Below are 70,748 nucleotides of genomic sequence, written 5' to 3' on the forward strand. Positions count from 1 at the left end.
ACCACTTTTTTCGACATACTATATTATGGATTTTTTCGACATACTATACTATGGCTTTTTATAATTCTTTTCGACATACCATACTATGGCTTTTTGCGACATGGCCATTTATCACTTTTTTTGACATACTATAATATGGCTTTTTTATTAAAAAATAACGACAGACTATACTTTGGCTTTTTTTATGAATTTTTTTCGACATACCATACTATGGCTCTTTTTGACATACTATACTATGGCCATTTATCACTTTTTTTGACATACTATACTATAGCTTTTTTCGACATACAATGCTATGGCTTTTTTATTAAAAACTTTCGACATACTATACTATGACTTTTTTATTAAAAAATGTCGACATACTATACCATGGCTTTTTTCCACATACTATACTATGACTTTTTATAATTTTTTTCGACATACCATACTATGGCTTTTTTATTAAAAACTTTCGACATACTATACTATGGCTTTTTTATTAAAAAATGTCGACATACTATACTATGGCTTTTTATCACTTCTTTTGACATACTGTATTATGGCTTTTTTCTACATACTATACTATGGCTTTTTTGAACATACTATATTATAGCTTTTTATCACTTTTTCGACATACTATACTATGTCTTTTTTCACCATACTATACTATGGCTTTTTTATGAATTTTTTTCGACATACTATACTATGGCTATTTTCGACATACTATATTATGGCTTTTTTATTAAAAGATTTCGACATACTATACTATGGCTTTTTATTATTTTTTTCTACATACTATACTATGGCTTTTTTCGACATACTATACTATGGCTATTTTATTAAAAAATGACGACAGACTATACTTTGGCTTTTTTTATGAATTTTTTTCGACATACCATACTATGGCTCTTTTTGACATACTATACTATGGCCATTTATCACTTTTTTTGACATACTATACTATGGCTTTTTTCGACATACTATACTATGGCTTTTTTATTAAAAAATGTCAACATATTATACTATGGCTTTTTATCATTTTTTTCGACATGCTATACTATGGCTTTTTTCGACATACTATATTATGGCTTTTTTATTAAAAGATTTCCACATACTATACTATGGCTTTTTATCATTTTTTTCTACATGCTATACTATGGCTTTTTTCCACATACTATATTATGGCTTTTTATCATTTTTTTCAACATGCTATTCTATGGCTTTTTTCGAAATACTATACTATGGCTTTTTTGAACATACTATATTATAGCTTTTTATCACTTTTTCGACATACTATACTATGTCTTTTTTCGACATACTATACTATGGCTTTTTCTAATTGTTTTCGACTTACTATACTATGGCTTTTTATCACTTTTCGACATACTATACTATGGCTTTTTTTATCAATTTTTTTCGACATACTATACATTGGCTTTTTATCACTTTTTCACCATACTATACTATGGCTTTTTATAATTTTTTTCGACATACTATACAATGGCTATTTTCAACATACTATACTATTGCTTTTTCATGAATTTTTTTCGACATACTATACTATGGCTTTTTTATGAATCTTTTTCGACATACTATACTATGGCTTTTTTCTACATACTATACTATGGCTATTTTCGACATACTATATTATGGCTTTTTTATTAAAAGATTTCGACATATTATACTATGGCTTTTTATAATTTTTTTCGACATGCTATACTATGGCTTTTTTCGACATACTATATTATGGCTTTTTTGAACATACTATATTATAGCTTTTTATCACTTTTTTCGACATACTATACTATGTCTTTTTTCGACATACTGTACTATGGCTTTTTAATCACTTTTTCGACAAACTATACTATTTGTTTATTTCGCCATACTATACTCTGGCTTTTTCAATTGTTTTCGACTTACTATACTATGGCTTTTTACGACATACTATACTATGGCTTTTTATAATTTTTTTCAACATACCATACTATGGCTTTTTTTGACATACTATACTATGGCTTTTTTATTAAAAAATTTCGACATACTATACTATGGCTGTTATGTGTGAATGGAGGTAGAGGACCCAAACGCAGGTAGAGACAGGCAGGCAGGCAGGCAGGCAGGCGATGGATGCAACTCAGGGATTTAATAAAACAAAAAGTGACAGTACAAAGACTGGACAACTTACAAAGGAATGCAAAAACTGACAGGGCGACATACTATACTATAGCTTTTTATCATTTTTTTCGATTTACTATACTATGGCCATTTATCACTTTTTTGACATACTATACTATGGCTTTTTTATTAAAAAATGTCGACATACTATACTATGGCCATTTATCACTTTTTTTGACATACTATACTATGGCTTTTTTATTAAAATATTTCGACATACTATACTATTGCTTTTTATAATTTTTTTCGACATGCTATACTCTGGCTTTTTCCGACACACTGTACTATGGCTTTTTATCACTTTTTCGACATACTATACTATGAAATTGTTTTCAACATACATTTTAATGTTTTATGACTTTTTACTATTATGGAAGTAAATCTGTTTCATCAGATATTGAAATTAAAAAGACTATTTTCAACACACTACACTATGACTTGAATATCGACATATACAAGACTTGTTCTTCAACATACTATACTATACTACTACTAGACTTTTTTATTCGGCCTACTGTACTATGATTTTTCGACATCCAATACGACTCCAGAACACAGGCTTTCTGTTATGTTTAGATCAAGCTGAGACAACCCTGAATCATTTTCTCAGACTTCACTAGATCCACAGAAATCAAAACTGTTTTCACACGCAGAATAGTACTCATTGAGTAAACTGAACTTTGTGTAATATCCCTTTTATTAGCACACATAACACACATTAAAACATGAGACTTTGCAAAACGCCAGTGTTGGAGGCCAAGTTGAGCAAAATCTTTATTGGCCGATAAGAGCAATCACAAATGATGAAAGAATATACAACCCCACCAGGATGCCAGCGTTTTCATAGAAACTGTACAATGTGAAGGAATGTATGGAGCAGGAATACATAGTTAACATTATCAGAAGAAACAAAAAGTTTTACATCCATATGTTCTGTTACAGTACAAGTTGATTTCAATTAAATGTTTCTGGTCAGTTGTGTTTCAAAATCAAATCCTCCTCCTCTCTCATTAAATATTAAGCATGTGTTTCTCTTTTGGTAGTGTCGCCTGACCCTTCCTTTCACTGCTTTCTTCTTTCTGAGAGGGTCACTGTTGGTCAGTTTTCTCTCTTTACTACCAGCATCTGTGTGTGGGACCAGACACCATCGAGGTCTCCCGCAGCAGCAGACGGTGCCTGGCTCAGCCTCCTCCTGTGCTTTCTCTGGTACTACTCCTCCACACCTGGGATTTCCTGACTGCACGCTACGAGTTATAAAGCAATCTGAACGAGCGAGGGGGGGTGGGCTTTGAAGGGGGAATGATGTACATTAAGGCAAAGGGGAACAACAAATAAAAAGGCTCAATTAGAAACATTTGTTTTTCTCTGCATGATCATAGTTGGTGCTAAGGCCTCGTGGCTAAAAGGAACATTGACGTCGAGATTCATCAATACTGATTTTTCGCTGGGTTTGGTGTCTTTTCTCCAGTTCTTAACATTCAGTCTGCTCCAATTACAAGTTTATTTTGCAGAGCCTGCAAACTGTATAAACAGTCTCTGCTACAACAGGGCTACATATTGGTTATTGGTTGGTAGTGAGAGTAAGCACTACAGACGGCAAGCACTGCTTGTGCTAGACAATAGGTTTAGACATTAGTCTACACATAAGGCAGCTTTTTTTTTTGTTACCCTTAAAGTTTTTATTCCCTTGTTCACTTTGGCCCCAGTCCCCATTTGAAAGGGAGTGGGTGAATACATGTAGGGAAGGAAGGGTTCAAAATTAGCACCATTAGTTAATTTTGGACCCTGGGGAGGGGAGAGAGGCTCAGTAGAGCAGCTCTGAATGAATTGTTTTTACAAGGCAGGTATTGGTAATTATATCAAAAGACAGCAAGCAAAGGAAAGCTGTGGGGGGGGAGGGAGGGTGGGGCCTGCTATGATTAACAGTGATGTGAATACAGTCACATTACATAACCACTGATACAACCATTGATACAATTATATAAAAAAAGGCAAACAAAAGTTGATTGTACAGTTGCTTTTCCACATGTACTTCATACTGAGAGAGGAAGACACCATTCTGGAGAGGTGGAAGGTGGGCTTAATCTCTTCAAGCAGCAAAAATCCGGGACAAAAGAAAAACAGGGCTAGGTGTGAGGAAGAAAGGTGCTATATGGCACAGATAAGTGGGGGGTTTGGGGTGAGGATGGCAGGTTGGTGAACAGAAGTCGTGTGCAATCAATGAATTGTTGGGCAGATAGGGAGGTGCTGTATGGACGGATGAATGAGGTGAATGTTGGGGGGGGGCGACTGCTGCTACGGATGCTGACAGAGAGGTGGGAAGAATGCCAGGGTGTTAAGACAGCGAGGCATTAACTAAGGCATGAAATGCACGACAAAGTCAAAACAAAGAAGGCAGAAATGGTGGACACAGGGTGGAGATGGGGGGGGGGGGTGCGGCTGAGGAACCAACAGGGCTGGAGGATTTTGGTCCCTTTGCCCCCGAACACAAAGGCCTCTTTTAGTCTTTCCAGTCTTTCTTGATGTTGAGGTTCCACTCCCAGCACAGGTGGTCGTGCTTGTCATCGTCAGTAAACCTGGATTTGATGACGTAGGTGCCGCGGGCCATCATGCCTTTAGGAGCCTCCTCAATCGTGGTCAGGAAGTCATATTCAGCGGGACGAGGCCCGTAGCTCCCCACCATGTAATCCGATTTATCAACTGTTAACAGATGAGAATGGAGATTATGGTCAGAAAGAGAAAGACTGTATTTGCGTAGATTATACAGTATCCTTATATATATATACACACAAATCTTAATTTTTTGACTTTTTGTATTTTGTCTTTTAAACCACTGGTTCCCAACCTGTTTTCCTTGGGGGTACTTATGTAGGGGGTACTTATGTCTAAGAAAAGCTGAGCCCCCCCCCCGCCGAAACCAAAGTTGAGGTAACTCTCGAGATAGAGCCTTACTTTCTTTTTTGATACAGAGCCGTTATCAGGACTTTTACATTTCGCCGCCATGTTTCATTCATAAACTAGTGATGCCGTGGCGGCAGGAAAGACGAGGATGATAGCAGCTAACAGCTGACCTGATGACAGCAAGGGTCCCAGGTGAAGAGGTCCCGGAGGTTTGGCCTACTACGTAGCCTGCCTCCAATTTTAAGCGAGAACAAATATATAGTTTTTATACCGACTTTTGTAGTGTATTATCATTTCTTTAACATGTGCAAATTTTTTTTTTTACCTCAACCTCAAACCAGATAAAGACTTGCGCACCCCCTGTGATCTTTGCCGCGCCCCTAAGGGGTGCCCGGACCCCAGGTTGGGAACCACTGTTTTAAACCATTGGCTGTCAGCTGGGCGATATGAAGAAATATCAGGAAATTCCCTAAATATCAATATAGCATGTTGATAAAAAGTCATAAAATACTCATAAAAAGTCAAAGTAATAGTGTGTCATAAAAAGCCATAATATAGTATGTCGAAAAAAGTCATAAAGTTGTCATAGTATAGTATGTTGATAAAAAGTCACAGTATAGTATGTAGAGCTTAGATTGGGCCCAAAAAAAAATCAAGCCCGACCCTACCTGAGCCCGTGCACGTTGTGTCCGAGCCCGGCCCCACACATTAACTGGAATTATGAGCCCAAGCCCGATTTCAACCCGACACTTTTTTAATACGTGGACCGTTCTTTGAACTGCAGAAATCTGTTTAAAATGATCTTAATGAATAATGAAACAAGGACGAAGCATGTAAACTGCTGTTAGTTTATTCAGACTGGAACGGATCGCAAATGGATCCGAATGAAGAAAAGTAAAAAAAAAAAAAGAAAAAGAAAAAAAAACTCAACGCATGTCTCTGTGATGGCTTGCCTCGCCCTCAGGGGGAAGCCTATGCTTGGAGAAGTAACAAAAGAGGACGTTGAAGGCTGACTATCATCTGTTCTGTCACAGCGAGCCTGCTTCATGTGTCTCTTCATCGCCCAAGTCTCCGTTTTATCAGCTGTCATAGGCGAGCAGCGTGCCGCACTTGATGCACTCGACAAAGCCGACACATATGTTGTCACTGCCCACGACTTGTTTACAATGGTTCCATACCTCCGACTTTCCTCCAAACTTGCTCAAAGGTAATTCTCCTGTTTTTCTTTACATCGTCAAGCTCCATGTTGCACTTAAGCCCAGCAGCCCCGGTGTGATGCATGCGAGAGGAGACTCCGCGCATGACACGTGTTGCATTTTGTAACTGTAGTCCAACTTGTGTAACTTTTTGGCCACATTTGTTACTTTGGCCTAAATATAGCCTATATAGATAATATTTCTGATTATGGCATAGCTTTTTCCCCACACAATTAGGCTAATAAAGTAATGATTAAAAAAAAAACACACAAATGCTTGATCAAGGGCCCGGCCCGAGGATAGTGGCGGAAAATATCGGCCCGGCCAAATTCAGAAAATGACATCACTTATGCCATACAACACTCTGTCTCTGGTGTGCATCAACATCAACAGCACTGACTGGGATATTACATTCCAAAATGATTTATTTATGAGGTCAATGCACATTAATCAACATAATTTCTGTAAATGTGCCTGTGTTAGCCAGCAGGCTAATTTTAACTGTAGTCCTAGTTACCTAGCATATAGTTTGATGTTTAAATTCCATGCCTGAAGTTTGCATCTCTCTCTCTCTCTCTCTCTCTCTCTCTCTCTCTCTGTCTGTCTGTCTGTCTGTCGTCTGTTGTCTGTCTGTCTTCTGTCTGTTGTCTGTCTGTTCTGTCTGTCTCTCTCTCTCTCTCTCTGTCTGTCTCTCTCTCTCTCTGTCTGTCTCTCTCTCTCTCTCTCTCTGAGTGTTTAAAGGAAGAACTGGTGTGTTTGTTCACTCACTCTTAATTCCTTTTCTGAATGTCTGCTGCACATACTTCAGACCCGAAACAATCTCCCTGTTCACCTGAGGAGACACAAACGTTGTTAAAGACAACAACAGATTAGGGTTGCACGATATTGACAAAATGTCAAGATCGAAAATCGATTGTGAGTATTGCGATATCGATTGTGAATATTGCGATATTTTTAAACATATGTAAAATTACAAAAGTTATGGGAAAACACATCAAAATAGATTCATAACAAATACAACACAAGGTTTATTTCAACTGACTGTCACATTGGACTGGTCCAACATGAATAAATAAATAAGGACCATGTCTACAGAACAGGACATGTTCTACTGGTTGGACAGTATAAAATATATAAATTAAGAGAACAGGACACAACTTTTCTATCTCTTCTCTGATTCGTTCCGTCTTGTTGTCTCTATCTATTTCTTCACTTACACCAAATATATGTCCACACGTGGTACGCTCCATAGGGTTTGTCACGTAGTAGACCCGTGCGCTGACGTGTACTAACATGTGCAAGTGGTAGCCAATTAAATAATGATCATTACAGCGTTTCAAGCTCTAAATCAAACACAACAAGGCCAACGGATGGGACATAGCGCTCCACAAAATAAACTAAATATTGCATACTTATCGCGACACTGATATAATATTGCGCAACGTGATATCGCAATATATTGAGTCGATATATCATACACCCCTACAACAGATGTGTTCTGCTTGGCTAATAACAAGGGTTAGAAATTATAGGACTTGAGGCAAGGTGTCCCTGAAACTTTATAAAATGTCAAAGAATTGGGAAAAATACAGAGTTGCTTTCATTGAGATATATCGGAAGATAACATGACTGTGCTCCTCTTTTTACTGCTACTGTCCTGCTCCAGATACACATATCATTTAATTTCTTTGCTATTTAATATGATACAGCTTAAATTTCCTTTACAGGTCTTAAACTCCCTCCGTCTTTTCGTCATTTGCCTCAGAGCTCACACCAAACTCAGCTTCAGTTTACTGTTAGAGATATCGTCACATTAATCTTGTGCTTCTAACATTAAACTTCTATTTTGCTAACGAGTGGAATATCTTCCACAGTAATTTCTGGAAGTCGTGTGTTCACAACTATCGGAGATTTTCGAACATTATCAGTGTCAAATTGAATCAACTCAGATGTGTTGGGGAAATCACATTTTCATGTCAGTGAATACCGAGGACAGATACAGTCATAATCCATGGAGACAGGCTATCGCTGTATCTAGCGCAGCTCTTACCTTAAAGCTGATCTTTATTTTGTATTCAACGCCCTCCTTCAGAACAAACGACTGCTTCTTAAAGGCCTCCAGGTCTCCTGTTACAAACCAAAAGGAAAAATGCACAGGCATCAATATTTTCTAAATACAGTTATACATTTTCAAACAGCTACACGCTATAAAGAATCTGAGGTAGACCTGTTATTCAATGTTTTCAAGTCTATTAAGTGAGTTTTTTATGATTTTTTTTGTTCAGGGCCAAGTCACCATCAAATGCTCTTGGTGGGCTAATACAATTCTAAGTTTCTTATACCTTTGGCTAATGAATTGTCAGCCATTAGCAACAAAAAACTCCACCATCACCAAGAGTACAAAGAGAGAATTTCATCACCATCACCAATCATTAATCAACAATATACGACAGAAATCATTGATGGTCTGAGTGTTTGACACTGTCTGGGGAGTTGGGACTGTCGTCTGTGAGTGTAACAGGGATGAATCACCATAGAGACTATGACACATCATCTGACAAATGTTATCTTCAAATGTTCAAACTAATGTACATTCAACATCAACACTGTGCTGAAACAGCAATAATAAATAACTTATAATCCATTAAATCATTTTAAATTTTTGTTTTATCAGATGGCCATTTCTTGATGGCCAACTAGAGATACATTTTTAAATGTACATCACAATTTATTCTTAAGATCATGATGTGAAATGTAAATGTTCCCCAGCAAACTAAAACCATTTTGTAAAAACATTAATACCGGTATATACATAACTTCTCATCAGGGTAAAAATTAAACATTATTTCCCAAAATGTCTGAGTGCCACTTTAATGATAACGTGTACCTGCACACTGACACAAACATGCATTAACATACACATGAAGTCCATTTCAATCTTTCACATTTACCTAAATCTTACTATACAAGTGGTTCTAAAGGTTTTTTGGCTTATGACCACATAAGCGTCCGTGTCACAGGGTATATATAAGTGCTAACGGCAGGTTGTTCAAGACTGATAATGTGGGCCCCCTCTTAGACAAAATCGAGACAAATGCCCCTCCTCAACACAGTATAAAGATGCGTTACAATGGAGTCAGTATGTTATGCTGTGGGCTACAACTTGAGCCTTATTCTTTTTAGCCTATACTTAAAACATTATTAAAAGTATGCCGTACTAGCTATTAGCAGTTCCTGTTTGCAGTGTATCACTGGATTACTTCAATACTGAAATAACTTCTTAGGCAAGTTCTGCAGTTATAAAGGAGTGTCTTTTATTCTATGATTTCTAAGTGGATTTATGAATTAATTTGTGATGAACATAGATAATAATGGACATCTTACTACTGTGTTGTTCATACTTCTATGGAGAAAAAAAACAAACAACCCGAGGCAAATATGAGCAAAACGAAAATCTGATTTGAGCCACTTTTGCAGTGTGAACGTGGCCTATGTCATTGCATTGCTCAGGACCAAAGGAAGCGCAGTGTTGAGTGTAAAATGACTTGGATAAGTGGCTCTCGGGAAAGCTGCAAGCAGCAATACCACAGGCAAAACAATTGGCCTGATCCCAACAGGCACGTTCTGAACAGACACTGCACTAATGACAGACCTAAATAATGCTATTCCCAGAAAGTATCAAGTGCAGCTATGACTGAGTTATCAGTTTAAGGAGTGCGATATTTGATACAAGTTGTTTCAAAGTATCTTAATTGCCTCCATGAAGTGTGTGTCAGCCTCTGGTGCTACTGCAACTTCTGACTGTGCTAATAAGAGGGCCAAATCAGTGGTCAAAACTATTAACGATTAACTTCTGTTTTATTTTAGAACACCTTTAGTTGAAGAGATCATTCTTGTGTGAAGCTTGTTATGTTGATTTTTTTTTTTTTATAGTGTGTCTAAGGATTTATTCAACCCTATGGACATTGTGAAAGCTACAGTTAGTGGAGGAGTTGTAATGAATTGCATTATACTGAATGGTGCCAAAATTAGGGATGGGTATTGAGAACCGGAACTAAATTGGTACTCTTCGCCCACAAATCCAGATGAATATGGAGAACAAAAGAAAGAAAAAAATCACACCCCTGAATATTTGCTAAATCATTATTTATTCTACAAATGTGTTTTCATTGCCTCTTTGCTGCATAAACTCTTTACGGACAAAAGGATAAAAACACCTGGATCAAATGGAAGTTTTGTCCCTTTTGTGTCTTCCAGTGTTACTAATTAAGACTAGTCGCTTAAAAATACTTTTTTCCCCCTTGCATATTACCTTTGAATATAAAATCAAGCGTCCTTCTACATTAATTAACAGTCTTGAACCACTTTTTCGTTACGTTAGGTAGGCCTACACAACAGTTTTAGAACAAGCTATTTAAAAAGGTTTATTTGAAGCAGGCTTATATTAGAGACATGCCTTCATTTCTAATACACATATAAATCTATATATTTGGGCATATTTAAGTATGAAGCCTGCTTTTTTTCTGATCTGCTCCTGTTTGCCCTGTCAAATTTTAGTTACTGCATTAATACAAACTCCTGTTTCAAAATCTTAAAAAAAGATATTGCTGTAAAGAATTTTAGCATCCCATTAGGGTATAAATATTTGGGAATATTTCAGGGTATTTTCTACTTTAACAAGAGTTCATTTTTGATTATAGAATAAGTTTTTTTGGATATGAATATGGTCCAATTTAAAGAGCTGAATATTAGCATCACTGGCTACCTTTGACTTTAGGCTAAGATCACAGACAAAGTCTAAATTGTTTTGATCCTATTTGCAGGGTGGGCAGTGATAATTTTTAGCTGAGAAAGTAGGAGAATCATGTTTGATGCAGGAAAAGGTAGGCACAGGAGAGAATGTTCTGGATGGATTCAAATCTAGGTCAGCTGGGGAACAAGCAGCTCCACAGACAGGAACTTACCTGCTAAATGGCCACTGGGACTATCATAAGTCCATTTTTACAGCCATCAGCCAAACAGAAACAAAAAAAATCCAATCTATGTACCTCATCTATGCCTCTCTACCTCTGTAGGCAATCAGTGAGTCCATATTCATTTACAGCATGCTCAGCACAGATTCAAACCTTCACAGACGGATCTGTAAATACAGTAATGTTGGATGAAAATCAAAATAGGTCAGAGTCAGTGCTGGAGTCAATAGTGGTGCAATATTTGACTGGGACAAACATAATTACTAGATACGGAAAACATTAGTGTTAAGATGATGTGTGGACAATGTGCTGGAGTAACATACTGTAGATTATCAAAACTATTAAAGTTTGGATCAACAAGAGCTGCTTATGACCCCTTCAATTTATAATACCTTTATTTGTATAGCACTTTCAAAAACCAAGTTACAAAGTGCTGAAATTGACAACGCATTTGCCGACTATCAAAATCAGCTGATGGCACCCACATTGCTGATAAGTTCCATCCTGTTTTCACTTACGCCAAACACTTAACAAGTAAGTAATCTCCATTTCTGCTTCATAAACCAGCCCGAACATGGACTCACCTTGCAGGTCCAGGACCAGGGGGTTTGGGGCGGTTTCACAGATCAGAGACATTCGGATCACTTGGACATTATTAACACCGGGATCTGAGATTGGATCAAAGAAACAGATGGTTCAATCAACCAGAGAAATTGTAAGGACGTCAAGTAAGAAACCAAACAGTGGTATTTGCTGTGACAACACTTGTCTGCACACAACTTAGACCAGGCTCCAAACAAGAGGCTTGCACATGATGCTGTCCTGTACCAGCAGCTGTCTAAGTGAGCAGGCTCAGGGGAAGTGAAATCAGGACAGCTCTGCTGTAGTTAGGACGCCCTCAGCATTTATTAAGACTTAACTGTATTCTCAGAATGATCTTTACCAAGAGACAGCATACTGATTTATCTGGGGTTCAACATAGGGGAAAACACTAGGTAACAGATTGCCATGAATGTATGCATGTTGAATACAAACAACTCCCTCTGGTTGTCTGATTTAACTTACAGTTATATGATGTGGAAAATTTGGAAAGACAACCTATATTGCACCGTAGCCCTCTGTCACTCTCCATCTAAACTGAAATAAAATCTCTGACATGACCCACATCAAATCTTTTGTTATGATATCAAACTTTGCTTGCCTGTTTTTCTAAGACAACTGTAAAGCTATTTTGTCAAAACACAGATGCTGACAGAAACACTTGAACTACTTTAAATCTCAAACTTTAGCTACAACTCTGATTTAGGGCTGAACGATTATTAATATTTATATCATAGTTGCATTTTGAAAGAGTGCAATTTTCTATTATTATTGTTAATTCTGTTAATTAAGAATATCTTGGCTGTTGTTTGGTTAATATGCTCTCTTCATGCAGTGTATGAACTATTTACATTTAGCAGAAGATGGTATTCTGGAAGAAGAAACACCACTTTTATGATAACTAACTAAACTAACAAAGTGGCAAGTCTTTAGCCATACACGTACGGGACTAGTGTTACCAGGGGACCTCATGTGATTTAGAAATAAGGTTGGGTAAGGAAACCTGGTAAATTCGATTTCGGTGCCTCATAAATGTCTGCGCTGCTCCGGAACGGACGTTACAGGTAACAAAAGCAATGTATGTGATGCTAGTTAACACTACACTTGGCAGTAAGTAACGTTTTTGTCATTTAACAGCAATTGACTGGTGAAATAAGTTATTGTTACTTTATTGTTATCACATTTTAAATAAATCATTTAAATTTGATCTATCGCCTTAGCAATAAACAGGCCGTTCTTTAATGTCACAAACCTTCATTTTGTGCATTTTCTTTTTTTAAAGGGGTGATAGAATGATTATATAGGGTATTTCACACTGTTCCTTATGGTCTCCTAATGGGGTATGTAACATTGGTTGGGCTGAAAATGGCCTGGTTGATATTTTATTGGCTCTTATGCACCCCTGTGTTTTGGCCCTATTTCTAACAAGAGCTTCTCTTCCAAATATGGTATGCTCATGAATATTTAGATGAGCTGCGCGCTGATTGGTTGAGCGAATCCCCATACACACACATTGGAGACGAGACAGTAGGTCTCATATTTCAGACACTGCAATGGTTCATTACCAAATTCACTTCTGAGACTGTTTTATGCGAGAAATCAACTATATAAAGCTCAAATATGGGCCGTTTTACGAAAAACTGATGGCTAATTGCAAATTTGGTAAGACGTGTCGGACTTTAGGAGCTCCGCACAGTCTGACGAGAAAGCGGTAGCCTGCTGGGCTCCATACCCAGTCCCCATTTGTGGATTACTGCACTACGCGGAGCTGGGCGGCTTCCGGGTGTTATTGGACATGAGTGTACAGGCTTATCTGCTAATGTTAGCTGCCGACCGTTACCTTGAAACCAACCAGCAAATAGACGGTACCGTAGGGTGATTTAACGTCACCGCTCATTTTACACACAGTTTAACAACAAAACTAAACGCTGAGTGAACATTACTAGCTAGCTATGGTTTTCATGTTGGTTTTGAGTGGTATGCACCCCCACTAACCTGGAAAACGGTTTTAAAACAGTAACGTTAATACAGCATGTCGGAGGAATGCAGCGTTCTCCTGCAACGGGAGGCAGAGAGGCCGCCCAGCAGCGTTAGCTAATGTTAGCTTCTTGTCTCATCTGGGGTCTGATAAACAGTAAATTCATCAAAGTCAGTGTGCCCAACACTATTTTCCAATAAACTGTAGCTGTCAAATTTCACGGGACCCGCATGAATGCGGATTTCATGTCGCGGCTTTCGTCGCTGATTATCACTTATTGAGTGAAGTAGCTAGCTAGCTAGTACTCGCCCTGTTGTTTATTTGGTTGCCATGACTTTGCGAGTGATGACGTCCTGTCACTGTTCCAGTTGCTCTGCTCACCCTAGGGGGAGAGAGAGCGAATGACAGTTCGCTTGAGTTCAGTAGAGCAGATGACTCTACGACTTTATTACTTTTCATAAACAGCCGAAGGAACGGTGGTGCGTGGTGTACATAGCGGAAACCCTGTTGTGCATCTGCCCTATTTCTGATACCGTGGCGCTGGAAATTTTACCGTGGCGCACTGCCACTATGCTATCAACATAGAGGAAACACTGGTAGCCTATGTAAATGTTGGGGCGTGACAAAGAGAGAGATTAGAGTCAAATGAGGAGGAGCCACCGAGTTGACGTCAACTCGGTGGCTCGTTGAGATTTGCCCGTTTTCAGAGGCAGTTTCAAATTGTGAGATTTGCAGAGGAAAGGGGTGTCAATGGGATTTAGAGGTTCTTTGTATGTCCTATTTACCCACCAAACTGTCATTATTCAACTATGACAAGGTAAATTCGGTTTTGCATTCTATCACCCCTTTAAGTATCGGTTCAGGCACCAGCACCGTTTTAAAAGTATCGTTGTAACACCGATATTGGAAAAAACAAACAAAAAAAAACGATACCCAACCCTGTTTAGAAATGAACCTCACCGACTCATTAGCAAAGATGATGTTCTACAGAAAGAAGTTTCTAGAATTTATGAATCTATGCTTCATAAACTGAGACAACTATCTAACAACCCACACATTTCTGTTTCTTGATTTCTCTTGATTTTCTCTTGATTCACACACACATTTAAGTCCACTTGAAGAGTATACTTTACAGGGACATAAATATTATTGATTTAGTAAAATACATATACAAAATCACGGGCCATTGGCATACAACAGGTCTTCATAATATTACACATTTCCCTCCGTTCTCATGTGTATAAGTAATAGCGTCTTCGACATATATGCGGCTGCCTATGAGCCTAGCCATTTAGCCCTCTTATGAGAAGCCTGTGCGTGTGTCTTAAGCTGCAAAATATGAACACAAATAGTTGACACCTATAGCCTAACTCTGAGATGGTGTTTAGGAGTGGTATTGGTATTGGTGTTGGTATTTAATGACCTTGGTCAAAAAAGCTTCCTCCATGCTAGGATCAAAGGTGCATGCAACCTCTAAAACGAACACCTCACTGGACTCCTCATTAATCCCCCACAACACACACACACACACACACACACACACACACACACACACACACACACACACACACACACACACACACACACACACACACACACACACACACACACACACACACACACACACACACACACACACACACACACACACACACACACCTACTTACCAGCCTCAGAGGCCCCATTGCCAAGCAGGGTTTCCTTATATTTGCGTAGGCTCTCATCATCCTTATCCATCTCATGGATCTCTTTTACCGACTTTTGGGCTGGCGGCTTGTAGTTCACCGGCTCTGGCTCTTCATTTTCTGCAGCAATAGCTGCTAACTGCTCCGGAGTCACATCATCCTCAGCCATGTCTGGAGACAGAGTGGGTGCAAGGGGAGACAAATAAAGCAGGTAGGGTTAAGAAAAACAAAAGAAAGAAAAATGAAGAAAAACAAAGACTTTCAAATGCATAGCATGCAGAGAACTCTTCTTGTATTCCTAATAAACACTTGCCTCTTGGGGAAGAGGTTGTAAATCACTGGACAAACAGATGCCCTCAACAATAATGTGAGGAATGCTGATGGAAAGTGTTAAGCCTATTGGATCTGTAGCTGCTCTGGTGTGCACCTGAGAGGTTATGCTGTTAAGGCGGCTGCAGCAGCATTACTCCTCACACTCCTGATGCTGCTGACCTAACTCTGGCTGCTGTGTGATATCGTCACAACACATTTGAGAGTCATGAATGACTCCATTCAATTTTGGAGCGGATCCAAATCATGGGGCAGATACACATATTACTTTGCACTTCCATTAACATTGCGACATAGGGCATTTACGCTGCATTCATGTGGTGTCGGAATAATCGAAAAAAATTATTCAGATCATATTTCATGGCTCACCTGCTCTCCTTCCTTTGCTCTTCGTTGTCATGCAAATACTGGAAACAGCTATCAACGTGTTGCTTAAACGCACTGAGCAATCAATCACAACACATCTTCTCTGTAGCGTCCATGTTGTTTCCAGATTACAACTAAAAGCACTTGAACACACCAGAGTCGGAAAAACAACTTCCCAACTCAGAAAAGGGACCATCCGAGGAGCATGTGAACGCACCATTGGCCTTGGCGGAGGTCTGAGCTCTCCGACTGCCATTCTAGTTCATTCTTCATTTCCTTATGGCAGGGTCATCGCTTGCTAAGGAGGTCGGTGTTGGAAAAAATCCTTCTGCTGAAATATACTGAGTAACAAAAGCAGGAAGAGCTTTGTTCATGCCAAGAGACTTGACTTTCACATTAAGGCCATCCCATCTGCAGAACTACACAGGCCTTGAATCCTTTGTTAAGCAATGCAGTGTAGACATTTGAATAACTATGATTTGTGTCCATTCCTTAAAGTTACATATTTCCCTACACCACCTTAGTGTTGGTTGTTTACTTTAAGTCACTTAATGCTACATTGTGTAACTATTTTACCTTAAAATAACGACAAGGCTGCTAAAGTATAATCATACAAACACAATCAGACTCTGTGTTTCCTCTATGTTGATTTGACCATGGCGGCCCCCACACGGCAACATTTCTGCTCCCCACGGTATCAAAAATAGGGCTGCATTGTTAGAGTGCATGTCGGAGAATAGCGTGGTCACTCTGCAGAAAAATGGAGAAAGGAAAAAGAGACGTACGGATGATAAGCCAGTTGAGATTGTGGGTGTACGTCCTTGAGAACTGTAAGTCGTATCATTTTTGTTTTCAGTTCATTTTAAGCCAAAGGTCCTGTATTAGTCTATAGGTCTTGAATTAGTCTATATGTCTTGTATTAGTCTATAGGTCTTGCAAATTTAAATTAAGTGAACTGGTGATTTTCGTTGTTAGTATTCTTCACCTGCGAGCTAAATTGCATGTGGCTGTTGATTCGATATAATAGCGATTGCTGAACGCCCTCGCTCACGTTTGTATTTGAGGTGCATTATGTACATGCTGACGTAGTGACACTGCATTAAGATAATGTAATTAATAGTGGGTTTATTGTTATTTGCTGCAGAATGCTTAGCCTATATGTCAAGATCAAGTTGGCCTATATAGTAACTCAAAAAATACAGTTCAATCACAACTGAAAATATGCCTCATTGTGTGTGTGAATAGATTTGAATAAATATATTTGTTTGTGTTGCAGTGAAGTGTCAGTTCCGTTTCATGGGGGGAGGGGGGTGTTCGGACCTGCCCCCACTGCTAAAAAAAATCCTAAAGGAAACACTGCTGACTGCTTGCTTGTAGCAGACATTTAGCTAGCAGCTTAACCCTACAAAACACCACAGTGAATTTCAGCCTGCATTTTTCAAAAAAAACAAATATTCGAATCCCAAAATTGAAAATCGAATACCTACCCATCGAACGAACATTCAAATATTCAGATCCAGCCCCACTGAGAAGATGTTATTAGAAACTGTTTGGAAAAGAGTGTGCACTTTAAAAAAAAACTACCTGGCAGGTGATTGGATGAACAATGTCTATCACGTTCACCATTGTTGTTTTGAACGGTTTTCTATGATCAAATATCCCTTCTTATATTATTAATAGGGTCGAGTTGAGGCAAGTTCTCTGGTACCTTTAGGATAATAGGAATGTGAATTCAAATATCATTCAACTTGTATGGATATGACCGTGTAGACCCAGTAGGATGGATCATAAAACAAAATACTGCAGCAAAAGAGTCCACTATTTATTGAACTTTCCTTTGATCTCAAAATGCACTCTACTGTTTTGCATAACTGAATTTGATATCGGCAAGAGACAAAATCGGGATTAAGGGTTTTTGAAATGACAGGAGAGGTGCTGGTGGGGGAGGGGGCTTCAGAGTGAATGCATTATGTAACTGCTGGCATTATAACTATCTAACTATGGTGGGAAATCAAGAAGGTCCCTTTCTCTTCTATTTAGGTGGAAAGTCTTCATATACATGACTGCAGTGGCAGAAGGTTGGTCTTAATGAGAGATGCCTATGATTTATTTGTTTTTGAGATACCACTTGAAAAGGAAGTATGATTTCTTGATCATCCTATTGAGCTTGTGTGCTTTGTTTCTACAGTTCAAATGGCTTCAAGGACAAGAATTAAGGAGTTGGCCAAAACTAATATAAGAGGCCTCATCAAACGCCGTCATGCAAAATATCAACATTAAGAAATGTCAGGATTGCACTGGAATCCAATGTGACAGGCCCACCCCACCCAACTGCTCCCTAAACAAGACAAAGCTGGTGGTACCATCAAATCCACATATACTGAGGAAATGCACAGGAGGCTGGAGTCTGCTTGACTCACTGCCTCACTAAAGTTTACCTCTTCTGTTTGGCATGGTTTTCTTCTGAGTAAATTTATTTAAGTATTAATAACAAACTGCAGGGCAGCGGCACAACATATACAATCCCTTTCAGTCCCTGCTGGGCTGGCACAAAGAATAAAGTTCAAGTAATAAAGAATTATATGGAAAAGATGTAAACAAAAGAAATGGGTTTTCCCCATTGTGATAATCGTCTTATTTAGGTTTTTACTGGCACACCCATGTTACAAATCAGTGTAAATGAATAAAACCATATTTCCCGGAAAAAAAGTGATAACACAAGTATGGCCTTTTGCCAACGCTACTGAATTAGAAACGTCCAAATATTTCAAGTCAAGATTGCTGTCAAGAGGATAGCCGCTGCTACCATAGCGATAACACGGTACCTTACATGTCATGACTGTGGTAAGTTCGCTAGCTAATGTTAGCTAACGCTACAACTGTAGACTGGCATCTTCTCAGAAAACCGTTACCTCCTTTGACAGCACACCCGGGTAGAGGCAGCACACTGCTAGCTTCATAAAAGTTACCTAGCCTGATTCTGAGTGATTAGCTAAATGAGTTATAATTAACAATAGGGCCTCAACCTTTCTTCGCGTCGACCCTCTAATAAAGGGTGGGACTGAAGAAAGAGAGACTAGTGGCTGGCTAGCTGGTTCGCTGGGAACAATTCAGCCAAGCTAACCAGAGCCTGCGGCTAACATTAGCCTGACAAGTTACCATCAGTTGATGGAGAGCAGGAGGGAAATCAAAACGGTTTCAGCGATGTACAGCAGTTCAGATTTTTTTTTTTTATGAGTTATTGGCTGCCCTTGAAACTGAGGGACTTACCTTTATATTTAATGCAGTAGTGGTTTCAGGTGCCTTTACAGTAGCGTTTAGTGCGTTCGTTGCTCCAGTGCAAGTATGGCGAACAAGGGAACGGCGCCGCCCCGTGCGCCGCGCACGCGCGCAACAAGGTTCCGGGAACAGGCCCGCGCACGCGGCACGTGAGTGCAGTGCCGCGCTCCACCAAACGTTTATTTCATGCATAGTTTACAAAACACAATTTTATGATTTTACCTTTACTCTGAATACTGTTATAGTTCTGGAGTCTCTTTTTCATGACCTAAACGGGGTACACGTCTGTAAGTTAATAACGATACCTAGTATAATGTCCAGGCATCCGTTTAACAAAGGGAGAATTTTAAACTTAATAAACCTCCAGTTACAAATAAAAATAAACCTGCTGCAGTCCTTTTACAAATAAAAATGAATCTGCTACAGACAGTTCTTACTAGAAATTTCAGATACCTACAATCTAATTGTTACAATTTTAAGTTTAGACATCTAGAATACATTTGTGGATATCTGAAATTGGATTTTAGTAGTCCATTATAACCAATTGTGGATATCTGTAATGGATTTTGTACCAGTATAAATGTATTTGTTATTCAAAATTACATTATAAATCTGGAATGTTTTCCATATCAGCTATCTAAAATAAAAATTTGTAAAAATTGGATTGTAGTCTGAAATTGGGAGTTTTCCCCTGTAAGAATTATATCCCAGATATCTAGAACGTTCATTCTGGATAGGAAGAATGGCATTGTGGGGTATCTGAAATGTTCTTTTTGACTAGGACAATCTAAATTATGGATATCTGCAGTACATATCCAGTTAGGTAGTACATGTCTAAATGGCTTGCGCCAGCTTATGCAAGCAACTGTTGGGTTGATGACCCTGTGTGACTGATATTACCATTCTACACTCTGAATAGCTCAAGCTGACCTGACTGATATATTAAAATACAACAAAATTTTTTACATATAAATTCTAGAAGATTAGTTCGCTTTAATTTAAATTATCAGAAAATTTTAACTGAATACATAATTAACAATTTTACATTTTAATTTGTACATTTGTTATCATTTAAAAAAAAAAAAAAAAAAAAAAAAAAAAAAAAAAACGAAAAAAAAAAAAGGGAAAAAAAAAATGAAAAAAAAAAAAAAAACAAAAAAAAAAAAAAAAAAAAAAAAAAAAAAAAAAAAAAAAAAAAAAAAAAAAAAAAAAAAAAAAAAAAAAAAAAAAAAAAGAAAAAAAAAAAAAAAAAAAAAAAAAAAAATGAAAAATATTAAAAAAAAAAAACAATCTCAATTTAATAAAAATGGTTTAAAAACACAACAAAAAGTGTAATAAGGTCCAATCCATCATATCCGATCGACCAAAAAAAACAAAAAAACAGGAGCGGCATCCTCTTCTAACTGGTGTCCATCTGAGGGTTATAGGAGAAACGTGATTAAATTAGCAATGAGTGTCAAACGTATGGTCAAAATATAGGAAAAAAAATAGTTTCATGCAACCCAAGTACATACTTTGGCATTGTAAGCATCCAACTGGGCATCCAGCTCCTCTGCAGAAAGTTGGGGTCTGTTTCCACCTCCTCTTCCCCGACCCCTGAAACCTCCCCTGCTGCCACCTTGCCTCCTTTCGCCCCGGTCTCCCCCTTTACTCCATTCATTCCTTTCAACCTTGGGCTGTCCAAGCCTGCTGCGGTCAAACCCTCTGGTTGAACTGCAAAAAGAGCAGACATTTTAGATTATAATAAGCTCCAAATACTGATACATGAATGCTGAGACTGTTAGTAAAGCAAGCTCGTTTTATAAATGTTGCCTGGTTCCCTAATAGCTCACAATGACCTCTCTTCTCGAACTGCAATCACAATGCATTGCCATTTTTACACGACTTATTCACACACTAAATAAGCGGTCCGGCGATTTGCCGCAGGGTGGTGCGGTAGGGGTGTCAATGAAACGGCCCATTTGTGTGACGGCCAGTTGTGTTCCTAACCCCCCCCGACAAAGCACAAGTAGGGGATATATTTCACAATTAGTTTTGCGTTAGATCGTTTATAGATTGACGTTTCCGACCGCACTTAAAAGGCAACTTTATTTCACAAGAAGAAAAACAAATAATTGAGCATGACATATCGAGTGCTTTGTTGTTGCAGGAAACATTCAGCCATTAGATAAACTGAGCAGTTCAGAGCTTGCATTTCGTTTTTTAAAACTTTCTTGTGGCAGCGAGGTTTCCTGTAAACCATAGTTAAAAACACTTAAAAGCCTGATCGCCAGTTACATGATTGGCCACCGCAGCGCGACTTGGGGATGCGTTTCTCAAAAAGTTGAGTCAGTCTCAACTTTTTGCTGCTGGCCCGCTGAGTTTTTATTTTTTTTAAAGTGTTCCCCCTGAAGCAACCCCCGCCACAGCCTAAACACACTACCGCCATTCAAAATGAACGGAGAGACTTGCGTTTTTGCCGGACCGCCGACGCAGGCAGTGTGAACGCAGCCTTACCTTTGTGTAGACGGTCTACTCTCTGTGTCGACATCTGAAGTCACTTGTTGGATTTTCATGGGACGGCCTTAAAAAAAAAGAAAACGCATGAGAGCATTTTTTAAGTACTTCTAAACAAGCAAACATAGTATGACAATGCTAATGTAGCATGAGAATCAAATCCTCACCATCAAGTGGGACACCGTTATAATGCTTCATGGCTTTGAGTGCTTCCGCCTTAGTCTCAAAGTGAACATCTGCAGTCCCTTTACTGCGACCAGACCGGTCGTAGTGCACAGATGCTTTCTGTAATGTCCCAAACTCTGCAAACAACTCCTGGGGAGCAAAGTAAAAAAAAAAATAAAAAAAAATCAGTCATGTTCACAACAGGTTGAGACTAGCAAAGTGGATTAATGGGGTTTAGTAATATACCTTGATATCTGAGTCAGAGACGCCAAAGTCCAGATTGGAAACCAGCAGCTTGCCACTACTACTTTCTACACTTCTTTCTGCTCCTGCACTTTGACCTCTGCGTCCACCAACGTGCTCCTCAAACATGTCATGCTGCCATTTGTCTGGCAACTCTCTGGGCTGTGAAGAGCAACAAAAGAAAACAATGTCCCCAAGTTTAACATCTCTCAAAAACAATGAGAAATATTACTTGACTGTAGAGCTGGGCAATATGGAGAAAATCAAATATCACAATATTTGTTACTCATACACACACACATACATACATACACACACAACAATGTTGATATTGTAGGGTTGACTATTGGTGCTTTCACAAAATATTTACACAATGAGTTTTGATAAATAACTAAATAATGTGGATATAAAGACTAAGTTGGTTTAAAGAAAATACAACAGCTAATTGTTGCTAAGCAGTTCAGAAAATGACATTAATAAACTGTAATGCAGCCTTTAAATCCAAAATGTAAGACAATTTTGCACAGCCCTTCTTGACCACAAATTATAATTCAAGTTGAGTGATGAACAGGGTGATTCTTAGTTAAACACTAAATAGGTCACACATGTAGGCTATGATTGAGATGATGCCAGGGAGGAACCACACGAGTCCAGTAGATTCAAGGTTCTTTATTGGTCACATGCACAACAATAACAGAAGTAGTCGTTGGCAATGAAAATCCTAGGCCTTGGGCCTAGTTGTAGGTATGATAAAGCTGACCGGTGGGTGTGTGTGTCTGGTCATTGAGGGGTTTTAAAAGAAGTCAATGACCTTACATAATCAGTTTAGTAATGTGTCCATAAAAAGCATTGGGATTCCAGCCAGGGGCATCATCCAGTTCTTACAGAGAAATAGTCCCGTCAAAAAAAAAAAAGGAGATAAATGGATTTTCTTCAATGAGAAAAACGAAAAGATTCTTCCTGAGAAACTTTTCACTGGAGTGGAGGAAAACTAGTCAAGTCCTTAGAAAAGTCAATTTCCATTAACAGCATTTTCACTCTTTTGGAGATTCAAGTTCTTCCTACGGTTCCTTCCATTGTAAATCATTATTAAATCATTTTAAATGCTGGGTATTGCACATTTCAGGACACTGACAACTTTTCACATTACGGCTTCAGACACAAAGCAGCACGTTATAGAGAAGCTTTGTTTCAACGACGCGGACTTAATTAACGTTACCGTGTTGTTCTAAACACATCTGAAGTTAAGAGCAGACAAAACACAATGTAGACAAAGTAACGTAGACATCAAGTAAAACAGGCGGGGCATGGCAATTTTCTTTCAGGATCCCTAGCTTCTGTAGCTAGTTAACCGTTAGCTGCTAACCACACGTCGTTAGGGGGAAGTCCATTAGCATGTAACGCTAACATGCTTCGGAAGCATTATGGACACATTATTAAAACACCTCGCCACGCTACTTTCATTTAAATTTTCGCTCAACTGCGAAGGCTTCTCTGTCATACCCTGGTATACGGTGTGGTTCTGTTGTTTCTCTCACGGTTGAAGTTATTCTGTCGACTCCGCATCGGCCTCGACGATCCACCGGCCCGACCTGAACTCCCACCGTTCCTGGACGATCCTCCTTGGCGGCCGCTTCCTCCTTTCTTATTGAGCTTGATAATGTCGTCCAGAGACATACTCATCTTATCAGCCATCGTCGTGGCTAAGGTTTTAGCTAACGCTGAAGACGAACAAAGGAATGGCGATATCGAGGTAACGCGGTTGTTTATCAGCTGCTCTCCGGTGGCGCGGTGTTAAAACTAGCGGAAATTGCGTACATACTTTGACGAAGTGACGATATACCCGAAGTCCCGCCCTTTCCTTTTTTCTGAAAACTTTATTGAAAAAGTTGAACAGGTTAAAAAAATAAAGTTACTTGTAAGGAAGATAAAGCGCTAATCTATGCAGTCAGAGTCAGCCAAGTGGCCGTTTATGATTAATAACGTTTCTTGTTGTACACATGAATTTGTTACTGAAAAGCATATTTCCAAGAAATCAACATTTGACATTAAAAAAGTTTAACTTGTAATGTATTAGACCTTTTCAATGGAATTAAATTGCTGTGGCCCCTTGTTAACTTCGTAACCTTGACTGGTAGCCTACTTTTACAGTAGGCCTAGGCCTATATAATATTGAATTAATTTACATGATCATAATAAGATTTTTAATGACATTACTTTTTCTATTCATCATCTGTCATATCATTTGAACAGTTCATTCCACTTTTTTTAAATTCATAAAGTAACAATTGCACAAATACAATGTTGAGGTAGTCAACTGGCTATCTCACTATTTCTGATAGAAGTATTGAACTTTTACTCTTGTATCTAAATGACCTGACTCATGTAACAACTAAGTTGTTGGCAGATAGAGCATACAGTATGGCACTCAAAAACAAAAGTTACCTAACAGTTAAAGGAGAACTCTGGCCAATTTTTTACCTGAATCTTGATCAAGATGCCTCGGAGTACTGTCGATAGGAAAAAAAACCCGACCAAAATCGGTGCTAGCAAACTGGAGTTGCTGCAGCTAATGGCCAGTTAGCTAAAATGTCAGTTGTGGGGGCATCTTATAAAAAGTGCCTTTGTGCTTCTTAACCTGCTCTTAACAGACACAATTTTTTTTATTTCTTTGCAACATGAACAGGGCCCCTACATGACAACAATATGCATTTTCAACTCAGACATTGTGAAGAAACCGTTTAAATTCAAAGTTTGTACTGTCTACCTTGTCTCAATCCTGCCAGTAGCTAGCTCGGCCTGCTAGCTGCACAGCGGCGTCCGGGATGAGGGGGTTCAGCCAGGTTTCGGTGATAATCATCAGGTTTGTGCGTGGCGCTGTTATCATTTTAGATTGAATTGTAGTAGGACTCAACTGATCCGAGTTAATGATACTCATGAGTTAATTTAACAGTTTCATAACCTGTAAAAATAAAAAGGTCTTGTATGTCGCGTTAAATACTTCCCCCCCGTGTTTTGGTACACTTCATTTTAACACCTGATGCGAGCCATATGGGAGTAGCCTACACATGAAACTCAAAGTTTTGAGTGCTTTAGCGGCATTGCCCTGACTCCCTGAATATGCAGAACGTTGTCTCGCTCCACTCTCTGCTGAGGCCCGTTCGCGTAAAACAACATCAGTTAAACTTTATTTAACACTATGATGGTTACATTTGCAACAATCTGCGGTTCACATGCATGACGAACTGTAGGGCAGTCTGTTACTCTACAGCACGGACAATTTATTCATCAATATTTCAAAATAGAAACCATTACACTTCATAATGGTTTGTATTCTATTCTATTGTATTATTGTACAAATGAGCTACAACAGTAATAGGAGTTACTTTATGTAAGTCACTCCTACATTTTTCAACTGAGGAGCAAAAAAACATGCTCCTTGGGAAAAAGATACGGTTGTGCCCTGTTCATACTGATCAAATGAACCTGACTTTGTTGTTAAGTGCAGTCAGATGCGAAAGCCCCCTTCCCTTTACTGCATTATACCATTACATTTAAAATTTTGAATTGTTACCTGCAGACTTTTGTATAAAAATATTTGCAATTCAATTAATATAAGAAGTCTGCACCTCTTTCCGCGCATGCACCCTTCCACCACAAATAGAATCTAATTCTGTGGGGAAACACTGAGTGGAGTAACTGCATTCAAATCAGTTTTGCATCCTGTACATATTTCATAAAACCACTAAAATGCAAATCCAGTAGGTGACAAAGTGAAGTATGAAATATAGCAATTTAAATGGTTCTTCTTAAGCACTCTAATTAATGATTTAATTAATTATGACAGTTATAACATGTAGAGCTGAAACAAATCTTGTTCAATCAATAGATAGATAGATAGATAGATAGATAGATAGATAGATAGATAGATAGATAGATAGATAGATAGACAAGGGAGTGTGACCTGTTTACTTTCGGAGTTTGTGATTGTCATGATATTTGTCAGAGTTCTATCTTCAGAATCGGTTAAATCAAAACAAAAGAGCAAAACAAAGACAGAGTACTAAGCTGTCTAAACTGTTGATATACTGGTTAATATATTTCAGTCATCAATATTAGATAGCTAATGTCAGTTTGCTTACTAGCTAACTGAAAATGGATAACGACATTACTGAGGAGGAAACCCATGCTGGCAGCACACGCTGCAGGGGTTTCATAAAAAAAGCATGGGCTTACCTTCTGCAGAATACATTTCAAGCAGCTGTTGTCCTGGGTAAGTGATGACTACAACTTTAAGTTAACTAACGTTAGTTGGAAAGAAATATATAACGTATAGCTAGTTAACGTCAGCCTGACTAAAGCTTACTACGTCATTAGACCTCATGATTAGACCTAACTTGTGCATCTGTCTTTTTTTGTTGAATTTAAGTCACTTCTTAAATCACTTTATTTGATAAATCATAAAAAAAGAAACACATTTATAGACTGTTGTAAGAATGTATTTGATGAGCCGCCTTAACACGATATCGGTTATTTATCCTTTAGTTAATATTGTTGTGAAATTAATGTACACATTATAGTGTGAGTGTGTATCCTGTTATAAAATGTTTTCTCATTTAATTACTTTTCTAAATCTACAAAACTTTTTGTGTATTCTTGTTTGTATAGGTTCTCTATATGTATGAATATTTTATGTTTTATGTGTTTTTTGTTGGTTTTTGCTCTCAGACATTGTATTGTGTATTGTATGTAACCTATTTGGCTTTTATACGACGACTGTACTGGCAAAAATATTTCAAGTGAGTGAAAGTGGAATTAAATCTTAATTGAAGGTGGCCAGGTTGGTTCAGTGGGTAGTGCAGGCGCACATATACTGAGAGGTTTATGTCTTGACGCAGAGGTCCAGGGTTTGAGTCCGACCTGTGATGATTTCCTGCATGTCTTCCCCCTCTCTCTCCCCTTTCTCCCCTAGCTGTCCTATCAATTAAAGGCGTAAAAAAAATCTTAAAAAAACTAAATCTTAATTGAAGGTTTAAATTACACTGAAAAAAAAAATCACAAGTCAGTTACATTAATATGTTGCCAGGGAAACCACGGCATCCTTTCATTCTCATTAGTGACCAAAGTACGAAGACATAGCAGACCAGATGCAGGCTTTTATTTTTATTTATTTTTTTAAGATTATTTTTTGGGCATTTTTAGGCCTTTAATGACAGGACAGCTGAAGAAATAAAAGGGGAGAGATAGGGGGAATGACATTCAGCAAAGGGCTGCAGGTCGAGGAGTAAACCTCCATATATGGGCGCCTACTCCACCAACTGTACTATCCGGGCGCCCCACAAGCTTTTATTCTGAAAAGTAGAAGCTCGGGGATGGCACCAGGTGGGAGGGCATGAGACAGGAGGCTCCAGGCTGCAGCCATACACTCTTGTAGTGATTTGATCTTTGTTTGAACGGTACACCAACGTACACCAACTTCTGTGATCCATCAGAAGTTGTGCCCTGGCGTTTTCTTCATATTTAATCACATATGCGCATCCTTGAGTTTGATAGCAACTGTTACCAAAAATGGTCTTAAATGTTGGGACATAGGCCTACAGACACATTTTAATCTGGTCTCAGCAGGTTAAACACACTTTAAATCTGACTTTCTAGTAAATGCATTCTGCCTGACTGTAACGTTATAAACTCAGTGCTGTTGGTTCCTGTTATAAAAGATAAAACAGGGGGCATTATCAGTAGGCTAGTGGTGGTTGTAGGTCTGTAGCTCTCGCTAGTGTCCTTTCTAAGGTGAATGGGAGGATTAGAATTATTTATTTGCTTACAAGTAATTATGAATTTGGATTTAAAAAGCAAGCATGGCACAGATAGCCCACATCATGTATATATTTGCTCAAAATGTTGCTAGTTGCCATTGTAGCAATTCAACTTTGATCATTGTTTTTTTTATTGAATCAATAAAGATTTATCAGATGCATAAAATGAGAATAGCACCTACAGTAAATATCTGCTCAGAATCCAGCTGACAGCAATGCACACTCTATTAGGTGTTTAGAATTTTATCTTAAAAATGACCAATCAGTCTAAATGTGTTTAAAGCACATAGGGATACGCAAAAAAACAATACAGCCACATTTTAGCCTAAATCCGACATAGGGTTTTATTGGACAATGTGTATTTGCTTAACAACTTGATGTGCTTTATGGATTTCCACCTATAATTTATGGTTGACTGAAAAGAAAATCCCTTTTTGTGAAAAGGTTTGGGCTTTGTTTTACCTCTATTTAGACTTCTTATTGTCTCATAGGTGTAGCCCTGGGCTTGACTCTCAATGTCTATGCCGACAGGGACGCACTCGACCAGCTCCACATCGGCTTTCCAGGAGAAATGCTCATGCGGATGCTTAAGGTGGTTGCCGCTCCTCGCATTATTACAAATATAATAATGGGTAAGCCGCAAGAGTAATGCTCACACTGTTAACTGTTACATTTGGTTATACATGTTGTACACACAGCATTTAAAGAGAACATACTGGTGGTTTGACAAGTTTAAACTTATTAAACCGATATAGAGCGTTCAACCTTCAGGTGAGTCTTTGTAACTTTTGATGAACACCATGGAGCCACTGTGGCCACAAGTCACAATTACAGGATAATGGTAAATGCTAAAAGGTAGCAAGTATAGACGATTCAAGATTTATTCTTGAATCTTCAAGAATCATCAAGTCAAGTCAACAAACTGATTATTAATGTCACTTCCACAGCTACTGGTTATACCAGAGCAAGTAAGGCTGCAGCAGCAACACTTGTATTGAGTGTATTGGAAGAAAAAAAAACTAAAACTATATCTTTCTGAAAAACTGACATTAAACTAAAACTAGCAAACACATTTACATAGTCTTGTCTAACAATCATGAATAATGTAAAACATTTGCAAAGCCTTCTTTTATGTTTCGAGACCTGACAACACTGACTTGTGGTCTTCCTCTTCTTCTTGTCCTTAATTGGCACACAGACACCTGTTATGACACATTCTATTCCTTAGCAGGGACTATTTCTTTGTTAGAAAGTGGTTCCCATGAAAACTGTCTACTGTTTGCTCTGTAGATTATCTAGAGTAACTGGAGCGTCCAGAAAAATGAGGTTCTGGTGAATCTTTGGTGAATAGTGACTTTATCATCTGATCTTCTGATCCTCTTCTTAGACCTGCAGCTACAACTCCTGCATATGTTGTTGTTAGATGCTGTAAATAGTGCTTTTACCATGTTACCTGTCATTACAGAAGAGCATGTCCATTTTAAGTTGACACATCTCAGGATGAAAGGTGTATGTTTTCAAGGGGAAGCTTGAGGCTCCACCTCATCCCCCGAAGCCTCAAGCTACCCTAATGGATTACTAGACTGATACAAACTCCTCTCATTTATTTAAGCTATTGTCAACAAGTATTGTCAATTGCATCAAAAGTATTAACATTATCTTTTCCTCTTTCCCTCGTTTGCCAAAGATTGCTGTAACAGTGGAATTAATAAAGTAAAGGGATCTATCTATCTATCTATCTATCTATCTATCTATCTATCTATCTATCTATCTATCTATCCTAAAAAGTACACTGCCTAAACTACACTATCATCGTGGCATAATGCTCACTTTTTCTGGCTTAAGTCCACTACCACGGCCTCTGTAGCCGGCTCGCAGTCACCTATTGGCGGGTAAACAACTGCCGCTGGTAGTGCTATGTAGTCGGCGTCCCGGAGCTCTGTAGCGGTTACCGTAAAAACAACCAGCAACTGCTGCTCGGATTTTATTGTTCAATCACACTGTAGACTGTTCATGTTACAGCACTTTACTAAAAAATACTTATATTTAATATATGGTCTATGGTATAGCATTGATCACTTTTAGGGGGATTCTTCATTTCATTTTTTTTTTTGTTGGGGGGATCCACTGCATCCCCCCCATCTATAGCCATCTAGTTTATTAAGATTCAAACTCAAGGCTTCAAAACAGCAGTCCACAAACCAATGTGCAAGTGCTACGTCCACTTTTTTTTACCATGGAAATAATTGTTACAGTCTATGGTGAAACTTTGTACTTTTATACGACACTTCTATAAGCTGTGGCTGTTGTACACACAGGATATGCTGTGCTGGCTTCCTTTATGTGTATGACAACGTGTTTGACAGCTGGTTGACTGCTACTGATATGTAACTGCACCACAGTATGTGCTATGTATGTATACACTCAGTAAAGACCAGCTGGCTGACAGGAGGCTCATTAGGATGACAAGCCGATCGTTAGATACTGTATGTTATTACTATATATGCATTTACTAAAGCCAAGGTTTCCATTTCAAACAGGCAGTAAGTCTCTGAAGAACACAGTATTTTACACGTCTGACACCAATGTCTCACAATTTAGCAATGACATACTGTATGTCTTCTCACAGAGGTCTCAAACAACCCACCTGAAGTCACTTGTTATTACTGAGATGTAACTGTGTTCCCCTCACTCTCCATTAACTGCCCTTATGTAAGACTACTTTATTACCTTGACCCGCCATACTGTAGTCTGCAGATTGTAGCTCATGTTGTTGTTGTTTTTCCTAGGTGTTTCTGGTCTAAGCGTTCACTCTTCCAGGAAAATCATTCTACGTTCTACAGCATACATTTTGTGCACTACTCTGATAGCTGCGACTGTAGGTAAGAGAAATATTGGTCATTGGTTTTATTAGGAAATATGCCCTTTTTAATGATGAACACCTATGGCATTTTAATGTTTCCTTCTTTTTTAACTTGAGCATTTAAAATTCACTCACTAGCCTTTGCCACCATTGTAATTGCAGTTTTTTTTCAACCAGGTAACACATTTACTAATTTCTTGCATGATCATCTTCAAGAATGTGTTCTTTTCCATGTTTTATGCATATTTAACCTTTCTCCCAGCAGACAGTTTGTCATAGCAGCGAGCCAGCATGCACAATATACAATAGAGTCAAAACTTGGACAATGACAAAGTGAAATCTACTATGAGTTAATTATTATTATTATTATTCGTTGCACTTATTTTTGATTAGTCAAAATGTCTTCTGTGAGCAAGGTCTATTATCACATAACCCAAGTAACGTTGAGTTAATTTGTGGTTACAAAAAGCTGCAGGGGGACTACCAAACCCTCACAGGTGTTTTCACTTTGTGGCTAATTACACTGCTGCTCAGGTAGGGGGTGGGCAGTGACGTTATCAAACTTCATGAACCAATAACAAAGATGAAGTATTAGTTACAGGAGAGTGAGCCACAAGATGTGTTTTCTGCAACAAACGAGAGCCCCAAAAAAAGTTTAAAAATAACATGGATGGTTCAATGCAGCAGAATCTTTTTTAAAACATCAAAGAAGGTTGACATAAAAGTGACAAAAGCGCCAAAAACACACAAAAAAAAACGACTAAAGGCATCGAAAGCCTCGAAAACAGCAGAATAAAGCTTTGAAAAAAGCATCAAACAAGGAAATGTTTTAAAAAGCGACAAGAACATTTGAAAAAAAAAACGTCAAAAATGTTGAAAAAAGCATCGAAGAATGTGTCCAAAAAATGTGAAAAAAAGTGTTGATTTTCAGTTTTGACCCGGGAGGACAACACAAGGGTTTACTATTAACTCACTTTACATCGTCTTCACTATTTTTTTTTCCCTCTCGCTTTCCCCTCACACTGCTCCACATATTCACGGCCGTCACTCACTTAACACACCTGACATTCTCGCTCTAACTTAAGACTGATTTATGTAAGGGTTAATGCCCGACGAGGTGTCGGACGATTCACGCCTCGCCATCGTCCATTAATACCTGACAATGGAAACCTCGAAGGGCATTAACCCGCTTATACCATGGTCACTTGCCAAATAACATTTTTAAAACATTAGTTCATATTTTAATTAGTTTTACAATCGAAATCTAAAGTTTATCCAAACAATAACTCCGTTTCCCTGGTTACGCCTGACGGTTTGACTAATACCTGGAACAATCATTCCCATCCATCAGGTTCTTATGCAATGCAAACGTTGTTCTCTCCACCAGGAATTAGGAAGAACCTTAGATACGACTTGCCTCCCATAGCAACCGGAGATATTTATATAGTCCGCTCAGCTGATAGAACCCTTCAGTTTAGCTACGAGCCAGAAAGCTAACGCTATGCTAGCAAGATCCAAAGTCAATAACATTGTGTACAGTTGGCAATCAGTAAAAATAATTTGACAGTATGTTGAACAACAAGACAAGCTAGCTATCCAGCCATGTCATTGTCCCCAAAACAATATAACGACTTTTACGAAGAATTTGATCCGCGATGTGTAACGTTACTGTCGGCTGCAGCGGCGCAGCCTGAAGCAGCGACCTGAACAGTGAACGGGATGTGAGATAACGTTATTCGCTGTGAAACTGAGTCAGTCCAGAGGGCCAGTAGAACTTACTTCTTGCAGCCTGTGTGTTTTAGCGCCATCCTGTGGTGTTCAGAGGACGATTTGGAAATAATAAATCCATATTTCCTTTTTGATTTAATGTAGCGCATTCATATAGAACAGTAAACAGTCAGGCCGCGTCGGACGGTTCACGCCTCGCCGTCGTCCATGAATACCTGACAATGGACACCTCGTCGGGCATTAACTCTTACTTATACCATGGTCTGGGTGAATACTCGATTCTGATTGGCTGCAGGGTGTCCATTAAAAAGTGATATAGGACACCTACTAAAGGAGTTCGGTGAAACTGACTGTTCTAAATGAATGCGCTACATTAAATCGCGTCGGACGGTTCACGCCGGACGTTTCACGCCTCGCCGTCGTCCATTAATACCTGACAATGGACACCTCGTCGGGCATTAACTCTTACTTATACCATGGTCTGGGTGAATACTCGATTCTGATTGGCTGCAGGGTGTCCATTAAAAAGTGATATAGGACACCTACTAAAGGAGTTCGGTGAAACTGACTGTTCTAAATTAATGCGCTACATTAAATCGCGTCGGACGGTTCACGCCGGACGGTTCACGCCTCGCCGTCGTCCATTAATACCTGACAATGGACACCTCGCAGCCAATCAGAATCGAGTATTCATCCAGACCATGGTATAAATAGATAACTGAGACACTATGCCTCGAGAGTCGGCACTCGTTCACCGTCACCCCCCATGCACACAAGCCGGCCCTTCTATTCTCTTAAAGAGATTGATGCACACACCAACGCACAAGTATAAACTTCAGGTCACCTCGTAGGCTAAGGCGAAAGCTCTGCGTGGTACGGTGGCCAAGACGGTTCAACACAAAAGCCACAACACAAACACAAAATCTACAACACAAATGCAAAAGCTACAAAACAAACACAAAAGCTATAACACAAACGCAAAAGCCATAAACTAAGATTTTGGCCAACAATTACCGAAAATTTAACAAATTACTCTTTTTTTATATTTTGATCTCCCTCCTGCCTCTCAAAAAAAGAAGAGGAGCAACCTCCTCTGCCTCTATGAACCAGCCTCCTGTGTACTGTATGAAAGAACTATAGCAGATACAGTGCTTCTCATGCTCAACCATGGATTATGTGCCATAGGGATAACACTGGTAGTGTTGAGCAAGCCAGGAGTTGAATATGCTGTTAAAAAACAAGAAGAAGAAGAAGTAGAAGATCAGGCTTTCTCCACTGTCGATGTCCTGATGGATCTTATAAGGTAAGAAGAAAGAGTATACTCTGACATCATTTCTGGTTTCTCTGTGTATCAGTTCAGCAAGGTCTTTAGCTGAGTCAAGCAATTTCAGAAAGTGCTGGAACATCTAACAAGATAATTCACATCCACATGTTATGCTTAAGCAGACATAATTTGGTATTTCAGGTGTTCTACGCAAACATCCAGCTAATGTGTAATTATGCCTTAATAAAGCTGCAATTCTTGAGTGGTTTGTTGACATTTCCAAGTCTACCGATAGTGATAGACTTTTATTTATTGTTTATAGGAACATGGTCCCACACAACCTGATTCGGGCCTGCTTCCAACGGGTATGCTTTTTATTAAGGCCTATGCCTCATTTCCTCTCTTTCCATGTAATACTTCTGATGTGAATACTAATTTTCTTTTTTCATAGTTCAAGACTGATAGGACGGACTTTGAAGTTGAAGACTATGATAGTAATAACAATAGTAGCATGATGACGGTAAATATTTTCCCCTTGTCACTATTTACATTTGCAGTGATTATCTTTTATACATGAAGTTGCTCTGAGACCATTTTTCTTAATGAGTTTCTGGTCTTGTTACAGAATGCGACAGAAGTGGGGGGCCACTATGTTAACGGAGTCAACACATTGGGTCTGATTGTCTGGTCTTTGGTTTTTGGCGTGATCCTCAACAAGATGGGAGAAAAGGGGGAAATCCTTGTCGAGGTCGTTACTGTCATCAACGAGGCAACAAAATGTTTGATCAACTTGATTTTGTGGTAAGGTCAAACAACATTTTATTGTCTTTCTCCACACTGAAAACATTTAGTGATACAGTACATTAAAGAAAATCTGTTAAAACATAGCAGCGTCTTTCACTCTCATGTCTGTTCATTTGTGTTCTAAAGGAGTTTCAGATCAATTTTCAAGTTTTGTCGCCCCAATGTTTTTTTTCATTATAATTTTGATGTTTCCATTTTTTGGAAATGAGAGAAACATAGCTGTTTTAAACTAATATATGAATGGTATTCAGACAGCTTTCATTTTTTTCTTTCCAGCTACTTGCCAGTAGGAGTGCTGTTCATGATTGCAAGCAATGTTGTGGAGATTTACAACTGGGAAACTATCTTCAAGCTGGGACAGTTTGTTTTAACGGTTATGATTGGGTATGTTCATCTTTACTGTTTTAGCACTAAAATAACACACCAACAATATATATATATATAAAACTGGACCAACATAAGCTCCTATTTTTATTGATGTTAGCTAATGCTAGCAAAGTTTACTTGCTAGGCTATTGCCCTATAATGGATTATGTTGACTTTATCAGTTTTCCCTATTTTTGCTACTTTTACACTGTGTCATAGCATTAGCATTACCCCAAAATTGTTACTTTGGGCCACAGCAGCAGTTGTTCAATTTGCATTAAATGATATATAAAACAGGCATGTTAATTTAACTCACTAAAAGCGTAAAAGAGTCATTAGGTCAGTCAAGTAGTCACTTGACTAGTCCCGCATTGCCAGACCTTCCTCCACAGCGCTGCGTAGGAGGGTCTGGCTAGTCCACACAGGAGTTTTAGTCGTGCAACAGAAAACTCAGATTGGACAGATAGTCTAGCTAGCTGTCTGGATTTACCCTGCAGAGATCTGAGGAGCAGTTAACCATAGTCCTCACAAATCCACCAGAGTTTAAAATGCCAACACAAAGAAAGAGGAGGGTAACGGATATCTAGCCTTAATGAGTGAAATCTGAAACCACTTGACTGACCTAAAAGCCTATGAAAGTCGTAGAAATTGTATAAAATAAATGTGTAGGAAAAAAAGAAGAATCCGCACCATTTATGCCAAACATACAGTAAATGTACATGTGATTATTTATCACTTTCTTTGAAAACCATTCCAAATACCATATTTAAATGTGAACAGGTAGGCCTACTCAAAACAAAACAGTGGTCATGCACATTTCCACAGAGAAGCACAAGACTCAGTGTCAAAATGATTGTTCTATACAGAAATAATAAATGACTGCGCTTGACCCCGCGAGGGATGTAGATAACAGAAACCCAGCGAGATGATATGAAAGAAAGGTGAGCAATATCTAGCTAAAGTTTGCTAACATTAGCTAACATTAGCAACAAAGAGCTACTGGTCTAGGACCAAATAAGACTGTAACAGTGAAACCCATGGGTTTAATGAAGTGAGGGCGCATTTTGCTGCTTATGAATCCAACTTTCTGTTTTGTGTCATTTCTTTTTTTCTTTCTCATTCATGTCTCCTTCCTAGCTGCTGCATTGTGAATGCAAACTCTTGCTATTGTTAGTATTTAATATATCAGTACTGATTGTGCACTCATTTTGTGTTTCAGACTTTTAATCCATGGAGCAATAGTTTTACCACTGATGTATTTCGTCTTTACGAGACATAACCCCTTTGCTGTTATCAGGGGGGTTTTTCCTGCCTTAATGACTGCACTGGTCACCTCGTCCAGGTAAGATGATGTAACACAGTAGTATCCAGTGTTGTAGTACTCGAGTCCGAGACTCTGTTTTTCTATTGTCTCAGACTTGTCTTGGACTCGTTGGTATTTGCACTCAGACTTGTCTCGGACTTGGCCATTGGTCTTGCAAAATATTGTATCTTGCCAAATATTCTTGTTGTTCTCAACCGAGTCCAGCAATATTTGCTTTTTCCTTCAAACAAAACTATTGATTAAGTGCGCTTGTTCAGAAAATGGGTATGGTTGAATTCAATATCCATCTAGAACGGACATTGACATTGGTCGCCTGGTATATGCCGCAGACGCAGACGCATCAATACTTTTCATTTCGGCCACAGACGTCGGCAAGTACTTTCTACACTATGAATTCTTCAGGACAAGTGATGAATTCAAGAATCAATCAATTGTTTTAGTGACACCTGTGTTGCTTGATATTTGTTACATTTTCCATTGGCAGTCCAAAATGTTATTTTTACACCGTAACAAAAACACTCAACATCATACATTCATTAAATGTAAAGTTGTTTTTCCGCTTTGTGACTTAAGTAAAATAGGTCTACTTAAAGTAAAAGATATGGTCTAATTTGTTCCTAAAGTGGTGTTACTCTGCACCACCTTTTTGATCATTCCAAACAATGCAAAATTATCATCCTATAATAGAAGATTTACATTTGAACTATTTTTACATGAGTAGTGCACTAACAGAGGATGCATTGTGTTTCTTCAAGCTCTGCCACAAGTCAAGTCATTTTCAGATGTTGTGAGGAGCGACTAAAGATCGACAAAAGAATCCTTCGTTTCATACTGCCCATTGGGACCAGCCTCAACATGAACGGATCTACCATTTATGAAGTGGTCGCAGCAGTTTTCATTGCCCAACTCAACAAAATTCAACTGGACTTTGCCCACTTACTTACCATTGCGTAAGCCACTCTCTTTTCTTAAGGAAATTATAGCATCGTCATCATAGCTAAGGCTTTTATTAATATTGGTTAAAAGTATACATACGAGGCCTTTGAAAAAGGGAGTGACTTACTAAAAAGACATGGTACAGTTTAATGAGTACAGTATCTGTGTTTGATCTGCAGTGTGACGGCAGCAGTGGCCAGCACAGGAGCAGGGCTCCCAGCTACAGGAGCAGTGACCACTCTTTTTGTGTTGGCGGCGGTTGGTTTACCTGCAAAGCAAGCCTCCACTCTGGTGGTTGTAGAATGGCTCCTGTAAGTTTAATCACCAGTTAAGAAATTGATACAAAACATAATAAATGGATTACTACTCTGTTCTTTGTTTAGATGCATGTGGCCGTGAAAAAACATAAGCCGCTTTCCGACCAAGTAGTTATAGGAACGTAGTTATAGGAAAAGTCCACTTCTAAGCAGATCTACTCTCCCCCAAAACCGTTTTTTCCATTTGCATTCGCACTGGCCAAGTGGCCATAGGGACTATAGGAGGGATAAGGGAGTAATGCAAGCACGGCAACAGTCTTTATAGCGTTAAAATCAGAAAACAAATACACCAAAAAAAGTATGAACAAAATACTAAATCTAATGTATATAGCATATTTGTCATAATTTAAACAAGTCTCCCGAAGAGAAACGGGTATCTCTCTTTCCTCGCCTCTGCCTGCTGCGCTGTGGACGTGTGTGTGTGTGTGTGTGTGACGGCCGGCCAGCGAGGTTCTCAAGCCCGCAGGGCATGCTTGTGGAGTTTAACTCCGAAAAGACAGTTAATCACAGGTTCCCGTTAATCTTATGATGGACATGTGCCGTGATATTTAAACAAACGAATCGTCAACGGCAAATAAAAGCCTCTTATTTACGAGAGCGGTCTGAGAGACCTCCAGCTTACAGCGGGTTCTCTGAGCATGACTGGCCGAGCGACGAGCTAGCGGCCGGGGCAGGCGCCTGCTGACTGTCACCTCACTTCATAGAGCTTCTCAACTCCGAAAACTTTGTCAATTCGGCATCAATTTGCGCAAGACTGCCTATATTCGAAATCTAAACAGTTAATTTCTCACCTAAAACATTGTCAATTTAGTTTTGAATAAGATGGCAAAAATTGTCCCGTTGTTGGTCTGTCTATGTACCTGAAACCCGACCCTTGTTGACCTAGGTCCCTATGCTGAAAAGGGAATGGCGAAAAGACCCTGCCCTGAAGTAGGAGCTGAAAGAGTTACAGGAACTGCGGCCAGAGGAACTTAAAAATCCCCAAATTGGTCCAGTCGGAACACGAGAAAAAAAGGGTTCTAGGAATTTTATGTTCTAGGAACTGCAAAAATCCCTCCGGTCGGAAAGCGGCAATAGATATTTCACATATTGGGGAACAGCCTGTGAAAGCCGCTTGGAGTCAGTCCCAGCCCACTGTGTCTCTTAAGTATTTCCAGTAGAGTCCCTTCAATAGCCAATACTTTGTAAATATAGGTGCTTCTTTGTTTGCCATTGTAACTAATGTTTGGTCATTAAATCTGACATTATTAGCATGTTTTGTAATTCAAACTATATTGTGTAATTGTTGTGAAATGTAATTTAAAATCTTCACATTTGAAAAAATTATGAATCAGCATTTTGATCATGTGTCAGATTTGTCAACCTGTTCTTATCACCTTCTTTTTTCTTTATGGTCATATGTTAGCAAGCTCACATACAGTATGTTTTGTCTGTTTGTCCAGTCAGCTACACAACATTTTAGAAGTCCAAAGAGTTGAAAGAAACAAACAGAATTAAAGCTGCAAGCAGCGATGGACGGGCACTCGCGCCTCTGTGCGCGTTGGGGTTACTGGCGGACGCCACTCCTTGCTACCGTGCATTTGCGTGGCACTCAGTCACCGCAAATCGTCACCAATGAAAAGGGAACTCCCTGCTGAGTTCTATGATACCTCACACAAAACTCTACTTTAAAACGGGTCACCAGTTATGAAAGGGGCGTGGCTTAAGCATAGGGGGGCAGGCCAAACCATCAACAATGAATAATGAAGACTGCTGAGTTCATTGATACCTCACATAAGACTCTACCTTAAACAGGTCACCAGTTATGAAATGGGGCGTGGTTTAAGAATAGGGGGGCAGGCCAAACCATCACCTATGAATAAGGAACTCTCTGCTGAGTTCAATGACACCTCACACAAGGGTCTACCTTAAACGGTTCAAATGGTATGACCCGTGGCCTGAGTAAGTGGGCGTGGTTAAAGTATAGGGGGCGGCTCAGTATCACATGTATACCACACATAAGTTTCATGTAAATCGGATGATGTTTGTCATATAAGGCGCATTTCCTGTTGCCAGCGGGGGGCGCTATGACCAAAAGTCAATTTTGGCATGTATTTGTCCTCAGGCCTGGACCCTTGTCAATCGTGAGAAATTTGGGGAAAAGATACGACAACGTACACTCAAGTTACAACAACTTCTTTGCTCATCACTAAACACTCAAAATGGCCGCCACACCACGCCCACACACTGTCTGACGAAAAGTTTTTCTTTTAATAACTTTTCATCTTTAAGGTGTTGAGATGATACAGACCAAGTTTGAAGTCCATCAGATGAAATCTCTAGGAGGAGTTTGTTAAAGTATAGCACGTATAGTTTTGGGCCTACTTCCTGTTGCCACTAGGGAACGCTATGGCTTTGAGTCAATTTTGTCAGGTAAATGCATTGACATATTGATATATAAACTGGATCAACAGATCCCGTTGCTCTGGACGGAGACCAGTGAAGGATATTAGAAGCTCTTTTCCTGTGAGTGCTGAGCGTTACAAGAGAAATCTCAATCATTCCCAATCTTGCAGAGACGGAGAGCGTAGGTATATGTAAGGAGATAACATAGGCACAGGCTAATTATTGCTAACTAAAATGCTAGTTAACATCAGTAATTAAACTTAAACAGCTCATGTAAGTCCAAACTGCCTGCGAGCTTCTCCTGTACTGTACGGTAATTCCTCTACTATGCGACAGTAAGTCGTTTGGTTATGACACAATCATTAGCCTATTTTTACAAAACCGTCTGCTACGGAGCCATAACGTGAGGTACAAGGTAATGGAGCCTTTTATATATTGTCGTGTATCTTTAGAAATAAACAATGGACAAATAGAGTCTTTAAACGCTTCAGATGTAAAGTTATTCACTGTCAAAGTGACGCCAATGGGATGCTAACGGGAGGTGACCGCTTTGTAGCATCAAAATGGCGCCATAGGAGGTTCGAGTTCTGAAGCAAAGCTTACCCCCTTGGGCAAATGTCCTCAGAGTTAGAGTCTTATGAATCCTGAAAAGTTCCGAGCCAGTTGGACAATGTACACTCAAGTTACACCCACTTCCTGTTTTGATGTTGAAACGCACAAAACTGGCTGCCCCGCCACGGCCCTGCCCTATGACGAAAAGTTTTTCTTTTAATATCTTTTCATCATTAACGTCTTAAGATGGCACAGACCAAATTTGAAGTTGATCGGATGAAATCTCTAGGAGGAGTTCGTTAAAGTACGACATGTGGAAATGGCCAAAATTGCACTAATTTCGAACTTTGAAATCAAAATGGCGGACTTCCTGTTGACGTATTTTGTACATCTTGACATGCTTCATGTGTACCAGGTTTCGTGAGTCTATGTTAAAGTGATGGTTCGGAGTAATTTCACCCTAGGGTCCTTTGCACCATGACCTTGAGCCAAACACCCCCCCAGAAGCTTCTTTCACCTGGGGTAAATTGGAGATGTATACGCTGATTGCATATTACGCCGAAATGACAAGCAGATTCTCAAATCTATACTAGTATATATAGGTTTGACTCATAAAACGCGGATTGTAAAGTTTGTAGGTACACCAGAAGTGTATGTAAATAACACTTGCCTGCTGGCTTCTGCTCTCTGCTGCTGCTGCTGCTGTTACTACCGGGCAGTAAGAGTGCTTAGGGACATCTACAAATTAAAACGAACAAAAGAGATGCAACAAAAATATTTATTAATTTAATGATTAAATAAGGTAATGTCTCCAAACTTACCTCAATTATTACTTGTCTCCTGCTAGTTATACTACAGCACTTACTTTAAAAAATAAGTTAAAATAAAAATATTTTTGTTGCATCTCTTTTCGGTGTTGTAATTTGTAGATGTCCCTAAGCACTCGTCTTACAGCAGCAACAACAACAGCAGAGAGCAGAAGCCAGCAGGCAGTAATATTTACATAAACTTCTCTGGTGTACTTACAAACTTTACAATCCATCGTTTTATGAGTGCATAACCTATATATACTAGTGTAGACCTTTGGTATCATTTCGGGCATTATTAGTGGGGTAATGTTAAGAGACACTTCGGATCCATTAGCCTCTGCGCTAAGCTATTCAGCGGCTAACGCTACTCTACGCTAACTCTCCCAATGTTAGACCCAGGTGAAAAAAGCTTCTGGGGGGGTGTTTGGCTCGAGGTCATGGTGCAAAGGACCCTAGGGTGAAATTACTCCGAACCATCACTTTAAACACACTGCAGGGGCTCAATTTGTTTAACTTTGTAGGGGGCGCTAGCGAGCCATTTTTGCGTGCCTATTCCCGAAACCCTTAAAATACATAAATCTTCACCAGGCTTGATGCAACGGCCAATTTTGGTGAGTTTTTGAATATGTTAAGCCCCTCAAAAAGCCAATTCATTTGCCGGGAAAAAAATTATAATAATTCCTTCAGTTCCAATAGGGCCTTTGCCGCTGTCGGCGCTCGGGCCCTAATTAATGTAAAGCAGCATATATCCTCTGCTTTCAGAGTCTGATGTTGTTTCTGCCTTTCAGAGACCCCTGCAACACTGCTATCAACGTCCTGGTAAACTGCTTCGGCGCAGCACTCATTTACAGAGTGTCAACACAAGAACTGGAATACATGACAAGGTACAGATCTACATGGTCTCAGTGTTTTTGTTGTTGTTTTTTACCCCGTACATTTGCAGAATTTTCAATCTGATACAAATGATTATGAGGCTAGTAGCAGAGTGGAGGATCTAAATCAAATCTATTATGCTCACCTTCTCTTGATGGCCGTGTTGTGCTTTTTTTTGGCTAGGAGGGATGCCGCGATTCTTGAAAATATTCAGATCAACGTCAGCAGCTCTGATGATGACATTTTCCACAGCGATTCGTCCCAGAATGAGGACATAGGTCTCCAGATCCTGCACACCCCACCAGAATATGTGTCAGTCCAAGACAGCGATGACCAGAATGTGTAGTGTCAACTCAAGAGTACAACAGGGACAAATAGGGTGGACTTCATTTGAATTCCATTGATGCAACAGATGTGCTATAGTTATTGAATTGATGTAATAAATGTAGTTATTGAATTTGTGTTATAGATGTAGTATTGAATTGAAGTACATTGATGTAATGGATGTAGTTATGGAATTGTAATTGAATTGAACAGGATTTATTTCAGTATTTATTGTTAAATAAATAAAGGATTAGATTTTCTTTCAGGTATTTCAGGATTCCTAGTTTCTGTAGTTTAATGTTAGCTGGACTCCGATCTATTTAAACAACAAGGGACACAGCACTGCGGCATGTTGAAAAGACGAGTCTCAACGCAGTAGTTTCGGACCTTGGACCCAGTAACCGCATTATCAGAACATTGAAACGTCACATCTTAATAAGCGGATATGTGTATTGATTGTTGTTGACATAACTGAGTAGCTTGATGCGCATAAACATGGAGAGACAGACTCTTGCTATGATTCTAGCTTGCTTCTAATGACATCTAACATGTTAGGTAGCCTAGTATCCTATTGATGTTCAAAATCTGTTAAAAAAAAGGTGATAAATAAACATATTTGAAATGTGAAATCATTGTTATGTGGACCAATTCCAAAAAATAATACAAACCATTATTCTAAAACTAAATTATGAAAATGGCATACCTTTATTCTATAAAACACATTGGTTATAATAGGTTTGTTTTTTTCACTTATGGAGTGTAGCTTCCAATCACTCATGCATCTAAGGGTTAACAAATTGAGCGATGTGCAAAATTCATGTGAACATGACATTGGATGCACCTACAAGACAGACTGCAGCAGCCTAAGGCAGGGGTCTTCAACGTTTTTTTTAACCAAGGACCCCTTAACTGAAAAAGAGATCGATCAGGGAGCCCCTACTACATATATTGTATAAAATGAAGGTGCATATTAAAGATGCAGTAGGTAAGTCTTATAAAAGTAACTTTCTGTCATATTTGCTGAAACTGACCCTATGATCCAGTAGTATTACATGAATTATGTAATATAAAAGGTAGGCTGGTGGCTGTAGGTGTACAGCCTGTAGTGCGATTGTCAAAATTCCACCGCTCCCGGTTGATTTTCTCCAATCAGGGCCACAGGGGGTGTCTATCTGCCTGTCAATCACTGCTCAGGCACGCACACGCATATAAGAGTGTTCTCCCCTCCCCCTTCCCCCACGCACGAGCTGCAGAAAAGTTTCCCAAAACTCCGGTGGTGAAGTGGCTTTTCAGAAGTGGCGTGAGCGCCGGGATTTTAAAGATCTGAAGAACGAGGCAGATGTAGCCACATTTCTTTTCGACAGGTAACATATTTACCATGAATGATTTATCTTTCACTTGGTTATTAGTAGTCAAAAGTCCACAAAGCTACGTTGGTGAGGATAATAGTAACGTTTGCACAGTGGTCGGTCTGATATGATGCTGAAATGGCAGTTTCAAGAAACAGTAGCCTGCTAGTTAGCATCGTTTTACTGTTGGTGAGTTATGTTGGTGAGTAAGGTTAACATTGTGTTAGTGTTTTAGTTATTGAAAATGTTGTCTGACATGCAGTTCTGTCAAACTCCATTGTGTGGGAGGGGCTTAGGACTTCAGCAGAAAGGGGGGAGGGACTGAGAAGTTGTCGATGTTCAAATTTGTTGGCAAAGTCCTGGATCTTCACAATCTTATCTACAGCAGCTTTAAACTGGGCCTACAATAAAGTGTAGGGCAGCTTAAACCCTTTATACTTTTTAAGTGCATTGAATACAAAGCTATTAAAATAATAATTGTGGGCATGATTTTATAAATCATCTTTAAATGTTTCACATATGTACATGTGGTACAGTGAATCCTTAGTTTATACTGTGGATAGCTATCTTAGTGACTACCTTACCTATAGGCCAGTAAGCCTATCATCAGTGGGGATTTATATTTGCTGATAATATGTTGGATACATGTTAAGACATTTTATTCCTGAAAAAACCTTCAAAAATGAACAATAATTTGGCTTAGTGCCCATTTGTGGTGCCTTATATAGGCTACTATACAGTGATTTTGCTTTAAAGGGTAATTTATGAATGATGTGGTATTGTTGTAGCCTTGAGATACCGTCCTGACCTCGCGAGCTCGTTTTCCACTCGCAGATCAGTTTGGCATCTTGAGATAGAGAAAATGTGGAGCCGTTCGCCAAATTGATCGACCAATCAGCGTTGGTTTTGAGGTGGGTTTAGGTGTGACGCAACGAGAAGCGACTGTTCAGTCTAAACAACATGGCGGCTTCCACGGATGAGATGAGCGTAGCTATCGCACAAGTTTTATCCAAATTAGAAAGTATTCCTTCATTGAAAGAAGAGCAAAAAAAGGCACTGCTGAGCAAATCCGAAGCAATCCATCTGACGGAGTCAGGTTAGTTAGTACGTCATATACTTCGTTGATCTGATTGGTTAATTTGGCCCGTCTATCACCAACATAGGTGGTGATAGATGTAATATTTACTGGTTTGCACACTGGTTGAACTAGCTTATATTATTAACTGGAACGGACATTACTAACGTGTTGTTTATTCCACCATCTTCGATCACCCACCGACTCTCGTGAGAGTACAGGGATATTGCCCGGGGGCTACGGTGTCCCTTTAGGGACATACATTCAGGATGTTACATCCCCTTTCTTAAGAGAAAATTGCCTTACACAAACACACACAATATCAATACCCTGAGGTTGAGCATGGCCCTGAGGTTGTTGTCGTGTTCAAGCTTTGTCTTGCTGAAAACAAGGATGTCGTCGACGATGGTGGCTACACCTGGGAGGCCTTCATACATCTCGTCGCCGCGCCTTTGGAATTCATCTTGAGCTGAATTGATTCCGAATGGCAGCCTCAGGAACCTGTACCTGCCAAAAGGGGTGTTGAATGTTGTTAGCAGGGACGACTTTGTACTCAACTTTATGGCCCAATAGCCTGATCTGGCGTTGAGGACGCTGAAGTACTTCCAGAGGTGTATAAAGTACTAGAGACTCATACTTGAGTAAAAGTGCTCTATCAAAAAAGTGACTTGAGTAGAAGTTGAAGTGCTCTTTAAGCACCCCACTTAAGTGGAAGTACTAAAGCATTAAAAAAAAATTGTACTTAAGTATTGCAAGTAGTTTATTTTAAAATGTACTACTCAAGTACTAAAAGTAATTATTGTGTTATGTAGTTATTAAAGAAAGCAGTCAAATTTTGAATATCATATTTTTGCAGTTTAACTTTTTACTTGGTATTAAGGCATTACAGGCTTACAAGCTGTACATTGCTGGATATATGAAGGAACTTTCTGAAATAAACCCCAAAAGGTACATTAATGTCACAGCTGTTATAACTACTGTTATCTGCTATAACAGTGGGTTATTAATCACTTATTAACAAATCTATCTATAAATTGCAGGAACGTCTTTCTGTTGGTGTGTGTGGGTGTTAAGCACATATCTCTTGAACCGTTTGTCCAATGGATTTCAAACTTGACATGTGTCTTGCTACGGGCACGAGTAAGTAAGAAATGAACACCTCTGCTGAAATGTTAAATTCGTTAACGATCCAACACAAAACAACACCATCTCTCTCTCTCCCTCTCCCTCTCTCTGCGCGCACACACACACACACGCACACACGGTCCGGTTCTGGTGGTTGATGAACACAGATATGTGCTTATTAGCGCTCATGACGGGCCGGGTGGGTAGCGCACTGCCAATGAGTCCATGACGCTAATGTCCGATTACTGTCTGATATTTTGTGATTACATTCTGAATCTGCAATGTTCTCTGTTAAGTAAATGTAGTAGTACGTCTTCCTCTGATGTAGAAGTAGCCTACACTGTAAGTCAGTAGTAGGCTATACAGTGGAGTTGCATATTAAAGGGGTGATAGAATGATTATATAGGGTATTTCACACTGTTCCTTATGGTCTCCTAATGGGGTATGTAACATTGGTTGGGCTGAAAATGGCCTGGCTGATGTTTTATTGGCCCTTATACATCCCTGTGTTTTGGCCCTATTTGTAACAAGAGCTTTTCTTCCAAATATGGTATGCTCATGAATATTTAGATGAGCTGTGCGCTGATTGGTTGAGCGAATCCCCATACACACACATTAGAGACGCGACAGAATCTCATATCCCAGACACTGCAATGTTTCGTTACCAAATTCACTTCTGAGACTTTTTTCTGCGAGAAATCAACTATATAAACTCAAATATGGACATATAGATGGATATAAGACGTGTCGGACTTTAGGAGCTCTACACAGTCTGACGAGAAAGCGGCAGCCTGCTGGGCTCCATACCCCGATCGTTTGTTTAATAATAATAATACATTTAATTTGTAATGCACTTTATATTTAAGCAAATCTCAAAGTGCTACATGATAGTGCTAAAAATTATAAAAACACATGGAGAGCATGAAAAGAAAAGGAAGTAAATAAAAGGCAAAAGGACACAAGTTCACTCAAAAGCTCTCCTAAAAAGGTGGGTTTTAAGGCCACGTTTAAAAGCATCCACAGTCTGTGGGGTCCTCAGGTGGTCAGGGAGAGCATTCCACAGTCTGGGAGCAGCTGAGCAGAAAGCCCGATCTCCCATTGTACAAAGCTTTGTCTTGGGAGGTTTAAAAAAATATGCTGAGGCAGATCGGAGGGTACGTGTTGAGGTCTGTGGGATGAGGAGTTCCTTGAGGTAGAGGGGGGCTTCACCATGAATGCACTGGTGGGTAAGGAGGGAGACCTTGTACTCAACCCTGAGTGAGACAGGAAGCCAATGGAGTGATTTAAGGATGGGGGTGATGTGGTCATATTTGCGCACCCTCAACAGGATCCTAGCAGCACTGTTTTGAATATACTGCAACTTCTGTTTAAATAACTCAACACACATATCCATTATATTAACTGGAACATGCAGTAAGAGATTGCGGCGTAACAAGCTGACCGCGCTCAATCAATCACACACGGGCCGTTTAGCAGGAAGAGGTGGGAGAACAGCGGCGCTGCAGGCCCTGAGCTCTGTCACGGGCAGTGGCGATTTGTCATCCGTCACCCAGAAACGTGCGCGAGTTTTGGCGCCGGTATTGAGCTACTGCGGCTGCTCAGAAGTGAATGGAACAGAGCTCAATCTGCGCCAACTTAGATTCAGAAGACTACCTGATCTCAGGTCAGTTGTGTAGCCTATGTAAATGTTGGGGCGTGACCGTTCTCTTAATACACCCATGGGCGTGACAAAGTTACAGGTCCTGGGCATTGACATATATAAAATGGACCAATAGACCCCGTTGCTCTGGACAGAGGCCAGTGAAGGCTATTAGAAGCACTTTTCTGGTGATCTCTTGCTTTAATGCGCAGCCTCCAACTGAGAGAGACAACGTAAATGTGACGTGAGCAACGTGTCTGAAAGTTGTAAGTCTTCTGGTAGCTGTGCCAAGAGAAATCTCAATCATTCCCAATCTTACAGAGATGGAGAGTGTAGGTATATGTAAGGAGATAACATAGGCACAGGCTAATTATTGCTAACTAACATGCTAGTTAACATTAGTAATTAAACCTAAACAGCTAACGTAAGTCCAAACTGCCTGCGAGCTTCTCCTGTACTATACGGTAATTCCTCTACTGTGCGACAGTAAGTCACTTGGTTATGACACAATCGTTAGCCTATTTTTACAAAAACGTCTACTACGGAGCCATAACGTGAGATACAAGGTAATGGAGCCTTTTATACATTGTCGTGTTTCTTTAGAACTAAACAAATAGAGTCTTTAAAGTGCCCATCAGTGGCGGCTGCTGGTCATTCAAAGAGGGGAAGCTCATTTTTGGCCTACATCATACAAATTGTCCATTTATTTATGTTAATATTATAATATATATATATAATAGTAATGCAATAATTTAATTATATAATAATAATAATAAATAATAATGTAATTATTATAATAATTTATAATATCCATGGGAAGGTTTCATCAAGAGGAATGGCCAGCAGTATTTTCTTTGTCACAGCACAGCCAGCTAACTCTGTCCTACCAGGAGAGCTGAACAGACCTGTTACTTTGCCCTGTCTTTTGCACTAAATCAATCTTAAGTGTTGATCTAACCCTGCTGTTTAATTCTAAGTTTCTCCTCGTAAGGAAGACTTTCAAATGGCTTCGCCAAAATCAGGTCGACAATATTAGCAGTGTCTGCCATCGTGTGCAGTTTGCTAGCTGGCTAGTTCACCCCTACAACACTAGCCTAGCCTACTGTATGAATGAACAAACATCTAACAAAACGATATTAAACTCGAAGGAGGAAATGTAGGAATTAGGTTAAACTGAAACAAGGAATGTGGTGTATAATTGTATGAAATGTATGATGAAAATTGGCTAGCAATTTCCCCAGGCAAATACCAAGAAACAGGTTGCAGCAGTTCGTCTTTCAACTAGACTTGTAAAATCCGCGATGGGACTGAGCTGAGCTCTGCTTGAAGTTGAACAGCTTCAGCGACTTTTTATAGTACAAAATCGCTGTCAATCAAAAGGAGATACAGTCCTTTGACAGACCCTCCAATCATCACGCAGAAGCCCAGCGTCCAGGCCAGCCCCCTGCTCCATTGACCCCCAGAGACGCTGAGCATCCGTGGGCGGGACATAATCGCAGCATTTATCCAATGACCGTCTAGTTTCGAAGCGCTGAAAAAAACTGCTCCAAGCAGCCCCATTGAAGTCAACGGACGCTGGGCTTCAACGGGGAAATGCACTGAGACGCTACGGGAATGTATGAGAAGGAAATCGAGTCAGCCAATTCTGAACCAACTCGTCTTCGAGATGAACGTATACTAACGCATTTTAGTCAATAAAATGTTAACACAATAGTACATATTTGACCATTTAAATTTTAGACATTTTAGGGGAAGCTGAGCTTCCCTTGCAGTCTTAAAGAAATCGCCACTGGTGCCCATATTATGAAAAAATCACTTTTTCTGGGATTTGGGGTGTTCTTTTGTGTCTCTGGTGCTTCCACACACATACAAACTTTGAAAAAACACCATCCATGCTGTTTTGAGTGAGATACGGTTTCTGAATGTGTCCTGCCTTCAGTCTCCTGGTGAGCTGGTCAAAATCGGCTCGGACTGTGACGTCACAGTCCAAAATGAGCTGGCTAACCACAACCGTTAGCTCGTAGCGTTAGCATTAGCATGCTAACGCTAGCATGCTACGTCGTTCTCAATAGCAAAGCACTGCTACAACACACACAAGTTCACCATAATCTCCAAAAGAACTACTTACATGTGCGCCCTCATTTAGAAGTCTCCCAGCTAATCCTGCCTTGTAACTGACCAAAGTTGGAGAAACAGCCTTTCTTTTACTGTCTCTAGAGTTAGCTAGCTGACATGATCTACATCTGAGCTACTGAGCATGTGCGAGTGCAATCAAAGATAGTAGTGAAGAAGAAGATGAAAAGAGGTCTCACTCTGTAGCTAAAACAGAAACCAGGTGAAAAGAGGATCTGCAGCAGTGAGAGAGAGCTGTGCAGTACAACTAAAATATGGTGTTTTTTGAAAATTAAACCATGTAAACCTATTCTGGTACAACCTTAAAATACAGTTATGAACCTGAAAATGAGCATAATATGGGCGCTTTAAACGCTTCAGATGTAAAGTTATTCGCAGTCAAGTGACTTAAAAAAAAAATGGCAGTCAGTGGAATGCTAACAGGAGGTGATACCTTTGTAGCAACAAAATGGCGCCATCGAAGGTTCGAGTTCTGAAGCGAAGCTTACCCCCTTGGTCCTGGGATGTTGACGTCAACTTCCAGCTTTGTTGAGATTCGCCCGTTTTCAGCGGCAGTTTCAAAATATGACATTTTCATAGTAAAGGGTTGTCAATGGGATTTTGAGCTTCTATGTATGTCCTATTTACCCACCGAATTGTCGTTATTCAACTATGACATGGTAAAATCGGTTTTGCATTCTATCACCCCTTTAAGTGGTTTGGGGTCCTTCTGTAAGTGATTTTGGGGTACAATTTGGTTTTGATGAATTCTACAAGTAGCAATACCACAGGCCAAGTAATCACCCGTTCCAAACGGGCACTGCACTAGTACTGAAATAAAATGTGCGATGTAGTGGAAAGTTAAGCTTTTCAAGCTAGCAAAATACAGATAAACTAGCAGCTTCATATCACAGCATATTATTGATTGTAATAGTCCATATTTCATTTCACAATACAAATAAATAGACTAAACAATTTAGTCTGAGTGTCATTGTCAATTTCAAAATGAAATAAAACGTAACTCATTTGAACCAGACCACCGTCTCAGATATCCTCAGTGTCAAACACAATAATGCATGTAGTCTTTAACTTAACACAGGGAAAATGCACTAACTGGCAGAAAGTTTGGTGGCTTTGCTCTGTGTGGATGCTGTTGCCTAAGTCCCTCTCTCAGACTTTGATGAGGCAATTCCTGAATTAATTAATAAACCAAATTCACCCCCAAACTCAGTGATTCACGCCATCCTTAATTACACTTACACACCAACCCTCTCCTCTTTAACACACAGTGGGCCACAGCAGGGCAATACGTTTGTGTGTTTTCTGGGAGTTTAGCCTATGGAGAAGACATCCGTGCATACATGTCTTCTTTTAAACACCTCTTAGCTGGCTTTATGTGTAATTCATCAGCTTGTGTCATCAGTAAAAATAGAGCCTATGACTTGAATTATTTGAGTTTTTGAAACTGATGGTAAAACATTTTTTGTGCTGGAGCTTCCTTTACATTACCAAATATTTTTACAGTAAGATAGGCAATACATTTAAAAGGGCCAGTTCACCTAAAACTTTTTTTTAGCCATGCTGATATTTTTGTTTCACTTTTATTTTTTTTGCTATATGAGTTATCTGCCACTGAGACTTCTGCTGCCACCCAAATACAGTGTAAGTGTAAGAGAATTCAATTTGGTTTCTGGTGCTCAAATCCAGAACCATTCACCCAATAAGAGAGCTGCTAACCAACATACAGTCATGTGAAAAAATTAGGACACCCATCCTAAAGTTGACTAAAAAGAGGAATAAAAAAATCATCTTTTGGAAATTGATCGTAATGCCTTAATTTAAAAAATGAGGAAAAATCCAACATTTAAGGACACCAATTTTGTTTGTGAATTAATAATGTTTCGTAAATAAATAAATGTTCTTCCTTAAAATACAGGGGGCATATGGTTTTATTTCAGTTAGCCTAATAGCTGGTTTGATTTGCATTGAGAGATGATCTTATGGAAAGTACCCCATGCCAATCTCTAGGTATGGTGAAGGGTATGTGATGATGTGGGGGGGCTATTTTAATTCCAAAGGCCAAGGGAACTTTATCAGGATGCATAGTATCCTGGATCCATGAAATAACTGGCCTTTAAAAATCTAAATCTGCCTGCCTCTATGGGAATTTAACATTGGGGTGTACTTACTTATGCTCCCTGTATTTTAAGGAAGAACATTTATTTATTTACAATACATTATTCATTCACAAACAAAATTGGTGTCCTTAAAGATTGGATTTGTCCTCATTTTTTTAATTAAGGCATTAAGATAAATTTGCAAAAGATGATTTTTTTATTCCTCTTTTTAGTCAACTTTAGCATGGGTGTTCTATTTTTTTTCACATGACTGTACATACAGGGAAAATGCACTAACTGGCAGAAATTAATGTTAATGCCAAACTATGTTCTAGTCTTATAATGTACACAGTGAAAACAACACCTGGCTGTTCAGTTGTCTCGTGTGTTGAACCATGGAAATAAATCCATCTGTGTTGGGCTTTACGGAGACAAAACAGACCAAACTGCCCTGCTCTCAGCTGGCTGGGGCCTGCGTCCAGGAATCCATGATGCTGATGTCCGGTGTCCACTCCTAATCCATGACTGGACAAACGGCACAGGGTTAAATTTCTCAATAGGAGGTCCATTAAAGTCTATGAACAACAGGGCAGAGAGGCTCAGAGCACGCAGTCTGTTCCTAGTATTATTGTCTGTGTCATCGCAAGCCGAGAAAGCCCTCTCACACTCCGCTGAGGTCGGGAGTACAGTGCGGCATGCAACGATAAGTTTGTTAAGAGTCTTCCCCTGAGAACCTTGAAGCTTCCAATCTCGGAATTCCTCAATAGCCTCGGTAGAGGATTCACCGAGGAGTTTTGCGAATTTCCCCACTTCGCGCTCTCCAAATAGCATTAGGTCTAACCTCTAAAGTGCTGTGCCAACACAGGAAAATCCTTCACCACAGCTTTAACAGTCCGGAAATTGCTTGCCACCCACCTTATGGTGAAGACTTTGCCGATTTTTTGAATCTGCATGTTGAGCTCTACAGCAGCATTCTCAAGCTCCCTTGCGTTTTTCGTGGATTGGTGGTACAGACCATGAAGCTTTGAAATGAAAATTTCAAAATGATTGCACCCTGCCACAACCTTCAAAGAGTCATTAACAGCTAATTCTAATTGGTGTGCCAGGCAATGCACACTCTGCAGTTGAGAGAAGTCTTGTTTAAGTTTTTCAATGAGTCCTGTATGCCTACCAGTAAGGACAGCGGCTCCGTCTGTGGCTATACTAATGAAGTTCCTTTTAAGAAATTCTGCCTCTATCCCCACCTTTTGAAGATTGTCTTTTAGCGCATCGTAAAGAGATCCTGCATCCACTTTTTCCAACTCAACTATGTCCAAAAAAACGTTCTCTACATCTCCATTACCTGTAACATCGCACCTCATGTAGATAATCATATAGGAGCGTCCATGCTCAGTGCTTTCATCCAGCGTTATGCTGATACGTGAGTCAAGTTTCAAGACATGGGAAACAAGTCTCTTTTTCATTTCATCTGCTATATGTTTCACAATAGCAGCACAGGAGTGATCGGAGCGGTGGGCAGGGCCCACTGTCGCACCATTAAGTTCATTAACAGTCATGATCGGCGTCATTTTGGCATGGGCAATCTCTCTTTAGCTACAGTGTACGCTGCCCTAAATGAGCTTGATGTAACGTCGATGGCAGCCAAACTCAGCTCTACAACTTTGGTGGGCAGAACATCTTTTTGTTTGAGTTCTGCTATTTCCACTGCTCTTTTATGAGTAAGGCTGTCACTGTGCAGGTAAATCTTCTTACATAATTGCTTTTGTAGTGGGCTACCGACGGTCCAATTAATCCATGCATCCGAAAGGTGCACCCCAGTCTTTTTTTCAAGAGAGTTTTTGCTGCCTGACAGGAAGTGCACCCAAGACCACTCTCACTTGTACACAGCCATAGATTTCTCTCCTTCCACGATCGCCACTGACTGAGCCCCCAGTTCTTAGGAAGGTGATGCAGGTGCTTCAGCTCCATCATATCAGTCCCGGACCCCGTCTATCCAGTCTCTTCGTCTCTGTCGAATTCCTATGAAGGTAAATATGGTGTAAAATGTGAGAGTTTGCAGAATAACAAAAAATCTGAACTTGTATGTTAAACTTTGCACTAAAAAAATATTCACACACGTGATCTGAATTTGAAGTCACACAAAGAAAAAAAACACATGAGAGCTTGTAAAAAAAAAGATCTGAACTTGTAAATTGAGATTTGCACTCGTAGAAAATGTTCAAACACCTGTATTCTGAATGTGAAGTCTCAGAAAAAATATTCACAAATGTGTAGATTAGACATGAACACAATTTTCAACACCTTTTCGCGGTACATTTGTGTAGCATGGCATACATTGTATTCTACAAGCTCTCACGTTTTGCATAATTGCACCATATTATTTACCTTCAGAAATTCCTCCTCAACGTCCTCGTCATTGGTAAGTGCCCCAGCAGCATCATCATGATGACTGGTTGTAGTAGCAACAACGGCCTCGGTAGAGCTAGTAGGTGCATGGCTAGAACTAGCTGTTGCTAGCATATTTTCTGATTCTAAATCTGCAACTCTTTTTTGTTTTTTGGTGGTAAAACCGAAACTTGTCAGGGCCGGGGATGAATTCGGCGCAGGTGGCCTTTTTTCCGGTGGCATAACTGACAGTGATATTTATATGTATTGGTATTTACCTCAAAAGCACATTAAGCTAAAAGCAAGGTCACTTCTTCAGACTTGCGAGTGCTGTGAAATCGATATGTGCGGTTTGCTCACGTAGCCTGGTGGTGTGGTGGTGAAGTGCAGTCATGCTGCGTTCATGAGCGTAGGGTAGGCTCAGGTCTACGTCCGTAGTAGCCTATATTTTAATTAATTCAACGTCTTTAATGGTAAGAGATCACACAGGGATGGATAATGAGCGTTGATTAAGATTAAATTACAATGCCACATATGGCAGACACCTTCAGATATGAGAGACCCTCTCAGATTTTTGACTTTGGTGCTTTCATGGGAGCCAGTCCTCACTCTAAGGGAGCTCGGCTCCCTCTGGCTCCCACGTAATTCGAACACTGCCGTAACTACACACACGGTAACCTCCACAGTCTCCGTAGCGTGAGGAATTCACAACAGTAACGAGTAACGATGCAGCACATACAAAATGTTTCGGAGTAAAAGTATTAAACTCATCGAAAATATGTACTCAAATAAAAGTGAAATTAGGAGAAAAAAATAATACTCCAGTAGAGTACAGCTACAGCCTTTTAGTACTTAAGTACAGTAGTGAAGTAGTTCTACTTTGTTACTATACAGCTCTGAGTACTTCGCTCCAGCGAGTTTTGTGGTGACGTCCTCTAGAGTCGGGAAGGGGTAGTGGGGCCTTTGTATCGCCTTGTTGAGGTCTCTGTGGTCCAGGCAGATTCTCAGCTTGCCAGTCTGAGGTTTTTCTACAACTCTGTTCTGTGGGCTCTGTCACTTTGCAGATCATGTTGCTCTCTTCCATCTTGTCAAGCTCCCGTTTCAGTCTATCTCGTAGAGCGATCGGTACTCTTCGGGGAGGGTATGCTACTGGTGTAGCGTGCGGCTCGACATGGAGGTTGCACTCACCTGGAAACTCTCCTATGCCCTGGAAGCAGAGATGGGAAGTAACGAAGTACAAATACTTCGTTACTGTACTTAAGTAGATTTTTCGGATATTTCTACTTTACTATTTTTTTTTGTGGCGACTTTTTACTTTTAATCCTTACATTTTAACACGAATATCGGTACTTTCTACTCCTTACATTTTTTAAATTGGCTCGTTACTTTAGTTTGGTACAAGAGGTCGTAATGTCGGAGAATAGCGCGGACACGCGCCTCACACCGCGAGCGGGCGCGTGCGCTACACAGAAAAAAGTGAGAAAAAAGAAAGAGAGACTGCTGTCCGGAGGATAATCAGTTGAGATGGTGTGTGTGCGTCCTTGAGAACTGTAAGTCGTATAACTTATGTTGTCAGTTCATTTAAGCCTGTTGTTGTATTGGTCTATAGTTCCTGCACAGTTAAAGTAGGTTAGCTAGTGATTTAGTTGTTTGTGTTCTTCACCTGTTAGCTAGGTTTCACGTTGCTTGTAAAGCATCAAAAGAGAGAAGTTGTCTCTGTCCGTGTTTTACAGACACACCGGGGGCGAAGTTTGAAACCAGCATCAGCTTTAAATACGGTCCTAATCTAGTCCTCACTAGCACGTTTCAAATAATTTCACTGGAGTTACCGTTATTATTTTTCACGTGATCAATACCCGTATTGCCCGGGGGGCTACGCTGTCCCTTTAGGGACATACACTCAGGATGTTACAATAGACAGATGGTTTATCCAATCAGCTAACCAGTATTTTCGCCCCTTCCCAAAAGTTCTCCAACGGAAAGTTCCCAGATGGATATGCCGAACAAATGCGAAGCAATCCATCTGGCGGAGTCAGGTTAGTATTGTTGTAAGAGTTGTCAGATTGATAGATTTAGGCTAGATGGGGAACAATTCAATTTCCTCACAATTTAGAGCAACCAAATGCAAATGCTGTCCAATTTAGCTGAAACTCATACTGTAACAATAAGTTCTCAAACACATTTACTGTATACTGCAAGGGTATAAGACTACATTTCACAGCTGTGGAATATGGAGCATGCAGGAGACAGACAGGGGCAAGAGCCTGCCAGTGCAAGAGGAAGGGGCATTAGATAGGGGGAGAGTGCAGAATATTTTCTTTTTTCTTGCACATATTGTACAGTAGTTCCTGATCATTTTGCTGTTGTATATCTTTTTTTCTGTACTGCTTTTTAGTGTCGAAACATGAACTGGAACACATGACAAGGTACAGGTCGCATGCTCTTAGTGTTTTTGTTGTTGTTTTTTAACCCAGTACATTTGCAAAAAAAAAGTCAGTAAATTTTTCAATCTGATACAAATGATTAATATGAGAGGCTAGTAGCAGAGTGGAGGATCAGAAATCTGCTCCCTAAATCAAAATCTATTATGCTCATCTTCTCACACCATTGATGGCCGTGTTGTGCTTTTTTTTGGCTAGGAGGGATGCCGCGAATCTTGAAAATATTCAGGTCAACGTCAGCAGCTCTGATGATGACATTTTCCACAGCAATTCGTCCCAGAATGAGGACACTGGTCTCCAGATCCTGCGCACCCCACCAGAATATGTGTCAGTCCAAGACAGCGATGACCAGAATGTGTAGTGTCAACTCAGAGTACAACAGGGACAAACACTCTCATTTTTTTTTCTTCTTCATATTATCTGCTTTTAGGCAAACTGAAAAAGACAATTTCAGATTTTCCGATAAGACTAACATAAAAATGCACTTAAAATAAATGACACTTTCACTTTGTTCAGTGTAGTTATTGAACTGGTGAAATTGAACTAACCTGGATTTATTTCAGTATTTATTGGTCTTATTATGGGTTGACCGATTTTTTTCTGGGCCAATACCGATACCAATTATTAGTAGTTAATGAAACCGATAACCGATATTTGGAACCGATACAGTATGCATTTACAGTAAAAATGAAAATATTTTAGTCAAAATTTACATTTTGGAATGATACAAACTTCCAACACAAAAGTTTGTTTATATGCTTTAAGCATTTATTTAGTAAAACTGAAACTTTAAACATAATACACATTTAAAAAAAGAATAAATAAAAACTAAAATAGCTTCCTGAAGTTTTAACATGCTATCAGCCTGCCCATTTAAAAAGTTATTTCAACAGGTAAAAAGTAGCACGTGGGCTATAATCTGTCAGCTATAGGCCATAAAACGTAATGACCCACACGAACACTATGCCACTTCGCACTATTGTAATTTTCATCCTTAGTAAATTATTTTGTATAAGCTATTGTATGTTTACTGTCTGAGTTTGTTTTTGTAGTAGAGGACACATCTAAGACGATTTTCTATCATGACAGGCAAACTTTTCTGAATCTGAGTCTCATGAATGAAATCAAGTAATTTTGAGGCATAAACAACCTTTCAGTGACAATGTAGAAGCGCCAATCACTTTTTGGCAAGCGGAAAAAAGGAATGGAATGGTTTTTCTCTCTCTCTCTTATTTCCTGTCTTCTTTCCAATGTCTAGAATGCCCCCAAAATACTTTTCAAAATGTATTACATGTGTTATCTTTTACCTATAAAAAATTCCCAACACCATACATAGAGGTGGAACAGCAGAAAGTATTCCTGTCCTGTCACTGTCCCATGAAATAAAAACAGCAGATAAAAAAGAGCAGAAATAAGCCAGCAATAAGCTAACTTGAGCATGAATAATATTTGTCAAAAAATCTAAATATTTGAATTGAAAACGTTATTTCTATTACTCTGTAATGTTTAGGCCTACGACATGAGGAATTCGTTTTTTCTTGTCATCATCTCAGTTATTTGCGCTTACCTCCTGACAACTGTGGAGGGCAGCGGTTTCCCTCCCTGCATACACAACCTGCCAGAATTTCAATAGAAGAAGAAGGAACAGTTTTCACCGGGTTTCTAAAATTCTACGTTACGTAGCTTTATGCTGTTGACTAACTGCCCATAACATGATTTGTAGTTTGCACAAAAAAACATTCTAACTTACTTCGTGTTGGATATCTTAAGGAACATTCGAAGCTGCCAAAGAATTTCTAATAAGGGTTTGACGCTGCCTAGTAAGTTAGCTTGCTAGTTAACATGGCGTGCTAGCTTCAGAAGTCGCCTGTCAACACATTAGCTTACATGCTAACGTTAGCTGCTGCTTCGGTTCATAGGGGAAAGTGTAATTAAGTGTTTCTGCTATTGTCAGACAAGGAGGATGAAGGTAAAGATCCGACAGTGGAACGGAGTGGCCTCTTGGTTATGGGTGGCTAATGACGAAAACTGTGGGATCTGCAGGATGCCCTTCAATGGCTGCTGCCCAGACTGTGAGTAGCGTTAACCAAGCTAACGGGATGCTATGGGTGAAAACGTTGTGCTATAGGCCTACGTGTATAGTAGCTGCTTGAAAATCTAGTACAGAACTTCTGCAGTTGGACTTTTTTAACGTCACTGCCTTTAACACTTTAAATACAGTTAGCAACACAGTAAGAAGGATTTCAGCATTAAAATGACTAACGTAATCCGTTCCTAAAAGAACGATAGGATAAAATAAAAGTATTATTGTACTAACACAACTTTATTTTGATATTGAAATTAATAATGCGTCATACTATGTTGTGCTGTGCTGTTATATCCATATGACCATCTACTGTAATAGCACACAACAGAATAGCACCAATTTGAACATTTTGGCTGATAACCGATATTAACATTGCGGTTATGGCCGATATTTTCTAATGTCGATCTTATCTGTATAAAAAGTTTCTATGATAATCCTATTTTGCACTGAAAAACACTGAATTAGAAAAACGTAATGTCTTTCTTTATTTGCAAAAAGCCCATAAAATCATTAAATATTATAATAATCATCGGTTGTTGACATTGGGCCAGTTTTGCTCAACGGACCGTTGTCGATGTGACTAACATAGACCGATATGATTGCCGATATATCGTGCATCCCTAGTTTATATACATGATCAATATTTTATCAATATTATATATTAAGCATGTTGACGCTCATGACAGAAGAGGCTAATTATTGGAAGAGAATACATAACCAACACGTGTAAACAAGGAAAGTTTTATATTGTTCTGACGATGTCGCTACACAGTTTATTTTATTTTGATAAAAACTATATCACGTCTAAATAAGACATCTGTTGCACGTTATGTGTAGTGTGGACAGGATTGGCAAAATAAATGCATTAACGGAATTAGTTGTTTGCAGTTTGCAATGTTAAATACTTGGATATGAATCAACAACTAAACTACTTTCACCGGAAGCGTTTACACAGTTTTATTTGGTATTTTCTGCGTGCATTTCCTGTCTACAGTGGAGGTGTTCAGACAGTGGAGCCTGCACCGGAATCGACTCCACAGTGAAAGTCTGCAGCCAGACCTCTCTTGGGCTTTTCCATGGTTTAGCATGTGATTTGGAAACCAAATAAATCAACATTACAGTTGAAAATTACAGAAAAGTACTGCAGATTGATTTAAATTTCAATACATTCCTTTAAAGATGATTTATAAACCTCCTTTTTTTTTTTTTTTTTAAATATATCACTAATAGCTTTCTTTCATTACAGTTAGTACATTGAACTGTAAGTTGCAGTAATGAAGGCATAACAGTATATTCCGTTAAGAATAAAATACATGATGGAAAATTGATGGTTAACATTCTTTTCTCACTATTGTAACTGAGTTGTGATATTAAACTTATTTTGCAGGTAAAGTGCCTGGGGATGACTGCCCACTGGTCTGGGGTCAGTGCTCTCACTGTTTCCACATGCACTGCATCTTGAAATGGCTGAACTCACAGCAGGTCCAGCAGCAGTGCCCCATGTGCCGACAGGAGTGGAAGTTCAAAGAATGAACCTGTGGAGTATGCCTGCAGAGACTCTTGTTGGGATTTCATTTTTATATTAGCTGTACATAACTATGTTTTTCTACTTCTCTATTTGATGTAACGCAAAGGACACTTGAAACCTACTGGATTCCGTTTGCCGATTTAGTATGTGATTAAATGGAAGGGGAAAAAAAAACCTACACTGTACTGTATGCTTCTTGCTTTGCACGGTACATGGGAGTGATAAAGTGTTTCATCAGAATGGTTGATTGCCCCAGAAGCCTCTGGCAGCAGTTTGAAGCATATGACCTGAATGTCAGCGTGCTGCTGACTGATTCTGACTTTAATCCCTCTCCATGAGATTAACCAGATTGTTTTGTGTTTCCACTAATGAACCTCAAGAGGCTCTTAAGTTGTTTCTAGATATGAGTCAAACTTTTCCTTTGAAATGGAATTGGGAGTTTTTATGTATTTGATAATTTTGGCTCAAATATCCATTCAGAATTCATCTTTTGTATCTTTAAAACTGCAATAGTTGATTTTTTTCTCTTTTTTTTTTTTTATTTTTTACCACTTGGGGGCAGTGGAGCAAGATGAAAACAACATTGATAGCGTTGTTAGCAAACAGCTCTCTTTTTATCTGTTCATCCGGCAGACACTTGGCATTCAATTCAATTTTATTTGTAGTGTCAAATCATAACAGGATTAATCGCAGGACACTTTACAGATAGAGTAGGTCTAGACTAAGGCATGGATGCCCGAGCCCGACGGTACCAGACGGGCCGGGTTCGGACAGATATTTAGAAATTATGGTCGGGTTTAACCTGACTCCTCCAGATGGATCGCTAAGCATTTGCTCGGCATATCCATCTGGGAACTTTCTGTTGGATATCACCACCTATGTTGTTGATAGACGGGCCAAAAAGGCACCATTTCAGGTTCCCGGTCCATTTTCCAAAAGAAGGATCCAAGAGTTTTTTCTCGCATTAGCGAGCGGCTAACAGAATTAGGGCTACCGCTGTCTGAAAATACTGGTTAGCTGATTGGATAAACCATCACTATCTATCACCACCTATGTTGGTGATCGACGCTTCTCGTTGCGTCACGACTAAACCCGCCTCAAAACAAACGCTGATTGGTCGGTCGTTTGGCGAACGGCTCCAAATTTTCTCTATCTCAGGATGCCAGATTGATCTGCGAGTAGAAAACTGGAGCTCGCGAGATCAGGACGGTCTCACCAGGCTAGGTCGGGTTAGGGTCGGGCACATCAGCGTGATAAGGCATTTGTTGTAAAATGGTGCTGCAGCTCCTTTAAGAGAGCTCTGTCTTTTGTGTGTGTGTGTGTGTGTGTGTGTGTGTGTGTGTGTGTGTGTGTGTGTGTTTGTTTTTTTTTTTTTTTTTTTTTTTTTTGTGTGTGTGTGTGTGTGTGTGTGTGTGTGAAAGTGGGCAGAAGAGAGATAGAGAAAGAGGAAGCAGATGTGTTGTATGCAACCAGAGCAGAGTTGGTGGAATAAGTAAGTTTTGTACACATTGTGTGTGGTGTCCAAAATAAACTCCAGACTGAAGTTCATTCATTGTCTCACCAGAAACGTGATTTTAACCCCGACATTATTCATGTTATAACGTGGGCCCTGGAGGTAACCAGTCTCCCTGGTTTTCTGACCACGGTCGGAGGCGAAGCGATCAGGAAAGGTTAACACGTTGAACATTTTAACAGCTTATTAACGTGCGCTTGTTGCCCCGTGTGCACTGATGCGCTCATCTGTTGACATTTCCGAATGCCTTCCTACAGTCGCTTAATGAAAGCTGGCTTTCCACACAAAAACGTAGCCTACATGTGTCATTAGTATGAGAAAAAAAATGATATTTTAACTGTGTCGGGCTCGGACACGGCTTTTCTGTCCAGGCTCGGACAGAAAAATTCGGCCCGATCCGGACTGTGGTCTCTAGACCACACTATAATTCACCAAGACCCAACAATTTTCCCCCAGAGAGCATGCATTTGGTGTGACATCTGTGGGGAAAAACTTTCTTTAAACGGGCAGAAACCTCGGACAGAACCTCGGTGGGCGGCCATCTGACGCGACTGGTTGGGACACAGACTCTGATACAGATATACTGTATAGAAATATGATCCATAATAATTACAGGAGTTGCTATGATGAAAAGTGGCAATTATAATAGTCTCGCATTGCCAGACCTTCCTTCACAGTGCTGCGGAGGAGGGTCTGGCTAGTCCACACAGCATTCCGGGATGGGAGAAAAACTTGCTCTGGTTTATTGGCATTTCTTTAAACCAATCACAATCGCCATGGGCAGCGCTAAGCGCCGGACAGAGCAACGGTGCCGCTGCAAAATCTCGGTAAGGAACTTGTTTTGGTGGAACGTGTACATTCAAAAGTAGTTTTAGTCGTGCAACAGAAAACTCAGATTGGACAAATAGTCTAGCTAGCTGTCTGGATTTACCCTGCAGAGATCTGAGGAGCAGTTAACCATAGTCCTCACAAATCCACCGGAGGTTAGAACGCCAACACATAGGAAGAGGAAGGTGACGGACATCCGACCAAAAAGAGCGAAATCTGGCAACGGTGCAATCCCGGAAGTGGAACGTTGTGGATATAGACTGCAATTGTAGTAACAATTAAGACAATAGAACTATGACTGGAAGTAACAGTAGTAGGGTGCAGGGCGTAGCAGGGCAGCAGCTGCATCCACAATCCAGGTGCCACCACAATCCAAGGAAATTTGCGAGGCGAGAAAACTTAAAAGACTCCGGGGAATAAGCTCCCAGGAGCTAAGTGAGTAACAAGCATGACTCGTGTGTGTCAAAGGAAGTCCTCGGCAGCCTAAAACTATAGCAGCATAACTATACTACTATACTATACATAGCTTGTCCAACTTAAACTGCCATCTTTATGCATTATAGTAGCACAATTGTCAGGGCTGATTCCTGAGAGGAGTATTGAGTGCCACAGCACTCTCCAAAGAGTGACAGAGAGAGGAAGAGAAGTTGGAAGGTGAACTTAATGCTTTGTCACTATTTCACTTTTTCAGGTAGTGTTCAGAGGGTTGATACTCTGAATGCTGCTGTAAAAGAGGGTGATGAGAGTGGTTTTTGTGGGCAGAAAAAAACAACAAAAGAAGATGATATTGATATTGAAGATGACCACCCTTGCTAGTAGGTGAACCTGTGCCAGAAACCTTCAGATCTGTTGACTTTGAGCTAAAAGTGATGCTCATTTAGATGTTTATGGCAGTGCTTTGATCAGTTTTGCTATCACACAGTGCTGGGACCAAAAGGAAATGGCAGACAAGCTGAAATTGTTTGATACACTTTTTTTTTTATTTTAAAAAGTATAAAAAGCCTAAACAACGACTAATGACTACAGTAAACTGAGTCCAAAAGTATAAAAAACGTTCAAACGTGTAAACATATTTGTTAGTAAGGCAGTCAGCCCACGCTAATGTTAGCTTTCAGGTGCTAATGAGCCGACGTTGAAACAACAGTTTCAAGTTTCACAGCGTTCAGAAGCGACATGCCAGATCAAATCAAAAATCTAAATGATTCCTTCAGTTCATTACAGCATGAAAGGACCAGAAGCTCCGGCAGAATACAGTCAATCTGTACTGCTGGAGATCAGGGGGCAGCCCCTGCCAGCAGAAGTTCCCTCCATTCAGGAGGCAGCCAATCGGCTGCCAGCCCTACGTCCGCCAGACATCCACAGCCTTCCTCCCCCAGAGCTCAGGCAGCTCACTAAAGCAGGATGCTGGACCGACTGTGTCCTTTTGTGTCCACCCCTACAGAACAGTCGGCTGACTGGCCAGTAGCATTCAGACCAGTTTGTGGCTTTAAAAGGCAACGTGATCTCAGTCAGGGGTGTAGCACAAAATTCTGGGCCCTGTAGAAAGGCATTCTCTATGGGCCCCTCCCCACATCCACAGGTATTCATTTTAGCATCTTTTTGGGCCCTTCCTCACCCGAGGGCCCTGGGTTCTCCGTCCCCCTTTCACCCCCAGTCCGACACCCCTGAACTCAGTCACTGATGGCCAGCCCGAAGAGCTCCTGCAGCTCCTTGTTGTCCAGCTCAATGAGGTCGGCAGGCTTCTCCCCGCAGTCGTTCTCCAGCTCAGGGTCGGCCCCCAGCGACAGCAGGTAGCTGCAAGAAACACAATATAAGCCCGCTTACTAAAAGAGATGAAATCGCGCTGCTTTGCCTCAAGTCTCTGCCATACTTCAGTGTTAGGAAGGCCAATGGATCCTCCAGCTTCTCTTACCTCTGTGGCGTAGGAGAGCTGTGGTGTGTGTGTGTGTGTGTACGTGTGTGTGTGTGTGTGTGTGTGTGTGTGTGTTGGTATGTGCTTGCAAATGTGTAAACATGTTATGTAAGCTGCTTTCTACTGGCTACTGCTTTTTTAAAGATTATTTTTTGGCCTTCTTAATTTAATTAGACAGGTAATGGTGATGACACGCAGCAATGTTTTTTTTCCATTTCTCTTTTTTTATGCTGCCTTTTTAAAGTTACTGATTTCTTAAACTGCACTGTAATTTTTATTCTTGTATTTCATACCTGTCTTATTCTATTTGAGTGGTTTTTACAATCTCTTTTTAATTGTTTGGACTGCTCTTTAATGTTTTAGGTAAAGCACTTTAAATTGCCTTGTTGCTGAAATGTGCTATACAAATAAAGCTGAAATAAATCGCCTTGCCTTGGCCAAAAGTGAAGGCTTTAAAGCGGTAACTACATAACTTTTGATAGATGTAACAACACATCGTTCCTCCTTCAAATGAAAAGTTGAATTCATAAGCAATAAAACGCAATCTTACTCAATTCAATCCCGGGAGTGGAACATCGTGGATATAGACTACAATTATAGTAACAATAAAGATAATTGAACTATGACTAGAAGTAACAGTAGTAGGGTGCAGGGCGTTAAGCACGGCAGCAGCTGCAACCACGATCCAGGTGCCACCACAATCCAAAGGTGACTTGGACAGCCTCACTTAGTCTGTTTGCTAGCAGTTCCAAACGAGCTAAATATTGCTCTATAATGTACATCACTAAGCCACTTTGCAGACTCTCCTCACTTTTTGTGTCGATGTTTCAGCATTTACCATTACAACAGTGGCTACAGTTTGAATACACTCACGTAGACTTGCTTTAAACTGAAATAGAGATTTGTCTAGTGACCTTTTGCTTGCGTAATGTAAAAACAAAATCAAACAGATGCTCACCGAGCAATGTGAGGGAAGCCGTCGCTGCAGGCCATGTGCAGTGGGGTCCACCCCTCCTCGTCCCTCTGGTGGATATCCGCTCCGTGGTGGAGCAGCAGCTTCACACACTCCAGGTTCCCCGACAGGACGGCCTCATGGATGGCAGCCATGCCTGCATACACACGGCAGTGAGAGATAACCATCAGTTCAGCATAGTACAATATCCTGCTTTAAAAGATTTGGGACTGCATAAGCGTTATTACTAGATCAGGGTGGTGTTACATGTTTCATGGGGCTCTCACCGGAGGGGTAGATGGTGTTCAGGCTGACTCTCCTGGCTCGGATGAAAAGTCCAATCCTCTCCAGCTCGCCGTGTCGCACGTAGTCCTGGAAAACAATGTCGTTTGGGAAGTGCACATTGCGGATTGGCTTCAGAGAAGCGGCGCTCTTGCAGCTGACTGGGACGCCACAGTCCCGGCTGTAAGCCTTGATTCCCATGGTCTGGGACACGGGGCATTTGTAGTACTTCATCCTGTTCAGAATATCCATTTACCTTTGGTCTCGCTGGAAGAAGAAAAAAAAACTGGTCAAATCCAGCAACACTTTTACGAATATTAACTTCTACTTTCTTCAAGTCTTCAGAAATCACAGTAGCTGTTTCCTGCAGAAGGATCAAGCAGTGCTTCTTAGTGTGGCTCTCTTGCTGTCCAGTGTCGTCCCCCCCGTGTATCAGCAGGCCACGCCGTGGGTCTCTTTATGCTCTCTGTCGGGCTATTTTTGGACGCGACACCTCACAGATCGAGTGGCGAGATTTGGAAGATGAGTAGCCCTCTGGTCAGGTCCCTCCAACTGGCATGTCACAAGTCTCTGATACAACTCACGTCTGCAGACACGACAGCCAGTAACCCCCGGCCTTGGTTGTCACACCCACATACCCAGATGCTGCCCACCTAAAGATAGTGGTGACATCCCAGAAGCTGGAAGGGGGGTGGAGAGGAGGGGGGAGGAGGACTTCTAGTAAACACCAGGAAGGATAAAAGCGGTTTTACTGCTGGAGTGTGTCGGTGCCAGCTGCAGGGGCAGCGATGGGTCAATGTGTAGGCTGTTGACCGTTAAGTGCACAGACATAAACAGTCAAGAAAGGCTCATGTCTTCATAGTCGTATTCTATCTTAATCGCAGTGAGAGACACAGCACGGGTCATTGTCAAGTGACTGAATGGTTTGCATCATATTCTTTATTACTGATGGGAAATGAGAAATGTTAGATTAAAAAAATAAATAAAAGATGGTTCAAAGTAGCACAAATACCTAACATTGTCTGGTTCAGGCTTCTTAGATTTGCTACTTTTCTGTAGTTTATAGAATGTTTTTATTTATTTGTTGGTGCCATTGATAGATTAAGGATTAAATAAATGTATATTTACACATTAACTGAAAAACAAGAAAAATTGATATTCATTTCAGCCCTGATTTCCATTGGCCAATGGTGGAAGAAGTACTCAAGCCCTTACTGTATCCTTATGTACCACACTTTTTAAAACATTTAAAATAAGTCCTACGTTGAAAATGTTCCTTAAGTGAAAGTATTTAAATATAGTTTGAAAAAGTACTTGAAATAGATATAAAAAAGTACTCAATGCAGAAATACCCTCGCATTTTAGAGACGTCAACAAAAGCGTCAATAAACTACATGTTTTTTCTATGCAAAAAAATGTGTAAAGTAACGAGCATTCAGATTAATGTAGTAGTTAAAAGTACAATATTTCTCTCTGAAATGTAGTGGAGTAGAAGTAGAAAGTGGCATGGAAATTTGTGCTTAAGTACAGTACCTGAGTAAACGTCCTTAGTTACATTCCACCACTGCCAGTCATGTCCCACAACACTTAATTGTAGAGTGACAATAATGCAGACAGGGACACTTACAGCAGTGTGAATGCGAGGTGTAAACGTAGCAAAAGATATTCAATTTTAAACCAAAATGTAGCAATGTAAATGTAGCCTAGAAGCTCCTTGGCCCCTCCTGTTGTAGAACTGTCCACCCATATTAATTCTAAATTGCAATTGAGTGACATGGCATTTTCCCTTCCAAGGTTCATTTTTAGAATAAGTCACTGGAGGTGACATCTGGAGGTACACTTCAAAAAACTAAAACATAAAACTGAAGACAATTTTTTTTTTTTTTTTTTTTTTTTTTATTGGCCACCATTTCACGTTTTCCACATCAATTTGGATATGATGGAATGCTTTGTAAAGTTTCCCCCACCGCTGCAGCTGTCAAACCCATCACCTTGCTCTACTCATGCCCCCCCTCCCTGCCAAACAACACACAGTACATTCATCCTCCTGTTCATGGACGACCAAAAACATGAACTAGTCATTCAACTCACACAACACATTATGCACTCTCTCTCACACACACACTGCTGTGGCAACAAGGGTGTTGGGTAGAGCCAAAAGGGATGCAGGAGGTACAGTATGGGTGAGGGGTGGGGCTGTGTAATTGTTCCCTCCCCACTTCAGATATAATGGACACTTCTCTCAGACCAACCTGACCAGTAAGTTGTACCAATCTCTGTCTGCTTCAGTAACCACAGTGAATCTCTGATTAGGCATGAATGCAGTGCGACCTATCAGAACTGGCTCCAAAAACCCTCCCAGGTCTGAGACCGTGTCCAAGGGCCAACTCTGCCCCAGCTGGCTACAGCTGGGCACAAAGGTACATTATTAAAAATGACAAATCCTAAATAAAAAGAAAACAAAAAAAAATAGTGAAAGCAATTAAATAAAATAGGAGTTTCTCTGAAAAGTTCCTTTTGGAAAAATAGTTCGTAGCTGTGAGGAAATGAGGAGACTAAACTCAAGATTATTTGGGAATGAAGAAATAAAAAACAAAGAAGACTCTCCCCCACCAAAAGAAAGAAAACAATTGGTCCTAGCTACAGATGCTGGGGAGGTGGGGGGGTCCTTTGTGCTACACTGGCCAAGATCTGGAGTTTATTTTAGTGAAGACATTGCAAAATAAACCCATCTATTGGATGGCCCCTTGTCCCCTGAGAGATCAGTCCTTACAAAACCACCACACAAAACTCTGGTCCTCTGGATTTCTATCAGAGGGAAAAGAACATTGGCAGCCCCCCCCCCCCTTACCTACGAATACAGGTTACAACACTCATTTAGCTCATACCCACACTGAACAATGGCAAGGCTTTTTTTCCTCTTTTCTTTTTTTTTTTTTTTTTTTTTTTTTAAAGGAGGAGGGGAGCAAATTCAACAGGGAAAAAAGGAACATTTTTGAAAACTGAATCCCAATGCCATTTTTACATTTGGTTTAAAATATACAAGGCAAACAGCTGATGTGGAGCTTTGTAGAGAAGGCATTGAGGTCTCCCATAGAGGTGGTGCGCTGTTCCACAGAGTCCCCCCCCCACCCTTAGGTGGGACAAGACGAGTCTGGCCAGACGTTGCGAGGTTAGAGATGTGGCTGGCGAAAAAAGGCCCCGCCACGCTACTGATGGACTGGCTGGCTGGCTGGCTGACATAGAGGCAGTTAAAAAGGGGAAGTATTAATGTTCACAGGACTGGGAAGGTCCACAAAGAAGTGAAGGGGGTGATGGTGACTGGTTGGAAGGGTTGGGGCGGGGCGGGACTCGTCTCCTCTCTCTCTCCTCTGCCAACTCTTACAACTCGTCATGTTCGTCGTCATCAGAGTCCAAGTCCTTTTCATCGTCCACATCCTCCAAATCCTGGACAGCAGAGGAGAAAAGAGGGTCGTTTATTAAGACTAGGGCTGGATACCCAATTCAATACTTTTTAGGCACCGACTGAATTGCCTCCTTAGTATCGAGTATTGAAAGATGCCTCGTCATTCAATACCCAATTCCAATACCTAGGGAGGAAATCTCATCAGCGTCAGTGAGCCAATCAGCATGAGGCGTGCTTCTACCAAGATCTAATAAGGTTTGCGATTGGCTGTCTAACTAAAAACTCCACGTTCAGAGAAACGGGTCTCACTTAGTAGGAGTTGAAAAATAAATGAAAACATTTGCACCGTAATGTGTAATGCTGTAACTTTTGTTAAAATGGATTTCATATAAAAAAAAAAAAGTATCGTTCAGGAACTGGTATCTGTATCGAAATGTTTTGAACGAGACCCAGCCCAAGTTAAGACAGAAGGCCAATCCCAATCTCCACCCTAAGGCTCTTAACAGAGTAGAGAAGTCAAATTATCAATATACTAATTTTTTGTCAAAATGGCAACATTAAGCACTGACGATTTGACAGTGGGACAGCGCTAAACACACACACACACACACACACACACACACACACACACACACACACACACACACACACACACACACACACACACACACACACACACACACACACACACACACACACACACACACACACACACACACACACACACACACACCAAAGTGCGAGTGTGGATATCGCAATTGGGCCACTATCTTTCAAATCTGTCAAGCATGCATGTCCACTGGCTATGGACCTTTTTTCACAGCAGACATGTTGACTTATTTGTGTGCATCCCATCCCGGGACTGCTGGTTACTAATCCTAGCTTCTGGGGAGTTTACTCCCCAGAGTCCTTATGTTTTTTCACCCAGCGTTTTTCCTTGGAGAACGTTGGCACCAAGATCCTGGTTGCAGCTGTCGCCGTGGTCCTGCTGCACTCCCTGCTGAGCTCTGCGGTGCCCTGCAGTGTCATGCTGCGTCCTGCTGAACCCTGCAGCTTCCTGCTACGTCCATCCATGCTCTGCTGGGCCACGCTACATCCTGTAACGCCCTACAGCGCACTGATATGACATGAACTACTACGACTACAATTATCGTCACTGTTCATCACATCCCCAACCGGCACCGTCAGACACCGCCTACCAAGAGCCTGGGTCTGTCCCAGGTTTCTTCCAAGAGGGAGTTTATCCTCGCCACTGTCGCACTGCTTGCTCT

General features: G+C 40.1%; 6 protein-coding genes and 1 long non-coding RNA gene across 9 annotated transcripts in view; 2 read left to right on the forward strand and 5 right to left on the reverse strand.

The window, feature by feature from the left end:
* Positions 1-2,833: 2,833 nt before the first annotated feature.
* LOC120568907 (rho GDP-dissociation inhibitor 1-like) lies at positions 2,834-19,584 on the reverse strand. Of its 2 annotated transcripts, none has more exons than XM_039816664.1 (6): positions 19,454-19,584; positions 15,470-15,658; positions 11,809-11,892; positions 8,302-8,378; positions 7,020-7,083; positions 2,834-4,854 (listed from the first exon to the last, which is right to left on the reverse strand). In XM_039816664.1, the coding sequence occupies exons 2-6, from the start codon at positions 15,654-15,656 to the stop codon at positions 4,655-4,657; spliced, it is 612 nt and encodes a 203-aa protein (XP_039672598.1). In that variant the 5' UTR covers positions 15,657-15,658; positions 19,454-19,584; the 3' UTR covers positions 2,834-4,654. The 2 variants fall into 2 exon arrangements, with proteins under 2 accessions (XP_039672598.1, XP_039672589.1); XM_039816655.1 differs by lacking the exon at positions 19,454-19,584 and adding an exon at positions 16,187-16,812.
* Positions 19,585-20,750: 1,166 nt separating this feature from the next.
* On the reverse strand, positions 20,751-24,183 carry LOC120568921 (THO complex subunit 4-like). Its single transcript, XM_039816676.1, has 6 exons — positions 23,870-24,183; positions 22,370-22,528; positions 22,126-22,273; positions 21,959-22,025; positions 20,977-21,175; positions 20,751-20,876 (listed from the first exon to the last, which is right to left on the reverse strand). The coding sequence occupies exons 1-6, from the start codon at positions 24,059-24,061 to the stop codon at positions 20,862-20,864; spliced, it is 780 nt and encodes a 259-aa protein (XP_039672610.1). The 5' UTR covers positions 24,062-24,183; the 3' UTR covers positions 20,751-20,861.
* A 2,338-nt stretch (positions 24,184-26,521) lies between these two features.
* LOC120569013 (excitatory amino acid transporter 3-like) lies at positions 26,522-43,305 on the forward strand. The gene is made up of 13 exons (XM_039816818.1): positions 26,522-26,639; positions 28,674-28,814; positions 30,972-31,064; positions 33,959-34,076; positions 34,360-34,402; positions 34,489-34,557; positions 34,663-34,838; positions 35,118-35,225; positions 36,427-36,549; positions 37,287-37,481; positions 37,647-37,778; positions 42,319-42,414; positions 42,587-43,305. Exons 1-13 carry the CDS (start codon positions 26,522-26,524, stop codon positions 42,747-42,749), a joined length of 1,575 nt encoding a protein of 524 aa, XP_039672752.1. The 3' UTR covers positions 42,750-43,305.
* Positions 37,708-45,655, reverse strand: LOC120569079. Its single transcript, XR_005640835.1, has 3 exons — positions 45,481-45,655; positions 42,549-42,692; positions 37,708-37,776 (listed from the first exon to the last, which is right to left on the reverse strand). It is a non-coding gene; the product is annotated as an uncharacterized LOC120569079 (long non-coding RNA).
* Positions 45,656-58,586: 12,931 nt separating this feature from the next.
* Positions 58,587-60,762, forward strand: anapc11 (APC11 anaphase promoting complex subunit 11 homolog (yeast)). 2 transcript variants are annotated; one of them, XM_039816906.1, is made up of 3 exons: positions 58,587-58,790; positions 58,925-59,042; positions 60,444-60,762. In XM_039816906.1, exons 2-3 carry the CDS (start codon positions 58,934-58,936, stop codon positions 60,587-60,589), a joined length of 255 nt encoding a protein of 84 aa, XP_039672840.1. In that variant the 5' UTR covers positions 58,587-58,790; positions 58,925-58,933; the 3' UTR covers positions 60,590-60,762. The 2 variants fall into 2 exon arrangements, with proteins under 2 accessions (XP_039672840.1, XP_039672831.1); XM_039816897.1 differs by having other exon boundaries at positions 58,587-59,042.
* A 3,121-nt stretch (positions 60,763-63,883) lies between these two features.
* Positions 63,884-66,521, reverse strand: ppp1r27b (protein phosphatase 1, regulatory subunit 27b). The gene is made up of 3 exons (XM_039816865.1): positions 66,077-66,521; positions 65,796-65,946; positions 63,884-64,719 (listed from the first exon to the last, which is right to left on the reverse strand). Exons 1-3 carry the CDS (start codon positions 66,321-66,323, stop codon positions 64,596-64,598), a joined length of 522 nt encoding a protein of 173 aa, XP_039672799.1. The 5' UTR covers positions 66,324-66,521; the 3' UTR covers positions 63,884-64,595.
* Positions 66,522-68,528: 2,007 nt separating this feature from the next.
* p4hb (prolyl 4-hydroxylase, beta polypeptide) overlaps positions 68,529-70,748 on the reverse strand; it is a 17,597-nt gene continuing 15,377 nt past the window's right edge. The window contains exon 11 of the mRNA XM_039816829.1: positions 68,529-69,518. Coding sequence (XP_039672763.1) covers positions 69,453-69,518 — 66 coding nt within the window. The 3' untranslated portion in view covers positions 68,529-69,452. The remainder of the gene's footprint in view (positions 69,519-70,748) is intronic.

The sequence above is a fragment of the Perca fluviatilis genome, chromosome 1, assembly GCF_010015445.1.
Source record: "Perca fluviatilis chromosome 1, GENO_Pfluv_1.0, whole genome shotgun sequence".
Classification (NCBI taxonomy): Eukaryota; Metazoa; Chordata; class Actinopteri; order Perciformes; family Percidae; genus Perca; species Perca fluviatilis.

Excerpts from the sequence above, each read along its gene's own strand:
- LOC120568907 (XM_039816655.1), bottom strand. The coding sequence starts at position 16,439 with ATGGCAGTCGGAGAGCTCAGACCTCCGCCAAGGCCAATGGTGCGTTCA. Across the intron at positions 15,659-16,186 it reads GAGCAAAGGAAGGAGAGCAG|ACATGGCTGAGGATGATGTG; the intron begins GTGAGCCATGAA and ends CTCTGTCTCCAG. Across the intron at positions 8,379-11,808 it reads CCTGGTCCTGGACCTGCAAG|GAGACCTGGAGGCCTTTAAG; the intron begins GTGAGTCCATGT and ends GGTTTGTAACAG.
- LOC120568921 (XM_039816676.1), bottom strand. The coding sequence starts at position 24,061 with ATGGCTGATAAGATGAGTATGTCTCTGGACGACATTATCAAGCTCAAT. Across the intron at positions 22,026-22,125 it reads TAACGGTGTCCCACTTGATG|GCCGTCCCATGAAAATCCAA; the intron begins GTGAGGATTTGA and ends TTTTTTTTTAAG. Across the intron at positions 21,176-21,958 it reads AGTAGACCGTCTACACAAAG|TTCAACCAGAGGGTTTGACC; the intron begins GTAAGGCTGCGT and ends CTCTTTTTGCAG.
- LOC120569013 (XM_039816818.1), top strand. The coding sequence starts at position 26,522 with ATGGATAACGACATTACTGAGGAGGAAACCCATGCTGGCAGCACACGC. Across the intron at positions 36,550-37,286 it reads GCACTGGTCACCTCGTCCAG|CTCTGCCACAAGTCAAGTCA; the intron begins GTAAGATGATGT and ends TGTTTCTTCAAG. Across the intron at positions 37,482-37,646 it reads GCCCACTTACTTACCATTGC|TGTGACGGCAGCAGTGGCCA; the intron begins GTAAGCCACTCT and ends TTTGATCTGCAG.
- anapc11 (XM_039816897.1), top strand. The coding sequence starts at position 58,934 with ATGAAGGTAAAGATCCGACAGTGGAACGGAGTGGCCTCTTGGTTATGG. Across the intron at positions 59,043-60,443 it reads CAATGGCTGCTGCCCAGACT|GTAAAGTGCCTGGGGATGAC; the intron begins GTGAGTAGCGTT and ends CTTATTTTGCAG.
- ppp1r27b (XM_039816865.1), bottom strand. The coding sequence starts at position 66,323 with ATGGATATTCTGAACAGGATGAAGTACTACAAATGCCCCGTGTCCCAG. Across the intron at positions 65,947-66,076 it reads GAACACCATCTACCCCTCCG|GCATGGCTGCCATCCATGAG; the intron begins GTGAGAGCCCCA and ends GTGTGTATGCAG. Across the intron at positions 64,720-65,795 it reads GGCTTCCCTCACATTGCTCG|CTACCTGCTGTCGCTGGGGG; the intron begins GTGAGCATCTGT and ends TGTTTCTTGCAG.